The 71,553-nt window shown below is 46.7% G+C and overlaps 4 protein-coding genes across 4 annotated transcripts; 2 read left to right on the plus strand and 2 right to left on the minus strand.

The window, feature by feature from the left end:
- Positions 1-31,768: 31,768 nt before the first annotated feature.
- On the minus strand, positions 31,769-33,141 carry LOC149344484 (uncharacterized). The gene has a single exon (XM_089547237.1). The coding sequence runs from the start codon at positions 32,966-32,968 to the stop codon at positions 31,769-31,771; it is 1,200 nt and encodes a 399-aa protein (XP_089403363.1). The 5' UTR covers positions 32,969-33,141.
- Positions 33,142-33,150: 9 nt separating this feature from the next.
- LOC149344485 (uncharacterized) lies at positions 33,151-34,787 on the minus strand. Its single transcript, XM_089547239.1, has one exon. It carries the CDS (start codon positions 34,785-34,787, stop codon positions 33,453-33,455), a length of 1,335 nt encoding a protein of 444 aa, XP_089403365.1. The 3' UTR covers positions 33,151-33,452.
- A 6,479-nt stretch (positions 34,788-41,266) lies between these two features.
- LOC149344486 (uncharacterized) lies at positions 41,267-45,043 on the plus strand. The gene is made up of 3 exons (XM_089547240.1): positions 41,267-41,906; positions 42,550-42,868; positions 44,886-45,043. The coding sequence occupies exons 1-3, from the start codon at positions 41,703-41,705 to the stop codon at positions 45,041-45,043; spliced, it is 681 nt and encodes a 226-aa protein (XP_089403366.1). The 5' UTR covers positions 41,267-41,702.
- A 2,123-nt stretch (positions 45,044-47,166) lies between these two features.
- On the plus strand, positions 47,167-56,203 carry LOC149344487 (BEN domain-containing protein 5-like). Its single transcript, XM_089546297.1, has 8 exons — positions 47,167-47,221; positions 47,746-47,808; positions 48,366-48,395; positions 48,918-48,980; positions 49,430-49,474; positions 49,793-49,878; positions 53,165-53,387; positions 55,312-56,203. Exons 5-8 carry the CDS (start codon positions 49,456-49,458, stop codon positions 55,434-55,436), a joined length of 453 nt encoding a protein of 150 aa, XP_089402423.1. The 5' UTR covers positions 47,167-47,221; positions 47,746-47,808; positions 48,366-48,395; positions 48,918-48,980; positions 49,430-49,455; the 3' UTR covers positions 55,437-56,203.
- The last annotated feature ends 15,350 nt before the right edge of the window (positions 56,204-71,553 follow it).

Genomic DNA, 71,553 nt, shown 5'->3' on the forward strand with positions numbered 1-71,553 from the left:
ATGGATGCCGCGTAAACAAGGCCACTTAAAAAGGACTGCTTTTAAAGTTCGGCTCCAGCTGAACTTTTTGGCCTAAACTGTCCAGCTTTACCCTGAATTGTTCGATCGTTGGTTCACGTCAAGAAGATTCGGCGGTGAAAGGCGGCGAATTGAGCATTGAGATGAGAGCGCCGTTCGTGCCCCAGGAACTGCGGCTGCTAGTTTTCCGAATCGGCGGTGACGCTGCGACGCCTCATAGGCGACAAGAAGCGGCGGCGAGGGGAGGGCGATCGGTTTGAAACATAGGGCTGGAGACCAAGCGCGCGATCAGGTGAGGTGCCCCGATGGGATGGTTCGAAAGGTGCGATCCGTACCGGGGTAATCCGGCAGGGGGTCCAGAGGCGCAGGCAGAGTACGTCGACAGAGGCGCGCGACGTGGCCGGGAAGACCGCAGGCGAATCAGATAGGTCTGTTGTCAGCCGTGCGCTAAGGATTGTAGGCAGTGGGCGCGAAACGGTGCCGGGGAGCAGCAGGCGCAGGCACCGCAGGGGTAGCGTATGCATAGGCTTGCGGCGGCGGTGGTCTTCTGACAACGTCGGTATATGTGAGAGGCACAGGTGCGGGCGCAGGCGGTACGGTTACTTCAGGATCGTAGCTCAACGGGGCGGCAACAGGAGTGGGCTGGATTCGGAAAAGACCGGCCTGGGGAGCCAAGGGTGCCGGTTGCCGAAGACAAGGAAGTGCATCGGCGACCTCCTGCGTGAAGGCTTGCCGGATCTCAGGACTGAGGAAGGGCGGTGACGGGTGTTGGTGAGATAGGAGCGAGTTCTCTGGCGACCTCGTCCCGCACGAAGCCTTTGATTGTAGCGAGTAAGTCATTGGTGTCGCCCAGGCCGGAGATGGAGTCGGCAGGTGGGGAGAGCGACGAGCACAAAGGCGTTGTTTGCGCAACGCGTCGAAACTTTGGCACAGGGTGTACAACGAGGCAACGGTGTTGGGGCTCTTCGCCAACAACATCTGAAAGGCGTCGTCGTCGATGCCTTTCAGGATGTGCTTGATCTTGTCAGCCTCGGTCATAGCCGGGTCAACACGCTTGCAAAGGTCAACTACATCCTCAATGTAGCTCGTGAAAGTCTCATTCGTGTGCTGAGCTCGGACACGCAGGCTTTGCTCAGCGCGCAGTTTCCGCACGGAATGGACGACCGAAAACCTCCGCGAGTGTGGTGTTTAGAACGGCCCAGGTGGGAATGTCGGCCTCGTGGTTCCGGAACCACAGGTTCGCGACGTCGCTCACGTAGAATATCACATTGGTGAGTTTGACGCGGTCGTCCCAGTTGTTATGGCGGCTCACCCGTTCATACGACTCCAGCCAATCTTCCACATCTTGGTCGCTGTGGCCGTTGAAAAAAGCGGGGTCCCGCTGCCGGACGGCACCGGAGCAGATGGCTGGCTCCGGCGGGGGGGCTGGCTGTTGCCTGGGGGGCTGCTGACCGGCCTTGGACATCGGGATGGTGCGACTGCGAAGGTCCACGGTGAGGGGGGAAGGTGAACGCAGCAACCTCCACCAAATGTAGAGCGGTTTATAGGCACGTTGAAGTGCCGGCGACGAAGACCCTGGCGCAAGGTACGTGTGTTTTTACGTGTGGTTTTACGTGTATTTTACGTGTATTTTTACGACAGTTTTGCAAGATACAGAGCTTAAGGCGTTTTACTTTATGCACTCAGAAGATATAAGCGGTTGCAACACAAACTTCTCAATTTAAACATACAGGAAAGAAGCACTACGCACATATCCTATGAAGAAGTTTTTCCCTGCAAGGAGTCCTTATGAGGGAACTGAACAATATACATATATACTTTCGTACTAGGCGCCATCCGCACCGAATTCAAAACAAGGTTATTCTCTAGATTTTTGGAGGAGAAAATGTAATGAATTTATAAATTTCAAGTAATATTCGCCTGGATACATTTTCACAATATGTCTTGAGCAGTAAATCAAGGCTGTATATCAGCAAACAGCCGTGCTCATTATTATTGTGGACAGTAAGGATGTTTGCCACAGTGTTTAAACAGGCATTTCGAGGTATGCCTGCTCTTAATATGAAACCAATTTGCCTATTACCGAGGAATTACCCGCGTATATCGGGTCAGGAGGCGAGCACCGTCGGCCTGTAAAAGTTCGAATATCTGAGAGGTTCTACCAAATGACGCTCATTCAAGTGTTAGTTTGATACTATATGATGATACTATATATGATACTATACGTGATGATAGCCATAGTTGCTTATGCGCCATAAAACCCCATATAACTAACTAACTAACTAACTAACTGATACTAAAACATAAGTCTCGTGAACTGCAGACAATACGGTGTTCTGAGAAGAGCACCACATCATCCACTTCTTTACATGGAATGCACGCGGACAAAAGAATGTTCATTCGTTTCTTCAACACACACACTGAACTGAATTGCACCAGAATACACTCTAAAAAGAGGCCTAGTACACCTAGATTTTAATTTTGAACAGTACTTGATTGTTGCTAGGCAAACGCTCGTCATTGAGTGCAACAATCTCTATAACCCGCCCGTATGTATTTCCATTAGCCAGAACATAAGCTTTTCGTTCGAGGTTTGTCTACGGAACTTAGGCAGTACCTGAAAGCGCCAACAGAGGATTGCTTGTATTTTGTTCCACCTGCATACAGATTCCCTTTTTCGTAGAGCACCACCATGCCATTCTGGGAGCAATTCTTTCTTAAATTATAGCCTTTAATCAAAGAACCCACAAAAACACTGACATTTATTTTTTTATTTTTTATTTATTGAATACTGCGGACATGCTGTATGTCCAAGCAGGAGAGGGAAATACATACAGGAGGGAAAAGCAAAACAGGTGCGATAGTAACGAACGATATAAATACAACAAAACAAGCAACGCAAAAGTACAATTGAGAACGCGGTTACAGCACAGCTACTAAACCAGCAGTGAAAATCAAGAATGATTACAAAACAACGGAGAGTTCTCCGGTAGAGCATTCCATTGAGAAACTGTTCTCGGAAAAAAAGAAAACTTGTAGGCATCTGTGCGTGCAAAAATAGGTTTCAGGCTAAGGGCATGCTTATGGCGCGAGGCTCGTGTGGAATCATTAACGATGTAATTTTCAGGTCGGATACCAAGTCGAGAAAAGTATAATGAATGAAGGAAGTTGAGACGGGCTTTCTTCCTTCTATCTGCCAGTGGTTCTAAGTCTGCGAGTTTCAACATGGCGGAAGGAGAGTCTAGGCGCCTGTAACGGTTGTAAATGAATCGTGCCGCAAGACGTTGCATTCTTTCTAGTTTTTGGATGTCATCTACCGTGTAGGGGTGCCATACAATGCAGGCATATTCGAGACTGGGCCTTACAATAGATTTATATGCTTTCAGTCTTAGGGCACTAGGGCAACCGCTCATCCGAAGCTTCAGAAATCCTAGCTTTTTGCGGGTGGAGGAGCATATATTTTCGATGTGTTTCGTCCATTTGAGCCGTGACGTTATTGTGACACCTAGATACTTATATTCTTTTACAGCTCTGATTGCAATGTTATTAATGTTGTATAAAAAATCATGTTGCGTGGTCTTTTTACAGATGCAAAGAGAAACTGTTTTGTCAAAGTTAATAACCATTTCCCATTCATTACACCATTTAGCTAAATATTGTAGATTTGCATTCAAAGTAAGCTGGTCAGACACAGATTTGATAGACTTAAATATAATACAATCATCCGCAAACAGCTTTACGGACACAGAGGGATCGAGAGCTTCTGGGAGATCGTTTATATAGATATTGAATAGTACTGGACCCAGAACCGATCCCTGAGGCACACCTGAGTAAACCTCTAAGAATCGAGAGGTGGCTCCATCGATGTCGACAAACTGCTTTCGCTTTAATAAGTATGATGTGACCCAATTTATTATTTGATCCGGAATGCCTAATAATTTCATTTTTATTAGTAGTTTATGATGAGGTACTCTATCGAAAGCTTTAGAATAATCTAAAAAATTATGTCGACCTGGCCACCGCAATCAAGCACTTTAGCAAGTTCATCTACAGTGACCACTAGCTGTGTTGTAGTTGAGAATCCTCGACGGAAGCCATGTTGCGCTTTGGTCATTATTCCCGTGTGGTCTAAATAATTATTGAGGTATTTGGTGAGTACGTGCTCTAGCACTTTGCAGGAGGTGGAAATCAATGAAATAGGGCGGTAATTACCAACTTGTAGTCGGCTGCCGCTTTTAAATCCGGAACCACGCGAGAAATTTTCCATTCATCTGGTACTGTACCCGACTCAAGAGACTTATTAAATATTATTATCAAAAACTTGGCTAGTATTTCAGCGTACATTTTAAGAAAGGTAGTGGGAATATTATCGTGGCCGGGGGATTTCTTGGGGTCTAGCCGCAGGAGTACTTCTACTATTCCTTCTCTGCTAATAGTGACACTTCTTTCGAGACTGTTCAGACAACGATCGTTTAACGGAGTGTTAGATTTAGCGAAAACGCTTTGGAAATAAGTTTTAAAAGCATCAGCTATCTCCTTTTTATCTGTAATGGTAGAATCATTGACGGTAATCTTGTCAAGTTTTCTACTTCATTTGTTTGATAGAAACTGCAAAAATTTACTGGGATTTTCAGTCACGAAACGACCAAGCGTCTCACCAAAGTAGCGCTGTCTTGATTCTTGTAACTGTGAAGCAAGGGTAGCTTTTAGACTGCTAATGACAGAAATGGCAGTGCTTTTCTGTCTCCGATATCGTTTCAGCTTACGTTTAACGTGAATTATATCTCTGGTTATCCAGGGGCTTCTCCTATCTACCTTCTTTTTTCTATCTGGAACGAAGTTATGCAGACAGAAGTGACAGAGAGTCCTAAACCTTACCCAAAGTGCATTAGCGTCACCACTATCGAATGATTGCAATGAATCTTCTAAATAGGAAACAATGCTAGAATGATCCGCTAAAGCAAAATGTTTTATCGTTACGATCCTAGAAGCAATCTTCAGGGATTGGCGTGGTAGTGAGCAATAAAAAAATACCAATTTATGGTCCGAGATTCCATCATGCACTTCGGTAGTACAGTTTGTTATGCTATTTGGACAGAGGATTAGATCTAACACTGAAGCTGATGATTCAGTTACACGAGTGGGGGCTAGAACCACCTGCTTAAGATTATAAGCTAACAGCATATCCAGGAGAGTGTCTGCACTTGGTACTGCATGTGTGCCAGCAGTCAGCGATTCCCAGTCAACATGTGGAAGATTAAAATCACCTGCTATTATCATGTTATCTCTTCGGTATCTACCTAGCTGATCGTAAAGTTTTAACATAAAGTCATGGTGAACTCCGGGCGCCCGGTAGACACCAACGATAACAATAGGATTACCACAAAAGTCAATTTGGCACAGCACACTTTCATGGTCACTGTCGATGGGAGGCAGAGCATGAGATGATAATCCATATTTAACCAGAATCGCCACTCCGCCTCCCCTCGATAAGCGATCCCTACGGTAAGCAGTGTAAGAAGGTGGGAAAATGCAACTGTCAAGCACATGAGGCTGCAGCCAAGTTTCAGAGATGACCACTACATGGGGATCGTAAGAAAGTAAAGCATGCTCAAGAAGTTCCTGCTTATTGCACACACTCCGCGCATTCAAACAAATAAGGCGAAAATCTTTCTGCTCAGTCAACTCGTTATCAAGGCTTCATGGCTCTTCCGGCTGCTTCGTGCTACGCAACAGCACCCTGCAGTTCTTTTCATCGCCCCACGCGTAAAGATCATCGTTTATCAGCAGTTTGTCATGAACCAGCTTTGCTTTATCGTTAGGGCGACGATCGTCTTCAAAGGACTGCCACAATTTCTTTCTTTTCTGTTGTGTGACGTATGAGTAATCGTGCGACACCGACACCCCAGAATCCTTGAGCTTGGAGCAGTTTTGAAATATTGCATGCTTTTCGTTGTAGTTAAACACGCGAAAAATTACTGGACGAGGCCTATCCATATGGGGTTTGCCAATTCGGTGGAACCGTGCTCACCGAGACGCCTAGTTTATCTTGACATACTTTCTGGAGGACTTTTTCTTCTAAATCAGCTCTCGTTTCTTTTGGGCTTTCTTTTACACCAAACACTACAACGTTGTTCCGGCGAGCGCGGTCCTCGTAATCCACCATCTTCTTGCTTTGCGCTGCCAAGGCTTTTTGCAAATGCTTTACCGATTCCTCAAGTTGCCGTATCCTTCCTTCGTTAGCTTTGCATAATTCCAGAACCTCGTCTAGCTTTGTTAGCTTTGAATTTATCTCAGAAAGGGTTGCATCGCGACTCTCGTTGCTTGCCTTCATTTCCTGCAAGTCTTCCAGAATTAAGCTTAATGTTTCCTTCTGTCCGGGACCTGGATTAGGCTCAACGTCCCCGCACACAAGAATCAAGAGAGCTGACCAGCAATCAACAATCATGCAAAGACACTTCTGAGGGCACGGCAGGACTACAAGTGCGTAATGGCTGGTATGAAAGCTACAATATGGATTGTAGAAACTAACCTGCACAACCAGCCAGGCGAATTTAGCCATGCTGCTCTGAAGAATGCTGCCGTGCCCTCTGAAGTTCACAGGACGGTCGGGTGGTTTTAAAGCTTTGTCTGGTGACGTCGCTGTCTCAGAAGCCCGGTGATGCCATCTGATGATAGCAGCTTGAATTGCGTGTCGGTCATCTTGAAAAATCGCTGACTTGAGGCCCAAGCATCCGTTGTCGCACGGCGCATGCCCAGCCAGACCAGGCTTGGTCGGTCTAGGCGGCGGCCCGGCGAGGCAAAGAACCTGCACAACCAGCCAGGCGAATTTAGCCATGCTGCTCTGAAGAATGCTGCCGTGCCCTCTGAAGTTCACAGGACGGTCGGGTGGTTTTAAAGCGTTGTCTGGTGACGTCGCTGTCTCAGAAGCCCGGTGATGCCATCTGATGATAGCAGCTTGAATTGCGTGTCGGTCATCTTGAAAAATCGCTGACTTGAGGCCCAAGCATCCGTTGTCGCACGGCGCATGCCCAGCCAGACCAGGCTTGGTCGGTCCAGGCGGCGGCCCGGCGAGGCAAAGAACCTGCACAACCAGCCAGGCGAATTTAGCCATGCTGCTCTGAAGAATGCTGCCGTGCCCTCTCATCGTCATGTTTCGATTGTATTGCAGGCAAAACATGTGGAAGGCTTTGAAGGATGCAGAATTTCCGCATACCGCGTTCCATTCACAAAGCGTACCACTCTACCATTCATTGATTCAAAAGGGTAAGCCGAGGAGCCTCACAGGTATTCCCACTGGTTTACATGATCCGCCATGTATAAAAGAAGGTGTGCATTGTATGACATGTATTGCTTTCCACACATCTTGGTATTCAGAGAAGAATACCACCATTTGTTTTTTCACGTGTTCTATTTTGTCCATTGGAATCGAAGACTGCAAGCAAAAATGCATGATCTTAACAAACTTTATCCAATTCTTATAATATTTTCGCGCCAGGAACTCTCTTAAAACAGCGGGAGAATAAAACAACAGCCAATCTCTCCATTCCGGTGCTTTCCAGAATTTGAATTGTGACAATGGTCGCGCAAGTCTACTGATTTACGAAGTTTGTGTGACCTGTCTGAGCCTGTCATTTATCTGAGGTATATGAGGTTGGTGACTATGGCATAGGTTCTAGGAACAGTAGGGGAGAGTTATTAGTAGAGTTCGCAGATAGAAATAATTTACAGATTATGAATACCTTCTTCGGCAAACGAGAAAACAGGAAGTGAACTTGGAAGAGCCCCAATTGTGAGGGTAAAAATGAAATAGACTTCATACTGTGGGCTCACCCTGGCATTGTAGAGGACGTGGAGGTCCTCGGTAAGGTCCGTTGTAGCGACCACAGAATGGTAAGGTCTTGTATTAGCTTAGATTTGAAGAGGGAACGGAGGAAACTAGTGAAGCGAAAGGCTATTAACGAGTTAGCGTTCAGAGGGAAGGTAGAGGAATTCAGAATGCCGCTGCAGAACAGATTTTCCGCTTTAACTGAAGAAGACGACCGTAGTGCTGAAACAATGAATGATAATCTTACAGCTATCGTTAGAGTGCGCCGCAGAAGTAGGTGGTAGGATGGTATGACAGGATACGAGCAAGCTATCTCAGAAGACTGAAGATCTGATTAAGAAACGCCAAAGCATGAGGACGTCTAACTCCACAGACAGGAGAACGAGCAGAGCTATCGAAGTTAATAAATAAGCGCAAGGTAGCCGACATAAGAAAGGTTAACATGGAGAAAATCGAGCATGCTCTAAGGAATGGAGGTAGCCTAAAATCAGTGAGGAGAAAACTGGGCATAGGTAAAAACCACATGCATTCGTTAAAAGGCAAACAGGACAATGTCATCAGCAATATGGATAAGATAGTTGAATTAGCCGAAGAGTTCTACACAAATCTATACAGTAGCGAATCTAAACACCAAGTTACTGAGGGAGGCAGTCGAGCACAGCAATGGGACATCCTGCCAGTAACGAAGGAGGAAGTAAAGAAAGCCTTAGGAGCAATGCAAAGAGTGAAAGCAGCTGGTGAGGATCAGGTAACAGCAGATTTGTTGAAGGACGGAGGAGAGATTGCGCTACAAAAACTAGCCACCCTGTATACGCAATGCCTTGTGACCTCGAGTGTACCAGAATCTTGGAAGAACGCTAACATTATCTTAATTCATAAGAAGGGATACGTCAAGGACATGAAGAATTACAGGCCAATCAGCTTATTGTCCGTTGCCTACAAGGTGTTTACAAAGGTAATCGCTAATCGAGTCAGGACAACCTTGGATTTTAGTCAACCAAATGATCAGGCAGGCTTTCGTAAAGGATACTCGACAATAGACCACATTCACACTATCAATCAGGTGATACAGAAATGCGCAGAATATAACCGACCCCTATATATAGCCTTCATTGATTACGAGAAAGCATTTGACTCAGTGGAAACCTCAGCTGTCATGCAGGCATTGCGGAATCAGGGTGTAGAACAGTGTTATGTAAAAATATTGGAAGATATTTATAGCAATTGCACAGCTACTATAGTTCTCCATAAAGTCAGCAATAAAATTCCAATACGGAAGGTGTCAGGCAGGGAGACACGATCTCGCCAATGCTCTTCACTGCCTGCTTACAGGAGGTATTCCGGGGACTGGAATGGGAACAGTTGGGGATAAGAGTTAATGGAGAATACCTGAGTAATTTGCGATTCGCTGATGACATTGCCTTGCTAAGTCACTCAGGACATGAACTGCAAAGCATGATCAATGATTTAGACAGACAGAGCAGAACGGTGGGGCTAAGAATTAACATGCAAAAAACCAAAGTAATGTTGGACAGCCTAGCAAGGCAACAGCAGTTCGCAATTGGTAGCGAGGTGCTGGAAGCAGTAAGAGAATATGTCTACTTAGGGCAGGTAGTGACCGCAGATCCGGATCATGAGATGGAAATAACTAGAAGAATAAGAATGGGGTGGAGCGCATATGGCAGGTTCTCTCAGATCATGAATGGTAGCTTACCAATATTCCTGAAGAAAAAAGTATACAACAGCTGTATCCTACCGGTACTCACATATGGGGCAGAAACGTGGAGGCTAACAAAGTGGGTTCAGCTTAAGTTAAGAACAACGCAGCGAGCTATGGAAAGGAAAATGATATGTGTAACGTTAAGAGATCGGAAGAGGGCGGAGTGGGTGAGGGAACAAACGCGGGTTAATTTCATCTTAGTTGAAATCAAGAGGAAGAAATGGGCTTGGGCAGGGCATGTAATGCGAAGGCAGGATAACCGCTGGTCTTTAAGGGTAACGGAGTGGACTCCATGAGATAGCAAACGTAGCAGGGGACGGCAGAAGGTTAGGTGGGCGGATGAGATTAAGAAGTTTGCGAGGATACAGTGGCGGCAACTGACAAAGCACAGGGTTAATTGGAGAGACAAGGGAGAGGCCTTTGCCCTGCAGTGGGTTTAGTCAGGCTGATGATGATATGACGAAAAGACTATTCAGAGTGTGTTTTGTGACTTATCCACATAGATGTTGTGGTTCTAACCAAGCCGTTGCACACAGCATACATGTCATCATCATCATCACGACAAATCCACGACAAAAAAAACTAGGAAAGCAGAAGTATGCTAGAAAAAAAGATACTAGCCTCTTCTATGCCTCGGCGAGGCTGCCCTGTCCTCTCCGCTTCTGCAGCATGCTTAACAAAGCTATTCTGCGTCCTCAGCTTTGCCGCTGGCTCCTCATACAGGTACACCCTAGTGTGCGCTCTTCCGTTTTGCACCACTTCACCACTGTGCTCGCACCATGCACATCCATATGCTCCGTTAAACTGCCCCATGTTCATTAACATGCAACGCTGTCGGCAGTGCATGGGCCTGGAAAGACGCGAAGCGTGTTAGTAACCCCATTCTCCCTTTTCCAGGTATTTCCTTCTGAAGAAAAGGGGTTCGTAGTTTTCGTGAACGGCTTCAAAAACATATTCATGTTCGGTTTTCGTGTTCCGTACCACAAACCAGAAAAAATTAGGTTCTGAAGCCTATCTTAATATGGAAACTCATTAACTTGCAGCAACATATGCCACATACAATCCCCGTGAAGATTCAAACAAAGGAACGCCATCTGTGTTCCATATACATCGTTCTCAGTTAAAGGCAAGCTTCTGTAAAGTGCACTGTGTGCAATGTCGTCTACATCGTAGGACACCGCTGGACGGCGCTTGAACAATTTTTTACCTAAAAGCGACTCCTTGATTTCTACTGGAATATCCACAGTGTGAAAAAAAATTCCGGTTTCCAATAGAAGTGGGTGGTACACTTGGAAGGGGTCAACACTGCTGCAAAGAACAGCAGTATCTTTACACGGGAGTGTGAGAAGGTACTCGAAGCACTCAGGACAACAGACATGTGTAGGTGTGTTTGCTCTCATACAACACAGAAAACTTTGCGAAAAACAGGTACTTCGTCTTCTGAAAACTTCTGTTTCGTGATATGTGGGCATCAATTAAATTAAAGAGGCTTTCTGTGCCTTTCCTCCAAGAATGATGCCTCAAGCTGTGGGCCATGACCATGACGAGGCTCTGGGCTTTAGCAAGTTTGGCCTCAGGATACAGCAGCTGCTCCTATATAAAATGATATTGAGGAGACTTTATAAGCAAAAAGGTGGCTAGCGCCTCTATCGGGCAGCTGGAGCACTGCCTGACTAGAAAAATCTACACAAAATCAATAAGCCGCCGCGGTGGCTCAGTGGCTATGGTGCTCGGCTGCTGACCCGAAAGACGTGGGTTCGATCCCGGCCGCGGCGGTTGAATTTCTTTGGAGGAGAAATTCTAGAGGCCCGTGTACTGTGCGATGTCAGTGCACGTTAAAGAACCCCAGGTTGTCGAAATTTCCGGAGCCCTCCACTACGGCGTCTCTCATAGCCTTAGTCGCTTTGGGACGTTAAACCCCATAAACCAAACCAAAGCAACAAAAATCAATAAACTGAAGCACCGGCGGAAACTATGCAGTAAAATAATGCATTATAGTTATGTTACGAAAAATACAGGACTGATATTTTCGTCTGGCTCAGGCTAGCACCAGCACATTATAGGTACAAGTGTGCTACTCACCTTATCGCCAGGTTCTGAACTGTCGACCGCTGCGTCTCTGTCGTCGTCATCAGAGGATGAGTCTAGGCTTTCTTCGGTCGTGAACATTTCCATGCTCTCGTTGTGAGGTGTCAAAACATCGACGCCACTGTCCTTTGAATTGGTTCCTTCTTCTTGTCCATGCCTTTGCTGGGTTTCTTTCCTGCTGTAAAGTGGCGGCGTGTCCGCAGCGTTTTCCCATTTGCCAGTGTTGTCAAAGTCGTTCTGCTCTGACGCCGTAACAAAGTTACTCAGCCTTTGCTCAGCATTCTTTCGAAGTGCGCGTTTTGTACGATCTGGAACCTTGCAGGCGCTGTCATAGAGATATTGTTGATATTGTTTTTTCTTCCTCACGATTTTTCTATCTGGTAGCTGCTGTTCAGTGCTGTCAAGTTCACGGCTCGTGCAGACTGAACGCGCACTCGCCGCCAGCTGAAGTATTTTGAGTATGTCACGTGACATAGGCGAAGAGGTAGCGCTTACCGCAGCAGGTCTCGGCATCTCTGTACGCGGAACTTTCTACATGCGGCTGTCGCTTCTGGGGAGTCACCGCAAGGATAAATCTAAGGCCGTAATCGCGCACCCTGTTATGTAGCAGACGACACTGCGAGTCTATGACGGCAGAGGCTGCTTGAAAATGGCCGTCCCCCGCAAGGGCACCTTGTGTAACGAGGTGTTGGTGCTTGGCGCCACCACGGACCCTTAGCCCCCATACCGAAGCTGTCATCCGTACCGTGGCGATAGGTTGAAAGGTGGAGGGAAGAAACCTTGAACGGTGGCGGTCGAGGAAGTGGTCAATCCTCGGCCCATGGGCTCCTCGTCTGTCTACCAGGCGGGGAGTCCCGCGACCTTCATCTGTGTATAAAGGTGAATCAGAGGCGACAAAGTGTCAGGAACCCTTAGTTCATACATGCCGTATGGAAAAATCTGCAAAAAAATCTGATCGGCCCCCAAAAAGGGGTCGCACCGATGTCAAGAAATTGAATCCACAGAAGCCAGAAATGTTCGCGAAATTTTTTATGGTTCACTCAAACACGGATGAACCGGTAGCCAACCTCTCTGCATTTGTCATCGCCAACACCCTAAAAAGCTGTGTAGGCAAAGACTACAAAGCAAAAAAACAGCGAACCGGAGATCTCCTTGTAGAAGTAAACACAAAAGAACAAAGTATCAAACTGATGTCATTACAGAATCTTGGAGAAATGAGCGTACAGGTAACCCCGCACCGCACCCTGAACCACTCGAAGGGAGTCATATCTGAATGTGAACTCCTACAGAGTACCGATGCGGAAATGGAAGAAGAACTAGCTCAACAAGGAGTAATAGCAGCCCGAAGAATAACCATCCGGAGAAACAATGCAGAAATCAAAACAAAACACATTGTCCTAACTTTCAATGGCACAACTCTGCCTGACTCCATCCACGCCGCATACCTCCATTGTAAAGTCCGCCCATACATACCAAATCCGAGACGATGTTTTTAGTGCCAGCGCTTTGGACACAGCATGTTGGCTTGCCGCGGTAAACCCACTTGTGTCACATGCGCAGAAGACGCACATACAGAAGAAAGGTGCAAACGCACAGCAAAATGCGTCAACTGCAATGGCGCACATGGCGCGTACTCCACGTCGTGCCCAGTCTGGAAAACAGAAAAACAAATTATAACTTTGAAGACCACAGAAAACCTGTCCTACCTTGAGGCAAAAAAACGCGCCTCTTTCCAACAGAAAGGGACATACTCTGAAGCGGTGACGCGGGGACGGCCGCCGCCTTCAGTTTCTGTCGGCACACAGGTCTATCCGGTGGACCTGGTGTCGACACCCAAGTTCCCACCACAGAAGTCGGTGGTACACTTCACAGGGCTGAAACTTTCACGAGAAGACCACGCGATCTTCGCTGGAGGCCCTCAGGCCCCACTTTCAGCAGCGGCATCCTCGGCGACAGACACCCAGAACAGCTCAGCTGAACTGGACCTGTCGCCCCACCCCTCTAAGAAGGCACCTGCTGGCCCAAAAGACTCTGCCGCTGGAGCAGGGCCTGGTTCAGCGGTGCCAACAAAAAAGACGTATGCGAAGGCCACGGGCCATCGCAACCAAGAAGCATCCCCCACGTCCACCGTGGAGGATATGGATGTCGGCGAAAGTCCGCCGACATCTAAAACACACACATCCGCGGCGTCTCCGCGGAAATCCGGCGCCACGAAAGTGGCGATGGATACAACTCCTGGTTCGCCACCGCTGCAGCGGCGGCGAGACTCCCTAGAGAAGAAACGGAAACCACGGATCACTGCTCCTGAGAATAAGTAACTTCCCCAATCCCCAACTTATCACAATGGCGTATCTAATACAATGGAACTGTAGAGGTCTACACAGAAACTACACAGACATAACCGATATGCTCAAAACAATGGCACCTACAGCTGTGTGCCTGCAAGAAACGAACCTTGGGCCACAGCACACAAACATCTTTAAAAAATATATTTTCCGGAAAGACCGAGTACAAGCTAGCCGACTCTCAGGAGGCGTCGCTATCATTACGAAAACGATGTCCCTGCAAGAGAGGTATCATTAAAGACGAACTTAGAAGCGGTCGCAGTAAACATCATTAGCCATAAAACAATAACAATATGTTCTGTGTACATACCACCACACAACACAATTACCATGCATGACCTAGAAGAACTTCTGGGACAGTTGCCGTAGCCGTATGTCATAATTGGGGATTTTAACGCACACTCCTCATTCTGGGGAAGTGAGCATACTGATTCCAGGGGTCAGCTCATCGAGGATTTTATTCTTTCACATAGCATATGTTTAATGAACACAGGAAAAGCAACGTACTCCTGCGCCAGCTCTGGAAAAATGACCTGCCTAGGTTTAGCGTTTGCATCACCATCGGTTTTTAATGATTTTATTTGGGATGTTTTAGACGACCCTCGGGAAAGTGATCACTTACCTACTGTTTTAAAGCTAACATCAGCTACCTCCATCCTCCCTACTAAGCCACGGCGATGGAAAATTCACCTCGCCGATTGGGCACTTTTCAGAACGAAGGCCACAATAGAAAAAGAATTCCGAAACCCTTACGATATAAGAAATAAATGAAAAATTTTTGACATGCTTAACATCTGCAGCAATAGAAGCAATCCCACACACATCTGAAATTGCACGAAAAACACATAAAGTTTGGTGGTCAAATGAAATAGCTAAAAAGCAGCAAAACAAGGCTTGGGGCAACCTTCGCAGATATCCCACTGCAGGGAACTTGCTCACCTTCAAAAGGGCTAGAGGCAAAGCACGATACATTAAACGCAACGCAGAAAGGGCATCATGGCAACTGTACATATCCTCGATAAACACCTCACTAACATCCAAAAAAATGTGGGAGCAGGTGCGGAAATTCACTGGAAATTTTACTCCTTTCACATTTCCAATGCTGACAACACCCGGTACTCAAACAACATTAGAAGAGCAGGCCAACATATTAGGTACACATTTTTCTACAGTTTCAAGCTCATCCAACTACACACACTCCTTTCAAAAGCACAAAACAATAGTAGAAAAGCAAGAACTTCCCTTCAGAACATGCATACATGAAGACTACAATCACCTTATTACCATGCAGGAAATAAACGCAGTACTAACATCCGGTAAAAAGACAGCTCCAGGCCCAGACAATATACATTATGCCATGCTTGCTCACCTCTCGGAGACTGCCAAAGAGGCTCTCTTAAAATTTTTCAAAAAAATATGGATGAGTGGAGAAATTCCCTATGCATGGAAAGAAGCAATCATAGTACCTTTCTAAAACCTGGCAAACCACCAACTAGTCCCACGAGTTACAGGCCAATAGCACTCACTAGGTGCGTTGCAAAATCATTGGAAAGCATTCTAAACATCAGACTAACCTTCATACTTCGGTCCCAGCAACTTTTAGATATACACCAGTGCGGTTTTAAAAAGACATGTTCCACAACCGATCACCTTGTACGCTTTGAGAACACATTCCGGGAAGCGTTCATCCACAACCAGCACTGTATCGGGGTCTTCTTCGACCTGGAGAAGGCTTACGATACCACGTGGAGGATCGGTATCCTCCGTGACCTAGCGGACCTAGGTATCCGCGGCAGGATGCTGAGCTGTTTGAGCGACTTCCTGACCAATCGAACGTTCAGAGTCCGCCTAGGCGCAACCTTCTCCAAGACTTTTATCCAAGAAACTGGTGTGCCCCAAGGGTGCATCCTCAGCACGACCTTATTTGTCATCAAAACGAACTCCATAGGAAAAGTAATCCCAAAATCCATAATGTACTCAGTTTACGTAGACGACCTCCAAATAGCATGCACGTCTTCCAGCATACCTACCTGTGAGCGGCAAATACAAATAACAATAAATAAACTGGCTACCTGGGCAGATAGAAACGGATTTAGATTTTCCCCTCAGAAAACAGTAGCGGTTCTGTTCTCTTTGAGACGAGGCCTACAGGCCGACCCCACACTACATTTAAACCAAACCCCAGTACCTGTCAAACAAGAGCATAAATTCCTAGGGATAACTTTCGATAAAAAGCTCACTTTCTTGCCACATATAAACAGCTTAAAGAAAAAAGCTTCTCAGGCCCTTAATGCGCTGAAAATACTATCAAGAAAACGCTGGGGGTCTGATAGAGCTTCCCTGTTACATATATATCGTTCTCTGGTTCGCTCTAAGTTAGACTATGGGTCCATAGTATATGGCTCAGCAAGACCGTCCTACATAAAACGACTGGATCCTGTCCACAATCTTGGTTTAAGGTTGTCTTCCGGTGCTTACAGAACTTCACCAATAGGAAGTCTGTATGTGGAAACTAATGAACCTTCCTAGAAGATCGAAGAACTGCACTAACTTGTACATACATCCTGAAAATCCTTTCTCAGCCCAAACATCTCTGTTACCCAATTGTGACGAAATGCCCATCCCGAATACTCTTCAACAACAAGCCCCATGCGATTAAGCCGTTGCTTTTGCGCTTCGAAGAAAAATGCAAACTCTGAACATACTAAACGAAATCAAAAATATTGCCCCAAGACACGAAGCGCTACCACCGTGGTACACTCTCCCCACAGTGTGTGACGTCACACTAACACGCCTCAGCAAAACCTGTACACCACACGACCATATAATACAAGAATATCTAGCACTACAACAAAAATACAGAAATTATACTGCCTTTTATACTGATGGGTCAAAAACTCATGCTCATGTAGGAAGCGCAGTAATACAAGGAAAAAATGAAAATGCAGTGCGACTGCCCTCATGTGCTACAGTTTTCACCGCTGAGTGTGATGCCATTAGTGTTGCGGTACAGAAAATAACAAATGAAAACATCAAAAACAGCATCATTTATACAGATTCACTGAGCGTCCTTACAGCATTAAACTCCAAAAATGCCATGGAGCCACTGATAGGGAGCATCATACACAATATAGTAAAGGTCACAGCACAAAAACATGTTATAAAATCCTGCTGGGTTCCCAGTCACGTTGGTATTAGGGACAATGAGAGAGCCGACATGTGTGCTGTTCATGCCAGAACCATGGAAATAAAAAATGTGAATTTGCCTCCTAGGGATTACATGAAGGTAGTGCATAGCAGACTAGGAGCCAAGTGGCAAGCTTCTTGGGAAAATGAAGGACACAACAAGCTGCATACCATAAAGCACATTTTAAAAGAATGGAAATCATGCCGCCATAAAGAGCGTTTTATCGAAGTAATTTTATGTCGTTTACGCATAGGTCACACACACATCACCCATAACTTCTTATTAACAAAAAAAGACAAACCTGTGTGTGAAATGTGTGGTGAGGAGCTCACAGTTAATCACATTTTAATTTCTTGTTCCCATCTCGAAGAACTTAGGAGAAAGTTTTTTTACTGTGTTTTACAATCAACAGATTCCATTTCATCCCGCATTGCTTTTAGGCGAGCAAACACTTGTCGAGTTTTCACTTGTTTGTAAGTTTCTAAAGAAAGCCAATGTTTTAAACCTATTATAATGTAACCTTTATACACTTGACATAACATCATCTAACCTTGTGTTTGGCGCATGATAGCCATAGTTGCTTATGCGCCATAAAACCCCATATAACTAACTAACTAAAATGGCCGTCCCTTCAAGGTGGAGGGCCTTCGCACCAATAACTTGGAATTACTATTCCTAGCTCAAGTGCGCGCATAGAGCCCTACTTCTGTTTTGAATATCCATAATAATGTCGTGGTTAGTAGCTTCAACGTAAAAGCACGATTTGTAGGTACCCCATGTCATGACCACTTTATATATTTTTGACGGCAATCCAGCTCACACCCCACTGACACCCTAAAAGTGTTCATGACGTTAACTTGAGCCATGTCACAATAACCGCATGTGAGATCTGAGGCGTTTTTCAATCAGCGATCAGAAGCACGTTTTCCTGCTACACGAACCGAAAGGCGTACTTCAACGAGCGATTTTGACTCAAATTCTGAGCTCTAGTTGGCCGAGACGGATTTGTGCTTGATTCAGGTGTCTGCCACGGATCGCCGGTTGCAATACGTACGCCCTGAAAAAGGCATAGTACGCGCGCACTCGGAGGTGACGTGGTTTAAGCACTTGGCATTTTCTATTCACCCATGAAGGCGCTTCTTGAAGTTATGTGCCTATGTGTATGTAAACTTTTTAGAGCGCAGATCATAGGCAGCGGCCGTTTCTGCGTTTCGCGGTGTCGCCGTTGCTGTTTCCGTCGCCGTTGCCCTTAGTAACCAGCGGTGGACACACTTTATGCTGCGAAAGCAATAAAGCTGGGGCTTGGAAAGGAGAAAGTAAAAGCGCGACTCCCCCCCCCCTTAGCAACTGGCGCGGCAATGGGGAGGGGGGCGCTGCTGTGCATAGCAACCGTGAGCGCGCGCGCGCGCGCGTCGGCGGTGGCAGCTACACCGCCGCTTCTTCGCCAGACGTCTCGTTACAGTCGAGTGAGTCAGACGCATGGCTTCGAAGTGGCCCAGTGATTCCGCGCCAAGCGGTTCGGAGAAGCGGCAGTGAGTAGACCATAAGGCTTTCGCCAAGCACACATTAGAATTTCGAAAGTGTCTTGGGCTTTTTTTTTGAGGAAAGGAAATACGCAGTATCTTTCACACATCACGATGGATACCTGGGACCAGAGGGAAGGCGCATAACTACCCTATTGGAAGAGTAGACACCTCAATCGCGCTTTAAGCTACGTGGCGGTAGTGACAGATGTGCGCTACATGCTTTGGCATTGACAACGTTTTGCCAGAAATACTGTCACCTTTACCCGCTTTACTCGTCCCCTGTGGTTCGCTTCCCCGCAGTGCATCCTCAACTCATCCCCGGTGATTCGCTTCCCCGCAATGGACTCTCCTTAGTTGTGTTACTTCAACTAACAGGTGAATGCGCTGGCATCGCAGCGACACGAGCGCCACGGATGGCGTGTTTGCTGCGCGAGCGCGGGGGAGATGGGCCTCTTCTGCTCGGGACCGGGGAAGCGCGCGGAAGTGCGGCGCGAGGCTCGACTCTTCGTCGGCGGGCGGCTTCGTGGTGGGAACATCCTCCCGCCAGCCGTCTTGTCCGGCCTCGCAGTTACCCTCGTGCACCGGCGCAGGCGCACTTTCGCTCGTAACCGTGCTGGTGAGTCGGATATCCTCGATTCCTCAGCGTATTTTGTTGCTTGCTGGCGGGATTGTTGTTGTAGCAATAAATGCCTTGTTTGTCTCAGCCAATGTGTCGTTCCTTTGTTCCCACAGAGCAAGGCCCGCCGTAGTCGGCGTGCGCTCGTGTTGTGTTGGGTTTAATGGCGCATAAGCGGCTAAGGCTATCATGCGCCAAGGTCAGGGTATAGAAAATTGTTTTATATAGGCTGTTATGCAAAAGTGTAAATCAACGGTGGCGTAATGGGCCTAAAAAGTTATTTCGTGCAACCTAGTAAAAATGTAAGACAAGATTTTACAAGTGACTTATGGTAAAAGCTTTAAAGAACTTCGGGTACCTTTGCAACCATAATTGGCGGCGCAAGTATCTCGAGGCTCCCGAAGATTGGGATAAAGACCTCAGCCTTCTTCTCAGGACGAGAGAGTGGCTGAGGTGTGGTTCAAAAAAATATGGTTGTTGTAAAATAGTGGTTAGTTAGTATATCTACAATCTGTCTAAAACACCTTCTATGTTTAAAAACTTAAAAACTTGTGAAATGTCAACAAGTGCATGTCCACCTAAGAGCAAAGTTGGGTGGAATGGTATGTGTTCATTATAAAAAAAAACTTTAAAATGCTTTTTCCTCAGTCTTTCTAGTTCTCTGCATGAGAATAAAATATGGTTCATTGTTAGCTCATCATGACATAATTCACATTGTGGCTTTGCCTGTATTGTTAGTGGAAATTATGTGTGAGAGGTGCGTGTGCCCTATACGAAGACGACACATAATGACTTCTTTGAAACGTTCCTTGTGGGTGCAGGACTGCCGCTGACCTAAATCTGGCTTTACTAAGTGCAGGTTGTTATTTACCTCACCGTTGTAAGATTACTGCTATTTTTACGCTGTATTAAGTTCACGCAATCCATAAAGGTCATATTTACTTTATTTCGTTGCCACGAGCTTGAGCAGCGCAGAAGTACCCTTAGCAAAAAAACTCTGTGCTAAAAATGTATTTCAAACACATTGTATTTATTTCGTATTTTTTTCGCATTTTTTTGTCCCTATGCTTGAAAACCATGGTTATTGCTTTTTAAGTATGCTAGAAGCACAACCATGAAATTTCTTTAAAATATATCAAAAATACAACTTTTACCTGCTCAATATATTTTTGACGCATTAAAAACATACTTATTTCATATTGGTTTACTATGAAGATATTGGCAATGTACTATCAATAGACTTGTAGGTATACTTTGAAAGCATTATTAATATACTTATGACATATTTTTGAGGCTGGCAGGAAGTATGCTAAAAATGTGTCAAAAGTATAAATTTCTACCATCCTTGGAATACACTCAAAATGCACCAGAAATAAAATGGTTATATTTTTGAGAGCAGTACAAATCTCTTGCAAGTGTATTTTCCAGGGTAAAAAAATGTACAAAAATGCACTGGAAGTACACATTTAGTACTGTTGGATAAAATCAAAAATGCACTGCCAAGCTGAATAAATGCACGAAAAATGCACCAGAAATATAAATTTAATACTGCTGCAAAACGTTAAAAACGCGCCACGAAGCTAAATGAATGTACAAAAATGCACCAGAAATATACTTATTACTGCTGCAAAACATTAAAAATGTGGCAGACATGTTGAAAGCCGGTGACTAGGAACCCCCAAAAAAAATACTTACGAAGGTCGCAACATCTCTTTGCTGTGCTTCCTTTTTCATGTCTCTTGGACTTTTCAAACGATATCACTTTCAAACGACGTAGGTACTGGTTTTCAAGATCAAATACAATTTAAAATCCAATAATACGGAGCTTACTACAAATGCAAAAGCTTGAAATTGCATCATGCATTCTATTCCAAAACTGTCAATTTATTAGCCAATAAATGTGCTGTGCCTTCCAGCTCAGGTATGACCACGCTTAGCAGACGCAAACAGTTGCAGACAATCCATCCCATCCATTCAGAAACTCTAGGAAGGTTCGTTCCCAATATGATCAGTGAATGACAAAGCAAAAGTAGGATCATCTGAGCTGGAGTAAAAAACTGCAATGCCTGAAGAGCACTATATGAAATGAGGACGAGGGCTGAGCCACCAACCTGTAATGGCAATCGCGATGGAGCCTTCAGTTTCTCATCTGATCCCGAGGTGCACATAATAGACCCATTTTTCAGAAAAAGAGATTTGCGCAAGAATCTAGAAAGCACAATATCATTTTAGCAAAAAGCATGGTAAGTCAAAGACATACTTCCTTTCAAAGTTCTTTATTTTACTAAACTTAAGTCTCTTGCGACTTCTTCAATGCGGATGCCGCATTGTTGCACTTTCGGCGTAAAAACGCCCGCACTGCCGACTCCGACAGGTTTGGGAATTTCGACATCACGTGGACTGGAAAAGAAGAAAACAATCACAAAGTAATTAAATGAGGCTTTTAATTTTTAACAGTCAAATAGTACCATGACAAATGTGGCAGCATCATTTACCAGAACAATACATGAAGTGAATAAGACTGCATAATACTTAAACAGCCCTATGTTGGTCTGATTAGCAATGGTGCTCCTGACCTACAATGTAGGTGACCACTGTTAGCAGTGCTGTATGACTCCTAATACAGGATACTGAACACACACTGCACAACGATGATAACCAAACAGCACACGAGTGAGATGCCTATCCAGGTTGCAATAGGCGGGGACAGGGAATCAACCAAAGCTCTTCAGTCTTGAAGCACAAGATCTTGCTCCAAGATCACCACCACTAATACGCAGGGTGTAGTTTTAAAGAGTGCCCATAATAGCTCAAAAAGAATAACACTTATACGCACCAATAATATCATCCACGGCTTCCTTCTCAAGGGCCTGTTTGTTGGTCCCCGAGCCCTTGAGACAGGATGTGGCGAGCACATCACTTCCAAATACCATCGCCGCTAGTTCTTGCGTGTAGACTGACGGCTGGGTATTTTCTAGCCTCACCATCCGAATTGCCGGTATGGTGACTGATCCGAACCTGACCTAAAAAAAAGAGACCAGATAAAACAGGCATTTATTTGGCAATCATAGAGTCAAATATTAGCTTCCCTAAAAAGAAATATGAAAGGATGAAACAGTGACTTCCACTTCCTAGCAGTACTGTTTTTGGTTGGTTTGGTTTATGGGGTTTAACGTCCCAAAGCGTCTGGGGCTATGAGATGCCGCAGTGAAGAGGTCCAGAAATTTCGAACACCTGGGGTTCTTCAACGTGCACTGACATTGCACAGTACATGGGCCTCTAGAATTTCGCCTCCATCGAAATTAGACCGCCGCGACCGGGATCGAACCGGCGTCTTTCGGGTCAGCAGCCGAGCACCATAACCACTGAGCCACCGCGGCTGCAGTACTTTTTTTATTTTACTTTGTTGCCTAATTCTATTTAATAGTAAAATTTATGTGCACATTTGTTCTTCAATTACCGCTTTGTTTATTTCGATAGCTTTTTTATGATTGCAGTCACAACTAAAAGATTTGCCTCTGTTATTATACTGCTAAAGGGCAGCGGCGGGTCTGAGAATTTAAACTCAAGACTCCTCATTAGGTAGGCACTGAAAAGTGCCACACTACACCACATGCCTCAACACTGAACAATACATACGTGGATAAAAGTTCTGCATAGCTTCACTCGGCAAATGCAGCCCTCAGCTACAGCACCATTAAAACTTTTAAATGCAGCCATAGTTGCTGCAGACGCAGAATGTTAAGTGATAGCACCTCCATGAAAATCCAGTTTATGTGCAGCTGTTAATGTTTGCCAACAGTAGACTTAAAGGCGTCATGATATGGTCTACCAACAAATTGTGGTTTAATATTAGAGCTGCGAGCCACGACATTATTATGCATAGTTAGAAAAGAACGAGGTCTCTGGGCACGCATTTCAGCTAGAAATGTTTTTTTATATATTATTGGCTCTAAGCCCCTCCAAGTAGCAGTGACGAACATAGAGAAGTAGAATATGTGACGTCATGAACCAACAACACCGTCTTCTGCTGCAAAACTGGGCAAATATTCACAGCCAGCCCGGAGCGAAGCGCGCGCATAAATTTGGCTAACACTAATGGCATATATCTTCAGCTAGCTGTTTCATAGTGCTCCGAGAGGCAACAATACATTCTGCTGGTCGAAATCGGGCACTCTGACTGCACTCAGCTGACCCTATTTGAGCGCTCACCTCGAGCTCAGAGTCAAGGAACTATGCCTTTTTTCACAGAGCAGCTGGGCCAGTTACACCAATCTGAGTCACAAGGGTATTTCCCACCAATCCCAGCCTAGCGCTGGCATGGTGGCAATATACAACGCTGGCATGGTGGCAGGTGATTAGCAGCAGGCGGAACCAACAGGGGTTGAAAAGTAGTGCCATAGGAATACATGAAAGCAAAAGCTTGCAAAGAAGTTTTCCGATTTCAAAGTGCACCTACATTGTTGCCCCTCAATGAGGAAAGTCATTTCGAAGGCGACTTTTTTTTAAAACACCGCATGGGGAGATTCCAGGGTACAGGTCTAGAGCACAGCCCCTAGAAACACATTTAGCAAAGCCTACAAGATTATATTCGTCTTTGACAGAGTACCCATGGAGGCAGCCGTTCATTAACAGTTGGTGAGTGTCTTTGCAAAAGAGTGTAAAAGTATGCTTTGTCATTTTGAAGCTACGTTTATAAAACACCATGATAAATGTGTGTTGTGAAGACGGACTATCTGCTGGTTGTTTCCATGAACTGCCCAAGCTTCTGACATTTCTGCTGCGCACACTACATTCCCTTGCAAATACCGCAGTTCAAACGAGATTTACATTAAGGACACTACTCAAACAGCACGACAAATGAGCCAAGCACTGCAGCAAATGACTACAGTTGAACGTCGAAATAGCGAAGTAGTAATTTTTGGAAAAACTTTGTTACATTGCAAACTTCGTTGCATCAAGGTTTTTGTTTTTCAATGGCATAAATGATATCGTCCATCGCTAAAATCTTCCCATTCCGCTTTATTTTGCTAGCATGACTTAATGAAGATACCGCGCATTCCTAAAATCTTCCCGTTTCACTTTATTTTGCTTGCATTCGTTAATGAAGATACTGCAAGTGATTTTAGTATACCAAAGAAAAAGAGCGGCAAGAATAGTACAATACAGCTTAGTTACCTCGAAAGCTCAAAATATTGGTTGAGTCGAAATTTTCTGCACAGCCTAGATGAGCCCCGCAGCCGCGTACATTTATATTACCGTGTCTTAAAGTATTTCCTGACCGAATTGTGTATCAACAAATCTCGACTGATAGCTGGAGGTAAACACCAGAGAAAAATGAATGTTTTTTGGCAAGCCAGCGGAAGTACGCAGAGCAACCAAAGACAAACAAGCACCTGGCTCCGCACTCTGCCAGCTCACGGGCAGCCAGGGGTGGATAATCATAGAGTTTCTTACTATTACCTAGAGGGAAAGCTGGCGGCGCTGCACTTCAGCCACCATGGATGCCCAAAGCATCATGGGGCGGTGAGCTACTTGTTGCGGCACAGTCGTAATTTTTCAGGAACACAGAGTGTCATTACTAAGATGTTTCATTCCAAAAACGCTGTCCGTGTGTACGCAGACGACTTTCGCGCGAACGCAGTGTGCAAAAGCCATAGTAGTGAAAACGCGACGACACACGACGCCAATAAAAGGTTTCACTTTTCCGAAATGCCATTAAAAAACCTCTTATAGAATTTAAGCAACAACATCTTTTTTGAAAACATATTTACTTTAAAAGTGCGCCTTTTGGGCACGAAATATTAGTTTTTATAGTGTTCACTACTTGGCCAATAGGAAAGCTAGCCAGCTCTTATTTTGGGCAAACTTTGCACTTAAATGCTTTTCTGCTCGTTTGTTGCAATCATTAGACAAGATATTGAATATTAGGACGTTTGTAGTTATCAAACAGCTTAATTTTTCTATTATTTTTTGGCCAAAAGTTGCAGTTCCGCAACAAGTAGCTCACCGCCCCATGATGCTTTGAGCGCCCATGGTGGCTGAAGTGGTCTCGAGGGGCCTCCATGCCAACTCCCATAGACGAGCTGCCAGCTTTCCCTCTAGATAACAGTAAGAAACTCTATGTGGATAATCAAGGAGGCCCATTGTTGATTGTGAGCACCACATGTCTCGAATAAAAGGCTACAACTTGAACGGAATTCCACTGCAATAGTTGTTTACAACTTACGGCATGGCCAAAAAATCCAGGCTCGCCGGTGTTCGCTGCAGCACCGGCCATACCCGCAGTCTTTAATGACTGCATAAAGCTTGGCAACTCTGCAAAACAACAGAACATTACAGAAAGCAAACATGAGCACCACTGCACATTGGTACTTAAAATTTGCGAGGTTTAAACTTCCCACATTCTCTAGAAGCATACTGAGTGCACATATCAACAAAGAATACTATTGACGTCATAAGATTATACTTGCATCAGATCACCTAAACATTAGAAATTAACTGCTTCTCTTGCTCCTACGCAAGGACATAAAAGATGAAATAACTTTTACATGTAAGAAATCACCCCTGAAAGGACAGTGCTGAAGACAGCAATGTACTGTACAGTCACCGGACATATTGCTACCATCGCAGAGCACTGACCACAAGGAGAGTAGAATGCATGCAGGAAGCAGTGTCCGTATCTACACACAAAGTAATGTGCACAGGAAGAAAGCGTGCTGACATACATGTCAGCTTCTCGGCTGACTGGGCCCGCTTGCTTGGAATAATGCGCCATGGTTGCAACTCCAGTCTCAGCTCGAATTACTGAAGCAAGTGCTCTGACTGGAGTGTTGTTTTGAGCAAGCAAGCCCTGAAATACTCGTTGAATGGATGTTGACACTTCCAGTGTGGCTCTAGCACTTAAGCCAGCTCTAAGCAAACAACCCAAGATGCATCTTGAAGTCTCTGTCAACCCGAGTCGCACAATCCCTACTAGAAACAGCAGCTGCCAGGGCAGTGGCGCACCGGCACACCACTGCGCCAGTAGTGGCAGGACTCCCTGCAATCTATGAACCTGCGCGTAGGTGGCAGGAGGTGGAGTGGCTGGGAGGCGAGAACAGTAGCTGTGGTAAACACATGTTCGGTGACTGTACACGACCATTGCAATAGAATATATTCTGGGCTCGGCTGCAGCCAGTGCCTTGGCAGACATTCGGCTTGGGTTCGTATCTTATCACCCCAACATAAAAAAGAAGCAGAACTTTAATAATGCTGGTGATACAGTAACATATGGTAATGCAAGCCACGCTGCATATGCTATCTGCATTACCAATCAATGCTGGCAATAAACAGTACCAGCTTCCAACTGGCATCAGACTGCTGAGTTATCTAGACTGGTCAGTTAGATTACCGAAATTGCCCAATTTTATCCAATTTCCTCGGCAGTTGCTAAGTATACAGGAAGGAACTAACACTTGTCACATGTACTTTCAAAGCTAACATTTCTTTGTAAGCAGGACGCAGCAGCAAGCAAGGAATCTTTTGCCGGCCCTCTTCATATTCAGACTTTTAAGCTGTTGTACAAATTCATCACCCATGAGTGACACTTCTGCTTGTAGCTATAGAAGCCATAAGCATGAAGCAGCTCAGAAACTCTTTCAAAATGAGATCATGTTTTCCTTGCAGCCAGCCACTACAGTAAGCAAAAAGGACACTTTATGCAGTTCAACACCATTTGGAAGCATAGTTAGTGAAAGGGCTAATTTTTTGTTACTATCATAGACTTAGGCTGGTTTGTACCTTGCAGCAGACGATACAGGGTATCCACTGTATACACAGCTTTTAGTTCTGCCGCATGGGCCCTGGCCTCTGCTTCCTCTGCTCTGGCCTCCGCTTCCTCCACCCGCTCCTGAAGTCGGTCAGCATTAGCTGCCGCACCGCGCAGCGCATCAATTTCTTCTTGCAGCGCCTTCATGGTTTCCGCTGCTTTTGCGGCCCTAGCTTCGGCTTCAGCAGCCTTGGCCTCAGCTGCCATTATTTTATCCTCGGCATCGTCCGATGTTCCTGCGCTGCCAACCGCAGCCTCTGCAGCGGCACTGGAACGACCCTGCACATCAGGTTCACACATCATCAAAAGAGCAGTAATGGTTTAAATGAATGTCCAAAGTACAGTCATCCACACACTTAACATGAATGACGGAAAGCGTGGGCAGGAGCGGCTTGGACTGACGCCAGCGCTGCGAAGTGTTGCGCGCTGTTGCCCAGATAATATCTTGGTATGTTTGTGGTGGCTGACGATAGCTGGAGCGCAGCTTGATTTGACTACTCACCTTGTTCTTTCGCTTGTACCTAACCGGCAGGGCGAGTGCGCTCGCTAAACAGTCAGTTTAGCGACTTTTCTCTGCTGGCCGCGGCTCACGCGGTGCAGACAACACGTTGTGGTTTGATTATCTCCAAAAAGCATTGAAGTGGCGTGGCTTCGGACCACTCGAGCGCTTTTCAAGGTCGGCTTCAAAGCCGGTGGTAGAAAGAAATGAAGATTCGGAAAAGCAGAGCAATCGTGGGTATGTGGAATTTGTATAGACTGGACAATAAATTTTCATATCCGGTGGCATCGCGGCGCAGGTTCTTCATTCCTCATATTCTAGGACAGCGTGCGTCGCTTTGCTCTTGCAGGTTAGTGTCTCGCTTACTGTTTCACTCATGCTGCACTGGAGATCCAGTGTAGGTGCATAACAGCTCCTAGTGTCATGAGCAAGAATGACGCATCTATGCAATTCAAACTAAGATTTTAATGTCTGGCTATTAGCGAGAAGAGCCAACAAAACCTAAACTAGCCGAGTTCGAGCACACCCGGTCAAAAAATCCTTCAAAGTTCCTTCAGGGAGCCAACAGGATTCTTGACTGTCACCTCTACATGCACCTGAAGGTCCTGAAGGAATCTGATGGATGCTCTGTTTGCAATGGCGCGACTCTGACGGGGCTGAAGGCATCTCCATTAGCAGCTCTGTTTGCACCGGCGCGGCTCTGATGGTGCTGAAGGCATCTCCGTCAGCCGCTCTGTTTGTACCGGCGTGATTCTGACGGCGCTGAAGGTATCTCCGTCAGCAGCTCTGTTTGCACCGGCGCGTCTCTGATGTTGCTGAAGGGATCTCCGTCAGCACGTCTGTTTGTACCGACACGACTCTGACGGTGCTGAAGGCATCTCCATTAGCAGCTCTGTTTACCGGCGTGGCTCTGACGGTCCTGCAGAAATCTGCATGCAGCTGCTCTGTCTGCGGGCGACGTAAGCTTCGACCGTCACCGGCATAGCTGCGAATCGCTTCGGGAAAGTTATAATACTGGCAAGAAGCTTAATTGTACGTTTTAATCGGTTTGTGTAGCACACACCTGCCATCTATCACAACCTATCTCATCTATCACATCTAGCACATCTATCACATCTAGCACAACCGCTCACCGGTGGAGATTTATTTGGCCAGAAAGCAGCTTACGAAATTAGCGGGGACATATCTGAAACACACGTACGTATGCTCAAACACATACAATATTCGTGCAAATTGCATGATTCTTGCAAGCACGCATTAAGTGTATGTGAGCTGCGCGCCCTTCCGATAGTGCCTGAATATTCTTTGCACGGAGGCCATGAATCGCTGTAGAGCTCGCGCTCTCTATCATATGCTTAGCTTATGGCAGAAAGCAAGCCAGCTGGATGCATATGCGCGCGCACGCAGCTATACGATCGCGATCGGTAAGCGTTCTATATATTACGCACATAAGTTGCACGATCACGGACGTTTCTAGCACTCATTAAGAATGAACGAGCTTCCGATAGGGCATCTGTCCTGCATACGAACAGAACCAGTCGTGATGGAGCACATTTTGCACTCGGTAATTGCAGCGGTTTTTCGATCTAATTCGTATCGTCTGCTCGCTCGCCTGCAACAAAACAGTGCGCCTTGGACACTGCGGTAACTGTTGTCTCGTTGTAAGTGCAACGGTGATATACCTTGCTCGACCGCGCGTGTCATGCAAGCCCAGGTAATCGTTCGATCGCTTCAGCTGAAGCATACGCCTGCGTTTTGCATGCAGCAAATGAAACCGCCCTTTGACGGAAACCCGGTTTCGGCGGATTCCTTATTCTCGCCGCACATTATGCGAGCCCGGAATCGGCTGCGCCGTAATGCGCATTACGGCGCAGACGATTCCGGACGGCGCAGACAATTCCGGGCTCGCATAATGTGCGGCGAGACCCTTACACTTGCGAGCGCATCGAAGGCGCTTCGAGGCGAGTACGACATGCAGCCATACAGATTAAGCTAATCGTGAATGACGCCCGAAGACGCGTTGACGAAAAGATTAAAATTGCATGCCATGTGACAGTTATCTAGTGAGATGTAACTCAAGATCACAGCAACAAATGCCCCTCAAAGGAGGCCCTAGCTCCATCGACCACAAATTGCCATGGCGCTGGATTTGTAAATAATCCAGCCCCTGCACTTAATTTCTAGTTCTTCGCATGTATGTGTCACATGTACGTACTATAGCAGGGAATAGGGATTACGAGCGCGTCATAACAACCGGCCGGCACCATCGGCTGGACACCATTTAAGGCCCATTTAATTGCCCTAGCATGTTTCAGTTAATTGCATATGTGTATATAGCTCCAGGGTGTACATTCACAGCAGTAATACAGTTTTGCTTCTGTAGACAGTTTTGAGTTTTCCACACTCACAAATATGATTTATTACACATTCTGGATCACAACATCAAAGCAGATCGGGAAGCAATAAATGGGAAAATGAGCATGTTAGAATTGAAAATGCATATGTGAGCAAATTATGATGACAATGCATTCATTATAATTAAATAAAACAGCAAACATCTCAAACACACGACAAAACAAGGAGAAAGCATAATCAGCTTACGAGGATGCAAGGTAAGGTGTATAATATTCTTGTATCATATAAATGCAATCAGCGGATTTCATGTTATATAGCCTATGGGCCGAACAAAGTGGTCACTTACATTATTTGCACTACACACTTTCAAGTGAAAAACTGGCCTTATTAAACAGTTCATATAAACGGCAGCTACTACAATTGTTTGGACTGATCCAGACTCCCACCAATTGCTAGGTGCAATCCATAGTAGGCTTTTAGTACAGATGAATAAAAAGGCTGTCGGGCATTACAGACATGCTTGTGTTTGCAGTGATGTTATGAATAGACACAATGTAGTGATATAGTGCAAACATTAATGGGAAAGGAGACTGGATGCTCAGGCAAACAAAAAAAGAGCATGAGGCCATGTGCCATTATTGATTTTCTTCACAATACTGAGACCAATCACTGGACTCAATGTAGGCCGGGCAAGAAAATGGTTTTCCACCACACACTTATATCCAAATAAGAAACAGTGCAGCACGTGTTTTCCCCAAAAGAACATGTATTCAAGAGTTCCATCCCACGCAGCTGATGGTCACAGTCTTCCGGGACAAACTGGCATTGTGTCTGTAAACTTCATGCCTCAAGACAAAAGTAGTGCCGCTATAAACCACAAAAATTTAGAATGGCTGTGGTATTCCAATCATAATGAAGGGGACTGATGACAATGTGCCTACAGATGCTTCAACAATGCCAGGGTCTACAGCATGCATACCCTCTCCTCGCTTTTGGCAATATTCAAGTGCTTTGGAGCATTCCCTGTGTAGCATGGGTGAGGCGACCAGTGAGTTTCACTTGTTCCATTATGTGAAGAAACATCCTGCAGGAAAATCGTTCACTGATACAACACAAAGTGACACAAGGTATGATGAGGTTTACAGGGATGGCAGAGTGTTAATTTTATGGCCATGGCATTCAGAAGTTGGTTGGCAGCCTAAACGAGGGCTTGAATAATGCAGAAAATATGTGGGAAAATGAAGAAATGTGGTTACCTTTGGATTGTGCTGAATAGGAGCATTACACAGCCATGCAGGCTGTTTTTACATTTTTGTACTGTTTACTTTCTAGACATATATCTCACAAATTCCTCTTTAATGCATTTGTGTATATTTGGCATTTCAGTTCTTATGAAATGACCTTTTGTCGCACTCTAAAGAAGCAGCATAATCATTAACTGTGATGAGTTTTGTGGCCATAAATTTTAAAATAGCCTCTAAGGTGGCTTGGTGGCTGCGGTGTCTGGCGGCTGACCCAAAAGATGTGGCTTTGATCCTGGCCGTGGCAGTCACATTTTGATCGAGGTGAAATGCTGTGCGATGTCAGTGTACGTTAAAGAACACCAGGTGGTCAAAATTATATGGAGCCCTTTACTATAGCTATGCCATTCCTCATAGACTGAGTCCTCTTGGGATGTTAAACCCATAAAACTAATTTGAAAAAAATAAACACACTAATGAGGTACCGAAAGGTAAACAAAAATAATATTACACTGAAACCACCTTCACTACTGTATCAGTCCCTTTCCTTTTGATTAGGCACATCACACAAGTACGAGACATTATTCACATTAAAGAAAACACATTGCAGGGCCACATCATCAAAACGATACAAACAATTATTCTGAGCACCTGGTGGATGTTGACACCGCTTAATGTGTGGCATATCAAACACAAGTGGCGAGGTAATCAATCTTTGAGAGTGCAAATATATACAGTTTGTGATTACATAAATTCCAAGTACATAACAATAAGAACCATCCACCATTTTTACATAGCAAGAACATGTCTTCTTTGGTGTTAAATAATCTGAACTGTGTACAATAATGCCACCGATTTGCGCGCGAAAATACTTGGACATCTCAGGAATGCAGCCAAAGCGTGAATTTAAAACAGTTCTCAGATGTTCAGAACAACCTGAAATAGGTTGTGGCATGCCAAGAGGACATATTTGGTGGCTCTTTTTGTACTGAGCAGTAATATCTTTCTTGGCGCCAGCCAAATGAGCTGGAAGTTGCAAGTGCCTGCCCAAACTCCGATAGGTTTGGTGCATAATGCACCGTTCAGCAATCTGCATGGGAACAAGCTTGGCTGCTGACACAAGCCGCAGTGCATGGCCAATCCCATCTTCAAAAGGAAATGTGGACATTCCCCACAATGGGCCAAACATACGTGTAGCTTTGGAAAGGTGAAGCAGTTGATGAACATTGAAAGTCATCACTGCATTGCCATAGAGCCTAGCTACCTGTTCAACGAATGACAACAGCAACCTTTCAGCTACACAGATGTCACTTTCAGTTACAGTGTCTTTTAACAACAAAAACACTGCCTTTACAAGGAGTGCAAAGTGTACCAAGTATGGCCGAGGCAGGAGATCGGATAAACATGGAATACTATAAAACAAAAGCCAGTAACGCCATTCAGTTGCTTTCCAGTAAGCACGCTCCGAGAGGGGTCGCCCAATCCTCGAGAAGGTGATGGGAGGTCTTATTAATCGCAATCTGGAATCTAACAGCCTGACATGCCGCCCGACATAGAATGCAGAGCCTGTTAGCGACAGCCATAGGTCAACAAGTTGTTTCGTCACACCCTCGAGGATGCAATTCATGTAATCCGGAGGTAGGCCCCACACAAGGTCAAGGCCCTTCAGTTTTATCAACGAAGATGGCCCCTTAAAACCTTCGACTGCTACTTGCTGTACCCCTGCTTGCCGCATCGCTTCCAGGACACGCCCATGGGTCCGTTCACAGGCTAGCTGGCCGTGGTACAGGTACTTGACCGTGCCTGTAAAAATTGCATGTAGGCTTCAATTCCTTTTCATTAATAATCTGACCCACAAAATTCAGCCTAAACCTTCCAAATGCAACACTGCACCTAAAGCTTGCAGCACTTTGTATTATATAGAAAGACATGCTCAATTTATATTTTTAGCTGCACAAGAAATTTCCAGTAATTAAGGAGCTTAGCTTTTCCAGAACATAGAAATATGCATTTTATGACATTTAAAACATTGCTCATGTGATTAACAATAAACCTCATGCATCTGTTACAGAGCAATAAGTAGGCACTGTACACAGGACCTAAAATGAATGCCTAGCTGCTTGGTATAAGTGTTTTGCTTTTGCTTACCATTAAATCCACACTTTCATAATACCACTATGACACCTAATTGTCAGTTAGTCAGTATTGCTGCGGACCCATTAAGAAATGAACCCCCTTTGAAAGTGTGAATTAAACTTACCATCAACACATGTACCTTCCTCAAGGCACCAGCTGCACCCGTAATACCCATTAAACTGCTTAATGTTGAGGACAGATGCTCTTGCCGGCGAGTCCACACAACACATAACCGCATGTACCGATGACTTCACAATTGTTCCAGCATGGGACCAAACAACTGTCCCAATACTGTTGACCTCGTCAACAAACCTGCGCATAAAAATATGCATAGGTGGGTGGTCCTTTGCAAACCACAGCCCTGATAGTGCAACATTTTTCCACCGGAGTTCTACGGGCAGTTCGTTTACCATGACCTGAATAGGCCAGATGGAACTCTTGGACGACTCGAACACAGGCGCCCCGTCAGTGTTAAAAGTCAGTGTGATGTCACTCCATGACATGTTGAGTTGTCGCCGAATGCTTCTGTATAGGTCACCATCAGTGACATCTTTGTAGGTTCCTGGCTCACGAATCACTGTCGAAAGCTTCTCCAGATTTTGAAACAGGACAGAGCTGTAATGCCTGATCAAATTTGTTAGTTGCTGTTTGAGGTCAAACATGACGAAAAAACTTCCCATTGCTATCAAATTTTTCACACTCTTCTTCCTGTTGCAGCTGTTACATGTTATTTCACTTTTGGCAGGGACTTCATGAGTAATGCCAAGATATTCATGACAATGCCAGCAGAACAGATGCAGCCTCAGTGCTTGTTTTTTGTCCTTCCAGACCTTCCTTAGTAGATAGGTAGTTGGTGGCACAACCACTTCTCCAAAGAGGGCGTTGAGAAGGACAAGGAGGCCCCTAACCTGTGACCAAGTGAGCCCTGCTGTCACGATGTAAGCTAAGATTAACAGCAGTGCTTGTGCTTTTGTTGTGGACTGATGTGGCAGCTTTTCCTGAGAAAGTTTCCCAAGGTAGGCCTCGAAGTCGTCAGAGAAGTCTGGGTTGTCAGTTTCATTTCCCTCGACATCATCACAGTTTTCTCCCATGTCTTCATTTACGGTGTATTCCACACATTCTTTGTCTGAAGTGTCCGTGCTGTAGCCTGTCTGACAGTCCTGGCCACCATCACTGGCAAAGGCAGCACTTTCATCTTCATATGTAAGAGGATCTGCAGCATCATTTGGGGCTGTCCCTGGGCTGATATGAGTCAAGCCTGTACTTGGGCCTTCACCGCCACCAACACTCGGAGATTCACTCTCACTGCCTTCACGCTGGCTTGAACCTCCAGCTGCCTGGTTCTGATTGTCCTGCAAATGAAAATAAACATCATGTGGCTTGCAATAAATATGAACAATTTGAATTTGTGCGTGCATAGAATATCCAACTTTTTATCCTTCACCAACTGCATTTTGCCCAATAAAGAAAGTTCCCAATGGTTGAAGTATGTGTAGCCATGCTGACAATAACAATACATGCTCCTTATGAGAAACATGAGATTTTAGCCAGCTGTATACAACTTGAAAATGGTGCTGTCCATAGGGAATGCACTCGAAGAAAGAAAGGCAGAAGAGTGCAAAAAAAGAGATCAGGAAAACATGAAAAAAAAAGCCGTCAGCTGCAGTCACAGAATTACGTGTAATCATTCAAGTGGTGAGAAAGAAACGATTCTGAATTCTATCAAGAAAGCCAAAAGGACAAATATACTGATAAAATGCTTCAGTTACTACTAGGATACAGTAAACTGTAAACACTGAAATGTCAGTGGACTAACGCAATTGTTACAATGTGGTCTATGAGTCATGGAACAGGGAGTAGCCAAATGGCAGAGATGCTAAAATTTCTGTCATTGTTTACTGCCTCCCATTTGGTACCATACTACTCTGCACCTGTTAACTATTACCAGACATGCAATGTGAAATGAATATTGAATACATAAACGCCGCCGCGGTGGCTCAGTGGTTATGGTGCTCGGCTGCTGACCCAAAAGACGTGGGTTCGATCCCGGCCGCGGCGGCTGGAATTTCTTTGGAGGAGAAATTCTACAGGCCCGTGTACTGTGCGATGTCAGTGCACGTTAAAGAACCCCAGGTGGTCGAAATTTCCGGAGCCCTCCACTACGGCGTCTCTCATAGCCTTAGTCGCTTTGGGACGTTAAACCCCATAAACCATAAACCATAATACATGAACGTACCTTCACATAATATTTTCTCAACATTTGTTCACAGGCACTCAACTGCCTGTATCAAATGTGCCGGCAAAGTGAGTTTGAATGCCTTGTGACCGCAAGCAAGCTGGTGATGCTGATTAAGCACAAGTGTATGCCGCTTCAGTACACATTCCCTAGGAAATCACTTTTCCATGCGCACTCATGGCCGAATTAGTAAATTGCAGTGATGCAAATGAGTGCAAATGATGCAAACTTCTTGCTGAAAACTCATAAGTACAGGGACTCCAGAACTATTTTTTGAGTGAGGGGCAAGACCTCGTTTGTTTTATTTGATTATTTGTTTTATTTAGATATTTATACATTTGACCCTGCATATATTTATTTCACATTGTTCAAAGACTTATTTGTTAATGCATATAAAACCTACATTAAAATAGGCAGCTTAAGATCCACACAAAGAGTGATCAACCATGTTAAAAATGGTACATTTTCTGTAGGCTACTGAAATGAAAGTTTTATGATCCAGTGGTCAATGAAGCCAACAAGCTCAGCTTCACTGCGCTTTATATTAATAAGCCCTGGAATGTAAGCATTTGTCAGAGACCTGACCAGGCTTGCAACTGGGGATACAACAGGGGCCTGTGGAAAATGTTTGGAGGAAGGAAGGGGGGAGAACGCCCCCTCCCCCTCTTTCTCCTCCCTTCATTCCGGAGGCCTTGCGTAAGCACTTCATTGCACCACATGTGCACCTACCTGAACAATAGCTGAAGTCCTGGCTCTCTTGTTTACATTGGACACAGTTTGCCTAGGAACTTGAACGCTGGTTCCCTGCTCGAGGTAACGCCTGTAGCGCTGTCGTGGCTTTCCTGACATCGCGATATCAGTTGAAGCCACCACGGAACGCCAGCCCTTGAAGCTAGCGTTTTGCGCGCTTTTATCTCAGGTGAAGTCTCACTATTCAGAGAAAGAGAAAAGGAAATCCAGAACGCGTGAGTGGACAAGGATATGGATTTGGCTGTGCGGTAGACGCGAGCTGGTCCACAGCTAGGGCGGCTAGACTAGCCTACCACAGATCCACAGCTCGTGGCGTATACCCTCCATGCGTATACCGAGACGAGATATGCAAGAACCACGGTGGCCGTGCATGGCTGTATTATATTTGGGTGGGTCGCACATATGTCAAACGATTATATCTCTGAGCAGCAAACAACGAACGCGCCGCACAGTGCGCCCTAGCTTCCAACAATCTAATATGTGAACGTCCTGTACGAAAACATATACTATCATTTTAATACATGTATTCACCTGGCGCGATATGGCTCAGTGGCCATGGCGTCAGATGCTTACCGCGAGGACACGGGATAAAAGGTCCACCCCAGCGGGCCACGTTTCAGTGAGATTGATTGATTGCATCGCGTCCTTTATTAGAAGCCATTCATGTTGGTGCATATTGCTCGAAGCATCTGTGGCCACCCCGGGCGCGTGCTGATCCGGTCGCCGCCGGTCTCCCTCAAATTCTCAGAACTTTTTCCAAGCAAAGCGACAGCCGTATGTGCTGCATTGTGCTGCTGGAAGAACCCTACGGGCCCGGCTGGCATCGCAACCGGTAGTTCTGCGGGCTTTGTATTGAGCTCCTATTATTCGATCCTAGCATTCCAAGATGCGCGTATTCGGCGACGACGGCACATATCCATTCGTCACTGATGAAAAACTTCGGTCTTAAAGCCAGGGAGAGCGCAATTGCTGATTGTCAGGTGGCGGACTAGTCTGCGTGCCCCTCGCACCTCCGGCATATATGCGCAGGGCGTTTGCAGTTTGCTTCTCAGCGCGGAGACGAGATACATTAAAGGCCCGGGCCATATACTGTGCGATAAATGTCGTGCAGTGCAACGTACTCAAAATTAATCCGGATACTTCTATCACGGTGCTTTTTATATATGTGTGTGTAGCTTGGACACCGTCGATCGGGTACCCCACAGCGCGCCTAGGTGTGTAATGCACCGGAAGAGCGTACGTGCCTATGGCGCACTAGATTATACAGGCAGGCAGGGTCGATATAGAGAATTAAACTTGCTTTCGTGGAGCAATTTATGCGTAGTCAATTAAGGCGTGGACTGCATGCAAGAGCATCTGCACTGGACACGTCTTCGTGTGATTCCATGGCCTCATTGTAAACTGTGACGCATTGCACGATCTCTAGAACACTAGATCGACAGAGAAGTTCGCCATGCATTTCAGACGTTTGTGCTTGATACGGTCGAACAGCGTATGTAAGACATGTTAGTTCCTGCTCTGAAAAATAATTAGGGCCTCAACACTGCTATTACAACGTAGTACAATAAGTGTCCATGCAAAAAAAGGGGAAAGGACAAGATGGGCCTGTTTTTTTTTTCTTGTCTACTGGAACAAATTTTGTTACTAAGTGACCACCCTCCTTTCCTAGCAGTTTAAGCAAACGACCATGTGGCATTTTTTAGGCAGTTTTAGGATCGCCGTACGATAAACAAGGTAACTGCTACCTGCTATTCGTACCTAAAAACGTTGATTCGTACAGCAAACGTGACAAGGCTAGCCTGTCAAACAGGCGTCAAAAAGCTGTAATGAGGAAAGGAGTTTGAATGTCCGTGCTACTCGAAGTTCTAGGATGCTGTCCGCATGTAATGATAAGTGAAATAAAACTCGCAAATAAATCAGTGACAAACGTTGATGGACACACCGTCGGGCCCTGCAACACTAATTCCTAACGAATGCAAAGACATACAGACCAACTAGTGTGTGATCATTCCCCTCCAGATGAAGCCACTACTGCGTTTTAATTTTTGTATAAAAAACAAAAGGCATATTTGTGTCAGTTTAAATACGCTAGCGATACTAATGAAATAGCGCTAGAGATGCTAGCGCCAATGAGATGTGCCGGCATGCGTGGTTCGCGCAAAACAGCTCGCCATGCTCGCCCTATGCCTTCACTTGCTTTCCTTAGAGTGCGTTGGTGCGAGTAATCATAGTGCGAGTATAGACGTGCATTATTTTCTTGAAAAGTGCGTGGGATTCAGCGTGAATTCAAAAATGTTCGTGCTTGTGGAGTATGTCTGTGACCTTACAGTCGCGACCATACAGCACGGCGACATCGAACATTTCGCGCCAAAGAATGTCGCGGATTTCGATCCTGGAAAGATGTACCAGGCCTACTGGCGCGGCGACGATGCCACCCAAGGTGGCTATTACGACGCAAAAATCCTTCATCTCACAGGTAAGTGGTTTGTGCTAGCGTTTTGCAATTCACTACCAGTTCTTTATGTGCGTAAACGTGTTACGGCAGGTGTGCAGTGCGGTTCGGAGTGCATTTCATAGCAGTTGCCACTGCGCATGTATCCCTTTGTTTTTGCACAAGTGTGCAGTCCGCGGATAATGATGGGCTTGTGTTTCTCTTGACCTTGCCTGTACGATTTCGGGGTTTCGAGTCGGGCACACTTGGAGTTCAGGCTCGTGTGCAGAAGTGAGCTGCCTTGTTAGGCTGGCGCAGTGTACTTCGGGTGTCGTTTGGATATCTCTTGCTGTGTTCCAGCTCTAGAACTGCCCCTGCAATGCAGCACCCGCGTTTTGAGGCCCTCTAGACAGGCCTATGCACGCCTGTGCTGCATAAACTTCGACTGCATTAGTCCTGTGTGATAGTGAAACGCTTCCTTCAGATTAATCTCGTAGCTGAAATGCAGACTCTAATTGTTAAATTGCAATGAGTAGTCTTGCATGAAGGGCGAAAAAATCTCCCAATAAGCGTGAAATATATTGCAGCACGGTTCATGTCACTGTTACTGGCAGTGAAATTACTGAACTGCCCTTCTGAACTGCCGCTGCTCACCAGGCACCTGCGTATACCATTTATTAGGTCTTTCCAGCACGCGCATTAAACGATTGCATCTGTTAACTATGCTTCCCTGTAACGTATTCCATTCTTAAGCTATTCATTTTCAAGCGTAACAAGGTGTAGAAAAATGTGAAGTGCAGAAAGGTCTTTTATATATGTGCTTATGAACCACTAGCCGGCACAACCTGCATGCTGCCTCATTTGAGTACAGCTGTGTGCAAGATACTAGGTTCCACCAAGCACAGTGATGGCTGGGAAAGGAAACTTAACCAACACAATGTTCTGTTGAAAGCGGAGGATCCCACAGCACCAGTTTGAGTGGGAGAATGTGCACATTAGAAGTGCCAATTGCGACCGCGGGAATTGTGAATTTCTAGTCAACTGTCAACAGTGTCATGATGGTGAAACAAGGGAACCTTTGCTGTATAGCACGATTGTGTGTGTTGGAGTGACGGCCACCCATTGAACTACCCGTAAGAGGCACCGTTGCTCGCCTCTACTTTGTAAGTACAGTAAGTACAGTACAGTAAGTACAGTAAGTGGCAAGCATGCCACTAGCGCACAGTGAATAACGAGTGAGTGAAAACCAGTGAATTAAGCTCCTGAAATAGCATGTCGAGGCTTGTGTGCCAAGGGTAGTGATCCTGCCATGCGTCTGTCTTGCTGCCTGAATGATGATTACTGAAGATATCAGTATTTGTGTGAACTGCATTTTAGCATCCAGAAAGCTAGAAAGGGATGAGCACTAACAGCAATGCTACATTAACAGCTCGAGATAAGTTAGCTGGCTGAGAGCATAAAAAAAAAACATTGCGCAAGTGAGAGCCCTTCGAACATCCTCTATGAGCTGGGTTACTGACAAGTTCACCATAGTAACAGCGAAGTTAACATGCAGTTATAGCGATTTGTACACTTTCATTCATGGGGCACAATAAGGTACTTCACAATGCTACCATGTCACATTGAGGAACAGCCTAAGGCCAAGATATTTTCTGTTTCTGATGCATCATGGGTGGTCAACCTCTCATACGGACAAACATTTTTCTTGCACCAAGCAGTCACTGATATGAATAGCTGCGATATGTAACCCTCGTGAAAGGTTTGCACAGTCAAAATTGGAGGTATTTCTACGCAAAAAGCAGAAAGGAGGTCATGTCAGGATGGAATGCGGCCTTTTGTCGGCATCTATGCATGCGCGGCAGCCCAGTGGTTCATAAGCATGGTTGGCGCAGCAGTGAGTGCGCTGACATGACGTCACATGCAAGCTATGTATGTCGGTGCTGCTAAAGTAATCTTCAGAGTGATTTTCTGGGATATACATTACTGTAGTATCGAAAGCATGGCATGTGATGTTTTCAGTTGCCTTTGTAAGGATGATAAATCACGGTCTAAATGAGTGTAGTAGCATTCTTGATCATCCACAGGGGTGTGCCTTGGTGTGCACTTTCATCCTTTATCAGCAACACTAGTTTGCACTGGCCACTTTTGATCGGAAGTGCACCCTGCTGGGGCAGTTTTTAGGTGCCCCGCTGCACACCGAGAAACCGGAGAGCAATCCCAGCAAGCATACTGAACCAGCCAACCGAGACCTACACTGGCCTTCTGAGGTCCCAGAGGCATGTGGCTCTCGGTCACCGCTCGTCAAGTGCATATGGATGAGGTTGAAAAGTTATGCAGTGCTTAGGGAAAACTGTTCAGGACAGCGTCTAAGTTGAAAAACGTTACAGAGATGTCTGTTTTGTCTCTCACAGCACGGTGGGATGAAAGGGTCTTGGAGCACATTTAAAGCTACCAGTCATATGTGCAGCTCCGTACTTGCTGCCACCATGTGTGCACGCTCACACACTTTCTCGACAGGTGTATTTTTGTATTCCATGGGTACACAAGGTGCACTGGGTACATATGTTTCTGTTTCCTCTAGGTTTTCAGAAATTTTAAGTTTGAACAGTGGGAGTTAGGCAGTAGCTTCTATGGCATGTTACTGTGTCTTTTCACTTCCTGGAAATTGGTGAGTGTCAGCATGCGCACAAGTATTCTGAAAGCTGTTCCAGGTTTGGAACACCCAGTAATTGGCTGGCATGCCTCAGTGGTTACATACTTGCCTGGCCTGAACGATGCCATGCTAGCCATGAGTCTCTACACTAGGTGACAGTAGGTCTAATCTCTGGTGGGCGCCCTTTGTCGTTGTTCTTGACGCCACTCTCAGCCACCACCGCAGAGCACTGCACACCATGCTGGCTCACCCGGGGAGACTTGATGAAGAATGCTGCAAAATATACCTCTCGCCATAACTGTCAAAAAAAAAAGCACTGTAGAAGCACTGCTTTGTTTGGTCATCTTGTCCTGTTCTCTGCAATTGCAGAAACAGAAGAGGAGATGACAAGTTACTCAGAGAAGCGGCGCAGGAGGCCACTAGTGCCTGCTAGCGTGAAACGCAGCAGCGCAAAGGATAAAGAAAAGGTATTGTGACTGCGGCTTGTTCATTACGAATTATTTGTTTTAAATCTTAAGGCAAAACCACTAAGCGGCAACACTTGTCTTGCGTTGCACCAGTGTCTCGTCTATCCATTTTGCTGGAGCTGAAATGGTGGCATTAGGAGGCTACGCATGGAGACACAGGGGTCTGTCAATGCGAGACCTCGGCGCCAACGTCTCAGCACAGTGTGCTGTCTGGCAACCATCCCCTGGAAAATAATGCAGACTTCTTTTATTGTTCGTGACTACTTGAAAGAAGTAGTATGCTGTGTCACACATGATAGACTATGTGATAAGAGGTTAAGAGCATAATGGCTAGCTCTACTTATAGCTTTGTAGAGACATAAGGAAAGGAAGTGGCATGCACCTGCTGCTATTGGTAGGTGTAGCGTCATGCTTGGTGTTTTAGATTTTTTGGGGCTAGTAAGCTCTATTTCAGCTTCACTGTATGGGAGCACGAAGGATGAGATGGGTGCTCATAATGTGTTCATAATGGGTGTTCATAATGGGTGCTGGGGGTATATAGTCATTTTGATTTTGCTTTCAAGAAGCCAACCGTAGAAAACTGTGAATACGTTGCTGTGGCATTTTGAAGTTTTGGTTGGCCTTGCTAAACTTTGAATTGCAGGTAACGCCACCAGCTAAAAAGGTGCGCAAGGAGGTGCAGCGGAAACATGAGCTGGACCTCCTGCAGGAAATGCAGGACCAGGCAGGAGAGGTGGAAGCCGCTTGCCAATGTCCTGCACTTCAGCAACTCCAGGCGTTGAGGCAGGAGATTGCGGACCTGAGAGGAAAGCTGGCAGAAAAAGATTCTGCCAATGCTATTCCGCACTGCACCTGCACATGCAGGGAAGGGGGCTGCGAGCCACTTGAAGCGGAAGTTAAAGAACTTCGCGCACTAAACGCGGAACATCAGAAAAGCCTGCTACTCAAAATATTTTCATCTGGTGAGTGCATAATCTGGTCACATGCAGATGGGGGCAAGAAGAGAGCAGGCAAGCAGATAATGGCAGGCTTTAAAGGGACACTGAGGAGAAATTGAAGTTGGCTTGTATCGATAGAATACCAGCCCCTAATCACAAAAACACCAGTCTTACCGAAAACAGAGCTGTTGTAAGGTAGAAATGAGCAAGCGCTAAAATACAGGTGTCGCCGCCACAGCCTAATCTCGCAAGTACAAGGCGGATGATGAAATAGAGAAACACCACGCATCTCTGAGGCTGACAAATGGGCATGAAGGTTACACGTGTGAAAATTGAATTAAGTTTTGCTTCATAGCCGCTAGGGAACTTTTATCACGAAAGGAAGACGGAGAAAATACAACCGGTGTGTTGGAAGTAAAAAAAAAAAAAAAACTACTTGGCGGTGCGACAGGCGGCCAGTTCAGTTTCGGTATGCTTCAGCTCTTCGCGGAAAGCAGCCGCCTCGGCCCCCCAAAGCATCGCACGCTCTGTGGGGCTGAGGCCGCTGAAGTGCAGGCTGGAATTCTTTGACAGGGTTGCGTTATCAGGATCGGTAACGAACATCGTCGCAACGTCCGATCACAGCTCGCCACCTGCGTCCAACAGGCTAGATGTCAACGACCCGCCGCAGCCCTTCGTCGCAACGACAAGTGGCTGCAGCCAATGCGAGCGCTGAGAGCTGTAACGTCACGATGACGTATAGGTGCGCTGCTGGGGCCGGCGTGTTGGCCATCTTGGAAGGCTGGATGCCGCACGCCGGTGTCAGAAAAAGGGGCTGGGCTAAAATTGTTTATTCGCGGGCATAACAAAGCCTGATGCAGAGGACTGGCAAAAATAGAGCATTTTTGAGGATCGTTGACCAATACTTGGTTGCCGATAGCAGTGGTAGCGGCGATACATGCATATTTCTTCCCACAAACGCTTTGCTGCTGCTGCTCGGGGCGCCTCGCCTGGTGTCTGCTGCTTCCTGCGCTGGTGTCGTGGAAATCGTACATATCATTGTTATTGTGAGAGGTGGGTCATATCAAAGCAATGACGAGACTAGTATACTTTTATTACAGTGCTGTCCGCTGTGTCTTCGATGCAAAACACGGTATAGGCAGCGACGACTACGGCAGCCAGGAAACAGCTCAGTTCGTCGCCCGGCGCGCCCGCGATCGACGCCGTTGCTGAAAGCTCGGTACTTGTGCAGACGTGCTTTGCCGCTGCTCGAATATAGCAAGCAGTCTTTCTGATAACAAGGCTGTTTTGTGTTTACTAATGCGAATGTGGGGTACACCTCGGCAGCTGTCGGACACTCCTTCGGGGTGGCAGTGCGATACTGGCTGTGGGCTTAGGATGAGCCGAGCGACGCATTCGTCGCTGCCGCTCCATGTGTCCCTGCTTGCTGTGTGATGGTGAACCGCTTGCAACAGTTCGCGCGCAGCGCTGCAGCAGATTTCGTACATGTGTCTCCTGCTTTAAGCGCCCAGCCGGCGGTAGCTTTTATTTCGGCTGCTAGACCGCACCACACTGCGCCAGCAATCACGGAGTCGGCGTTTACGTCACTGTTTCTCTGTTTCGTCGCAAGAGAGCCGCCTGTTTGAATTGGAGCGGTGGGAAAAAGTATTTCAACTTCGGATCCAAATCTCTCAGCAATAAATGCATCTTTCGCACAAGCGACAACTAAGCCACGAAGTGCCCAACTATCGAATTTTGCTAAGAAAAAAAAATTGCTAGAGTTGTCCTCAGTGCCCCTTTAAGAGCACTTGGAATCAGAATCTTAAAAATAATTGTGGTCACAACAGTCGGAAGGTCTAGGGTTTGCCCGCACTTGAAAACAGGTTGTGAAAAAGATATGGCAGCAGTGGCATGTATTTACTTTGGGGTGAGAGAAGAGCGATACTTGGGCAGAGCTTTAACTATTGGTAAAGTAATCTTCGCTGAGGATGATAATGTGGTGTGAAGTTTTAGTTTTTTGTTTTGTTCCATCTAATGCGACCTGTTATGTCGAACATTTCAGAAAGCAGACTTATCTGCGCGTCAAATATGAACGTTCAGGTAAACGCAGTGCCACAACTGCGCAACAGCACAGTGCCACAACTGCACAACAGCACAGTGCCACAACTGCGCAACAGCACAGTGCCACAACTGCGCATGCAGGAAAACAGAGGCAAGTGAGCTCTTTTAAAGTGCATCTGTTACTTTGGTTACTTCATTCAGCTAATGGGGTGGCACAGTGGTGGGCATGCTTTGCAGCTGAACACAAAGTGGAGGACAAGTCCCAGCCAAACACTCAGCCAAATGCAAAAAACAGTCGTGTTGTGCGCCCTCAGTGCATGTGAAGGCACCCCAGGCGGTAGAAATCAGTCACGAGTACCTGTTCTCTCATGAAGGCAGGACCCCCCTTGTTTTCCCGCGTGGGGACCAATTCTGTAAAAAGGAGGCTTCACGTCTTCTTTTAAAGGACTTACTGGGCATAAACCTAGTCTCCACATGGTGACTGCAGGAGTGACTATTATTTGTTTGTGAGTTCAGTGCCGGATTATGTGATTTATTTATTGTAGGTGTCGCTACTGTGGAGCAATTGCTGGCACAAACAGCAAGGCTAAGCCCACCTGTAGCTAACAGCATCTCAATTCAACTGCCTTTACAATGGCGAATCTTATAAACTTGCTACTATATGCAACTACTTGTACTATATGCACGACTTAGCGCAGAATGTGGTTTGGTGTATGGGGTTTAATGTCCCAATGCAACATGGGCTATGGAGGGACGCTGTAGTGGAAGGGCTCTGGATTAATTCAGATCTCTGGGGTTCTTTATTGTGCATTGAGACCACACAGTACATGGGTGCCTTGTGTTTCGCCTCCATCAAAACGTGGCCGGTGCGGCTAGAGCTGAACCTGTGTCCCTCAGCTGAGCAGCCGAGTGCCTTAACCACTGAGCCATTGTTGCAAGGCCGCAAAATATGAAAGCACTAACGCAAGAGAGGAGAGGCTACTGGCTTGTTTTTGTGTTGTCTTCACTTTGTTTGCTAGAGCCTGCAACCATTACCAGCTCACCCAACACATTGTTCATGTGTTAAAACCCATATACATTGCTTTGCTTTAATTCAATCCTCTGAATTTTCTGGACTGCCTCCTTTCTTTATTATTGCTTTCTAAGAGACTTGAGAGACTTAGGGGTTTTAGTTTGCTCTGCATTGACATCTAAGCAGAGTGTAAGCTGTTCACGAGTAATTCATTTGCATAGGTGAGACAGATAAAATTTCAAGTGTGCCAGTCCTCGCCCCGTGTGCATCACATGCAAACTCCAATAGGATATGCGGCAGCAGCCTTACACACACCTGTACAATCATTAGTGCCACACTCATTAGTAACGGCAGACCACATTACACCATTGCGCCACTCACACATCACAACCCACATCGGCAGCTTTGGGGAGCAAGTCATCTGTCTCTTCCGAGACAGTGCAGTTATGGAGCACAAAGCCTGCTTTTCTTGAACAGTTGTTTATTGTGGCCTGCCTCACCTCGTACCACACACTGTACACAAACTGCACCGCTTCTAACAAGGTCACCTTCATGTCAGGAGGTCCGGAAGCGTGCTCTGACATTCCCTGGTGGTCTATTTTCCCATCAGCTATTCCGGCATGTAAGGCCGCCCTCAGCGGTTATGGCGCTCTGCTGCTGACCCGAAAGACACAGGATTGATCCTGGTCGTGGTGGCTGCATTTCGATGGAGGCAAAATACTGGGGCCCGTGTGCTGTGCGATGTCAGTGCAAGTTAAAAAATCTCAGGTGGTCGAAATTCCGGAGCCCTCCACTACGGCCTCTCTCATAGCCTTAGTCGCTTTGGGACGTTAAACCTCTTAAAACAAACAAGCAATTCAAGGAAAGCAAACTTCTTCACTTTTGCGGCAAGAATTGGCCCAGTGATGGAAACATTCTAGTTGCAAGCGTTCAAAAACGACTGGTAAAGGGACTGTCCGACGTCGCCATGCAAATCCTCTGCCACCAGTAAGCCCTTTCACAAGGGCTGTAATGAGTTGCAGTGGCTCAAGCCATTTATATGAACACAGATGCTTGCAATATGTGCTGTGTTACACTTGCAGAGTAGCTCAGCTCCATAAGTTCTTACCTTTAGGCTCGGCTAATAGCCTTTGTAAGTTTCATTTTGCAGATGTGAAAGATGTAGAGATGTAGCACAGAACATGTACTTCCTCTTTTAAGGACCTTAGTTAAATTTGCTCTGTGGTGTATGAATGTGCATTCAATGTGTATCAATTTCACAGCGCTGCCTCGTTCAACACCTTCGACCGCCGCAGTGGCTGGCAGTAGTGGCCCTGACGAGTTTGGTGAGCAAACCCTTTTGTGAGGCATGCTGTGTTACTGTTATCGTCAGCCTAATTTTGCCTTATTGCTACCTGGCTTGAATGCGGCGCTGTGCCAAACAGACATTGCAGGCAGGCAGGCACCGTTGCCTTCAAATGAGCTGAATTGAAATGTGTGGGCTTCATATTAGAATAAAGGTTATTTGCACGCTGATTGTCTTGTTCAGGTGAAATAGTTTGTGTTAGAGTTGCAAATCTGTACATTGTAGGGCCACCAAGAAACCCTTTCATAGGGCCTGTGATGTGTTGCAGTAGCTAAGGCCATTTTGTGAACGCAGATGCTTGCAATGTGTGCTGTGTTACACTTGCAGAGTAGCTCAGGTTCATAAATTTATGCCTTTCAGCTCAACCAGGTAGATTAACTTGATTTGTAGGTGTCAAAGCTGAAAATCTGTTGTAGCACAGAAAGGCTTTTCCTGTTTTAGGAGCCCTGCCTAAGTGGGCTCTGTGGTGTGTGGATTTGCATTCAAAGTACATCATTTTCACAGCGCTGCCTCGTTCAACACCGTCGACCGCCGCAGTGGCTGGCAATAGTGGCCCTGACGAGCCCGGTGAGCAAACCCTTTTGTGAGGCATGCTGTGTTACTGTTATCGTCAGCCTAATTTTGCCTTATTGCTACCTGGCTTGAATGCGGCGCTGTGCCAAACAGACATTGCAGGCAGGCAGGCACCGTTGCCTTCAAATGAGCTGAATTGAAATGTGTGGGCTTCATATTAGAATAAAGGTTATTTGCATGCTGATTGTCTTGTTCAGGTGAAATAGTTTGTGTTAGAGTTGCAAATCTGTACATTGTAGGGCCACCACGAAACCCTTTCATAGGGCCTGTGATGTGTTGCAGTAGCTAAGGCCATTTTGTGAACGCAGATGCTTGCAATGTGTGCTGTGTTACACTTGCAGAGTAGCTCAGGTTCATAAATTTATGCCTTTCAGCTCAACCAGGTAGATTAACGTGACTTTTAGGTGTCAAAGCTGAATAGCTGTTGTAGCACAGAAAGGCTTTTCCTGTTTTAGGAGCCCTGCCTAAGTGGGCTCTGTGGTGTATGAATGTGCATTCAATGTGTATCAATTTCACAGCGCTGCCTCGTTCAACACCGTCGACCGCCGCAGTGGCTGGCAATAGTGGCCCTGACGAGTTTGGTGAGCAAACCCTTTTGTGAGGCATGCTGTGTTACTGTTATCGTCAGCCTAATTTTGCCTTATTGCTACCTGGCTTGAATGCGGCGCTGTGCCAAACAGACATTGCAGGCAGGCAGGCACCCTTGCCTTCAAATGAGCTGAATTGAAATGTGTGGGCTTCATATTAGAATAAAGGTTATTTGCATGCTGATTGTCTTGTTCAGGTGAAATAGTTTGTGTTAGAGTTGCAAATCTGTACATTGTAGGGCCACCAAGAAACCCTTTCATAGGGCCTGTGATGTGTTGCAGTAGCTAAGGCCATTTTGTGAACGCAGATGCTTGCAATGTGTGCTGTGTTACACTTGCAGAGTAGCTCAGGTTCATAAATTTATGCCTTTCAGCTAAACCAGGTAGATTAACGTGATTTGTAGGTGTCAAAGCTCAATAGCTGTTGTAGCACAGAAAGGCCTTTCCTGTTTTAGGAGCCCTGCCTAAGTGGGCTCTGTGGTGTATGAATGCATTCAATGTGTATCAATTTCACAGCGCTGCCTCGTTCAACACCGTCGACCGCCGCAGTGGCTGGCAGTAGTGGCCCTGACGAGTTTGGTGAGCAAACCCTTTTGTGAGGCATGCTGTGTTACTGTTATCGTCAGCCTAATTTTGCCTTATTGCTACCTGGCTTGAATGCGGCGCTGTGCCAAACTGACATTGTGGGCAGGCAGGCACCCTTGCCTTCAAATGAGCTGAATTGAAATATGTGGGCTTCATATTAGAATAAAGGTTATTTGCACGCTGATTGTCTTGTTCAGGTGAAATAGTTTGTGTTAGAGTTGCAAATCTGTACATTGTAGGGCCACCAGTAAACACTTCTGCAAGGGCGGTGATAAGTTGCGGTGGCTTAAGCCATTTGGCTTAGTAGATCGAGTAAGCTGGCTATTTAGGTGTAAAAGATATATAGATGCTGTAGCACAGAACCGGTACTTCCTCTTTTAGGGGCCTTGCTTAAATGAGCTTTGTGGTGTGTGGATGTCACTCAAAGTGTATCATTTTTACAGCACTGCCGTCTACCAGTGGAGCGGCTATGAGTCGGGACATGTACGGTGAGCGAATCATCTTGTGATACATGCTGTTCAACTATTGTTATCAGTAACCTAATTATGTCATTACTCACCACTTCGCTTGAATGTGTTGCAGTGCCAAGCAGACATGGTAGGCAGGGAACTGTGGCCTGTGTAGCATACTTTGTCGTTACTGCTCCATGAATTCACTGCATGTGAGCCGTACCCTCTTTCAGTGCTTTCTGCATCACAGCCAATGTGGCCAGCAGGCTTAGTCTAAGGGAGCTGAATCAATGGAGCTCTGTGTTGGGGTTTATAGAAAGTGTTAACTGTTTTCATGCCTCCCAAAAATCTCCTCAGATGCGGATATTGACGCTGAAGGTGGCAGCTGCGATTTACAGCTGCCTGGAGCCGATATCATAGGTGCCACCCGGGACGATGGGAAGGTAATTGCATGAAATATTTTGGGCATATGGGTTGAATTACCGTATTTACTCAAATCTAGGCAGACCACGATTCTAAGCTGAGACCCGAAAGTTGAAGGCCACAGAAAAAAAAAAACTTGCTGCGATTGTAGGCAGGGTGCAGCGGTCCAGCTGGCCGCAACTCCTAGCGATGCGTGCCTTATGCGACCTGTTGGTGTAAGCTCGCGGTCTTCACTAAGCCAGTCCATGTAGTATTTGTGCAGCCGATCCTTAAAAGGCTTGTTGAGGCATACACCAAGAGGCTGCAGCTGCCCTGTCATGCTGCTGGGTATGATGGTGATTTCAGTACTGGCCTTGGCAAGCGCACCTTTTACGCCATCGGTCAGGTGCCGACGGTAGGAGTCCGGGACGAGGAGGGAATGTTTGGCCAAGAGGGCCCCTGGACGCCGTTGCCGAATGATTCTTATCTACTCCTCAACCATTTCGCTCGCCATCCATCCATTTTCATTGGCACGGACGATCACGTTTGTTGTGAACACTTCCGTGCTGGAAGAGTCTTCCGTTCGAAAATTATGTACACCGGCAGCTTGTGGCCATCCTCCGTGCAGCCCAACATTACTGTCATGCGCTGCATCTTGTATCCGGCTGAGCACACTTTGACCTCCTTTGCACCCTTTTCATTCACTGTGCACGCCACTGGCATGCCAAACCATACACCCGTATGGTTGGTGTTTCCCGTTTGCCCTACTACGTAGCTTTGCTCCACCCTCTATATAACAAACTGCTGAAATGCGATCAGGTTCTCTTCATAGTCGCCCGGCAGCTTTTGACAGATGGACATGCGACATCGGAGGCTGAAGCCAAAGCGCTTCATGAATTTCTGCAACCAACCCCAGCCAGCTTTGAACTGTTCCCGGGGAATGCCTCGCTCTCTAGCCAGCTCTCTTGCTTTGAACTGTAGCACTTCCGTTGTCACTGGAAGTGCTGCTGACCTCTGCGACTTCATGAACTCGGCCAGTGCTAACTCCACTTTGGGATGGCGGCCTTTCTTTGGGCCTGTGAAAGCCGTTCTCGTTGCGGCGCAAGCTAAAATTTCATTACATTGCCTCCTCCAATGGCAAAAATTCTTTTCATCCACGCTGAAGTCCCGCCCGGCTTGCACAACTGAAGATTGCTCTGCAGCGAGTATAACTTCGTGCTTGAAGTGCAGATAACGAAAGCCCTCAACAACGAAATTTTCGCAACAAGAAAATATTTCGAGTCCCCGGCAGAGGTACGTAGGGCTACATGTATTTCATATCCCTCAACAACGACACATCTTCAACCGGCAGCCCTGCGACAACGAAAATTTCTGCCGTAGCGGGTCGCGAGTTTTCTTTGCACGATCTCAAAATAACATAGAAACAGTCGAATCCAGGTGAAATCCTAATCAAAAATGTGTTAAAACGTTTTTTAGGCATTTTAGAAACCAACCGTATATACTTGCATAATGAACCAACTTTTTTTCCAGAAAAGTTGACCCCAATTTGGGGGACGGTTCATTACGCGCAGGAAAAAGTTTTAAGATTTTTTTGCAACAGTGAAAATTTAATATCCGCCCGCTGGCTCGGCCAGCCGTCTGTCAGTTGGTGCGTTACTTCATTCGTCAATAAAAGCGTGCAGTCACCGGCGCTCCTGTCACGGCGCACGAAATCTTGGCACGCTACCAACTTTGCCGAGCGAGCGTACCACCCCTCCACCATCGAAGTATAAACGCCCTGTAACGTTATCAGCGCGCGGCATCTTGGTGCTCTGCCAACTTCAGTGCCCCCTCCCTTCCTTTCCACAGAAGCAACACGCCATGCTAGCCATGCGCAGCATATCTTGGTGCACAGGGAAGTCCGCAGACGGCGGAAACAGCTTGACACAGAAAAGAGCTAAGAAAAGTTAGCGCTTTAAAAAGAATGTAAGCTCTCAACGACTGAAGTGGTGGGTGGGTTTATTATGCAAGTGGGTCCGTTACGCGCTGCTGACAAACGTGTCTATGGCCACAGCCATCTGGCTTTAATAACCAGCAGGTGCCAGCTGCACCTCCAGAGTCTGAGTGACCAGCAGAAGGTGCAAGTGCGTCTGGTGACGCGAGCGAACTTTCCTTACTGAGCAAGGCATGGGATGCTCTTCTGAGTGTGGACAAAACTGCGCCGCATGGCTTGGGTCTGCACGACTTCCTGTCCGTTGACGACGGTTTGTTCGTCCACGAGGAACTAACAGACGATGCCATAGTCAGAAGCATACGCAGCGCTAACGAGAGCGATGACGGCGACGAAACCGCAACCAAGCAAGCGAGTCCGCGAGATGTGCTTGATGCACTCACCGTGCGGTCATTCCTCCCTACGCATGATGACGACGTGGCCACATAAGATATTTTGAGTTGTGAGGATCGAGTGTTAAAACTCCTCCGAGGCCGTGGACGGCAGGTCAAAATTACGCAATTTTTTCATTAAAACGTGGTTCCTGTGGTATTTCTTTTTTTTTGTCTGCTTTCTCTCATTTTCGCAATAATGAAATTCTCACGAGAACGAAAAAAATTGCTTTCCCCGGCGATTTCGTTATTGCGGGGTTCAACTGTATAACGAAACCGCCTGGTTGGTGCCATGGTGTCCGTGAGAAAAACCACGTATGAAAACTTCCACTGTCACTGAATGTGCTCATGCCACCACACGAGGAGAGAACAAGGCCAAAATGGCAGCGAATGCTCGTTTGAGGTCTGATCGGCATCGGCTACGGATAGTAACAGCTACAGTGCTCTTTTTTGCGGACATTTTGTAGGGGCGCCACTGAAGTGCAACTTTTTTGTATTTTATGAATATGAAACCTTGAAATAAAATCCTTGAATCTAAGCCTGCCTAAGAGTTCAATACCTTTTTTTTAAGTATCAGCCTAGGTTCGAATAAAAACGGTATCTGTGAACGTCGTGGATGGACCCTGATGCCACCCCAATTCTGTTGACTAGGACGCAGCTGCTTCCACATATCTTTCAGTGTTTGGCCTTTTGAATATATTTTGTGCTGATGAACCTACTTTCACTTTGAGAAGTCGAGTGTAGCTTGATTTTAATGTTCTGCACAGATGCTTAGTTCTTTTTCTGTAATGGGCAAGGTGTATCAGGTAGAGGGTTTTGATCATGATTTGACACACTGCTGCTGTAAAAAAAAATTCTTTGTCCATATTGTTGTTTTCTATCCAGTTTTCAAGTGATATTTAATTTAGGTCCTCTTTGATGACTGCTCTCAGTGTGCACACATAAAATTCTGGGAATTTGCTGCAGGTATATGCAGGCTCCGGCGTGTGGCTGGACCGCAGTGCCTGGGAAATTTTGCTCCGGTCCCCGACAGACTCCATGTTCTGTCGCGCTGCGTCGCTCATTTACTGGACGCCAGACCAATTAAGAAGCCGCAGCGTGACAGGAGTCATATCGAATAAATCGAAGTCACTGGGGATGACAGAAGCCAAACCGGCACTTTCTCCAGAGAAAGTCTCCTCACTGAAAGGTGAGAGGGCTTTTTCAGTTGCTTTGAGTGTAATGTCGAGACAGTAAAAAAAATGTTGATTGAAGCAAAGCTTGCATTCAGGAATGTCTCATGTAGCACGTAACGGCAGCAGCAGCGGCCGCCACAAGTGGATGTCGGGTATCACGACTGCCTTGCTAATCTGGAGATTGTGGGAAGTAGTGCAGTTTCACAGCAGCAGACGACAGCATGCAGAGCATGCACCGCTTGGACGCCATATCTGAGTGAGCGGCGGTACTCTAGCGCTTGCACACGTGGGCACACAAACCTCGGTGATGCCGTCGTTGGCGACCGGCCCATTTCACGCTGCCACTGTACCATCGTCTGTTTTACTTCACGCGTTCTTGTTTTTGCTATCTTCCCCTGCTTTCCTCCATGCGATGTCTTCGCTTTGGTTGCCTTTAATCCGTTGGTTCGCTTGGTTACGGTGCCGCGGCTCAGTCCATGAATGGGCGTTAAGAGCTGCGCTCTTAAAGGGCCACTGACACCCCCGGCCTAAATCCGGTGGTTGTGAGGCATCGTCACCCCGAACTCGTGGCCGCAAACACTTTTTGAATAGACGCATTAATACTGGAGTTATGCGGAGTTAAAGCCGGGGAAATCAAAGTGCCAATGCGTCTTCCTTTCCTTCGTCTTTTGCTCCGTGGTCCTCTCTCGCAAGCCTTTCTTCCGATGTTAGCGACAGGGGTGGAGTTTCGTGTCGTCCCTTCGTACTTTTCATGCATGTATGTTTGTTTCCGGAAGACCCACCTCCGTTTTATGACCAGAGGGGCGCGCAAACGAAGTGCGGGCCCGCGGACACCGCCGGCTTTTCTTAGAAAACAAGCCTCCAGATGTGTCTTTGTGCGTATTTCTCCTGTGAGTTTGTGTCTTTTCTGTTTTTCTATGGCGCTTTGGAATACCACGACAGCGTCAATGTATGCGAGTGGAAAAAGAAAACGAAATGCGGGATGGAGAACCGCAAACGAGGAGAGGACGCGTGGCGTTGGGTTACACCCACCCTTCGCCGCCAAACCGATGGAACGCCTACGGGCATGACGTCACACTCAGGGGTTCAAACGCAAGGAGGTCGCTTTCAAGAAGAGAAGAGCGGAAGAGCTTTGCGTTGAATTTTTTACTCTTTTCCGGGGCGCGTGCCTCTCTAGTGTTTTGGAGGGACTATCTTCCATGCCTGATCTAACCACTGGGCTTATTTTCTAAAAACATCCAAACCCTGGTCAGTGGCCCTTTAAAAAATCATACTTGAGACGATTTTTATAGGAATATCAAAGAACACCAGTGCCAATTTTGTTAACATTTATGCATCTATACTTCATTTCAAGCTTTTTGCAGCACTGCGAAGAGTATCGCTCTCTTGTTCAATTGGCCAGTGCAAGCAACAAATAGTCCCTCGAATACTTGAGCAGTGTTGTGACAACTTTCCAAACATTTATTGCAGTAATTGGAAAGTCAGGTTTGGTTAATGTTTTGAAAGTATAAGGAAACGTTTCAGTCACGGGTTAAATTAGCAGAGAAAATCTGCACGAACACAGCACTGCGGAGGCCTGCCTCGAAGTATTGTCACCATTATTAAAAATGGAGTCGGCCGAGTCTCCTGTGCTCTTTCCTCCCTAGGGAGGGAGCCACCAGTTGCTGCAAGAAGGGTGCAGAGTACGTTTTGCAGAGCATGCCGTTCAAATTGGCTTAGGTAACTGCAGCCTTCACAGTGCTGCAAACAACTTGTGAGATGAAGTATAATGCTGGAAATGTGGCTTCTAGTTCCAGCTTTTCTGTTTCAGTTTCACATTGATAGGGCAAATTAATTAAATGTTGCCATATTTTACTTGCTCCACAATTTTGCTTTTGTCACATATCCAGCTATATATAAAGCTGTGTTCTAATGCATCATATATTTGATTCTGTGCAGCTCTGTTCCATGTGTACATGGGCGACGCGCCAGCCGATCTGCAGCAGAAGCGGCTGAAGGCCGTCCGGAAACACCTGTCCCAAAAACTGGGAGACATGCAGAGGAAAGGACCGTGCCGCGATTAAGTTTTTTTTCTTCATTATTTTCATTACAGTTGAACCTAGATATAACAAAATTGAAGATTCCCGAAAAATATTCGTTATAGGGAGGTTTTATTATACGCAGTTTCCGCGAGAAAGTTCAAAAGATAAATACAGAAACGAAACTAAGGTAAATCAAGGCCAGTGAACTCGCCCAGAATGCATTTATTGCTGGTTGGTTGGTTTATTGTTGTTTAACGTCCCAAAGCGACTAAGGCTACGAGAGACGCCGTAGTGGAGGGTTCCGGAAATTTCGACCACCTGGGGTTCTTTAACGTGCACTGACATCGCACAGTACACGGGCCTCTAGAATTTCGCCTCCATCGAAATTCGACCGCCGCGGCCGGGATCGAACCCGCGTTTTTCGGGACAGCAGCCGAGCACCATAGCCACTGAGCCACCGCGGTGGCTCTGAAAAGAAACGAGTGATCTTGCTGTGCTGTTTGTTGACGAGGGTCGGCACCACTGATCGTTCATAGGACATGAAGACACTTAAAGCTGTACCGCCATCGTCCAGCGAGCCCACAGCGCGTTGCAAAATGTCGATGGCATCCAACACTTCATTTGTAGAAGGCATATCACATGCTGGCCCGACCTCTGGAGATCCATCATCATCGCCGGTCTGACATCGGACACTTTCAACCAGCGCCTCATCCGACATCTCTTCAGTAGTCACGGCACAGTCGTCCGCATACAAAAAGTCACAGAGCTGCACGTTGTCAGGGGCTGCTCCACCCACGCGCAGTAAGCCCCAAGCTTCGGCGAGATCGGGTGGCCCGGAAAGCTCCACTCCTAAGGGCTCCTCTTCGTCAGTTTGCGTAGCCTGAACTTCTTTCGTTATGCGGGCATTTCTGAAACAGTTGGCGGTAATGGCCGCACTTGTTTCTCGCCACGATGCTTCAAGCATCTCAACTGCTTGGAAAATGTCCACTTTCATTTCCCGCTGAAGACGAATGTTCAGAAGCAGCTTTTGGATCAGTCTACGCCGGTAGCTGCACTTCACGCTGTTGATAATCCCTTTGTCGAGGGGCTGAATTAGGGAAGTGCAGTTCACGGGCAAATACTGCAGTTCAATATTTGAAAGGTCGAGGCCTTCAACATGATGGTACGCAGCACAGTTATCTAAGAATAAGAAAATTCTGCGGCCTTGCTTCTTGATATCTGCATCGAACGCCTTCAACCAGACACCAAATATGGCACGCGTCATCCACGCTTTCGTGTTAGCCACGTATTTCACGGGCATCCGGTGTGTTCCTTTGAAGCACCTGGGGCGGGCACTCTTCCCGATAACCAGTGGGACGCACTTGTCAGACCCGTCTGAAAACAGTTATACGAAGTTTACTCTGCTTGCCTCCGTGGCACACGTTGCCTTTCAGGCTAAGGGTGCGGGTTCAGGAGCAATTGATAAAAAAGGGCCGTCTCGTCACAGTTGTAGACTTCGGACGCATCGTAGCGCTCTAAAATTGCTGGCAGTTTCTCTTCTACCCAAGAATTTGCAGCATCGCTGTCCGCAGAAGAGGACTCACCGCTTATAATCTTTCCAGCGATGCCATACCTGTTCTTGAAGCCATCCATTGCTGGCTTTTAAGTCATCAAATCTCAAGATACAGGCATAATCCCGTGCCTTTTGCTGCAAGGGAGTGCCGCTGATCGGAAGATTTCTAGCCCTCATGTCCATGAACCACGTGAACACCGCTTTGTCTACGTCGGCGTATGTTGATGGCTTTAGCTTCTTCTTTTTGCCACTAGCACCGGACTCCACTGCACTGCGAATCGCCTCTTTCGCGTTGAGAATCGTAGAGAGAGAGCTGGCTGGGATTTGAAACCTGGCAGCAACATCCTTCTTTTTCTCGCCTGCAGCAATGGCGTCCAGAATAGCAATTTTGTCCTCAAGAGACAATATTTTCCGTTTTTTCGTGGTCGTATTCATTCTCGATGTGTCAAAGCACCAATGCGACCCGGCGCGCACAAACACGGCAACCCGGCGCGCACACACACGAAGTCAAGATCGAACAGCACACGCCGGCACGGCGAACGGAACAAAGGCTCGAAAAACTGTAACTGAAAACAGTTCAAGAAATGCGTGTCGTGCCACCTAGTGTCATGCATACGAAGTGAAGTGACTTCTCGAGCAGCCAAAGCGTGGCGCTGCCGGAACGAAAGCAAGCGGTGCCTGTGCATTATCATCACCACCGAGCGGGAGAGTGGTGATGCTCGCTCGCCGCCGCTGCGAATGTTTTTTATGCATTCATCATTCTCGGCCATTAAGTAACGAAGAAATTTGGCACAATTTAGCTCTGTGTTCTTAAAATATGGGGAAAAAAGGCAAGGCGGTCGATGGGGCAATTTCGTTATTTCGAGGTTCACTCCCCCAGCCACTACGTTACTTTGAGGTCACAAATACATGGGCTTCTATGGGACTGGCGACGGGGAATGGAAAAACTTCGTAAAATCGAGGAATTCGTTGTATGGAGGTTTGTTATAGACAGGTTCAACTGTAATTTGCTTCAGGATCGAGAATCAATAAATTATTTGTACAAATTAGGTGGTTTGCTAAAGATGTTTTGTAAAGCTCTTCTGTCCCTCTTGACCAGCTAGCAAGCTTGGCATAGTGGGACAGTAGGCTTTTCAGTGTCATACACCTTTCATGCGATACATAATGGTGCGTGCTCGTGAACATATGTGAAGTTAGGCCTAGTATCTGCCGAGCACCGATCTGAGCATACATTCAGTCCATCACCATCAGGCCCATCACCATCAGGACCATCACCATCAGGACCATCACCATCAGGACCGTCACCATCAGGACCATCACCATCAGGACCATCACCATCAGGACCATCACCATCAGGCCCATCACCATCAGGTCCAAATTACGGGTTCCTTCAGACCGTCAAGCTGATGGAATTTTTGACAGGGCAAGCACAAAATAGGAACAAACCAGTCCTAAACCAAACAAAGTTTTCCTCAAGAGTCAGTTTTTCATCCCAAGGGATGCTATACATTGCGCTTCTTGCTAATAGCCAGACATTAAAATCTTAGTTTGAATTGCATAGATGCGTCATTCTTGCTCATGACACTAGGAGCTGTTATGCACCTACACTGGATCTCCAGTGCAGCATGGGTGAAACAGGAAGCGAGACACTAACCTGCAAGAGCAAAGCGACGCACGCTGTCCTAGAATATGAGGAATGAAGAACCTGCGCCGCGATGCCACCGGATATGAAAATTTATTGTCCAGTCTATAAAAATTCCACATACCCACGATTGCTCTGCTTTTCCGAATCTTCATTTCTTTCTACCACCGGCTTTGAAGCCGACCTTGAAAAGCGCTCGAGTGGTCCGAAGCCACACCACTTCAATGCTTTTTGGAGATAATCAAACCACAACGTGTTGTCTGCACCGCGTGAGCCGCGGCCAGCAGAGAAAAGTCGCTAAACTGACTGTTTAGCGAGCGCACTCGCCCTGCCGGTTAGGTACAAGCGAAAGAACAAGGTGAGTAGTCAAATCAAGCTGCGCTCCAGCTATCGTCAGCCACCACAAACATACCAAGATATTATCTGGGCAACAGCGCGCAACACTTCGCAGCGCTGGCGTCAGTCCAAGCCGCTCCCGGCCACGCTTTCCGTCATTCATGTTAAGCGTGTGGACGACTGTACAAGTGCTAAAGCTATCTCGCCCCGGATTAAGAGACACTGCCTATGGGGAATGAATGTGCGGCATTTTGTTTCTAAATGCCAAGGCATGTAAGGCCCTCCTATGCTATAATATTCTGTAAAAACTTGTATACTTTACGAACCGGAAAGGAGGAAACCGACAGCACAGCGCTATCAGCGCTGTGGTGTCCGTTTCCTCCTCTGACTATAATACAAGGAGAAAATTTATGACTGCAAAATAGGGAAAAAAAATTGACGGTCAATTTGTCTGGTTAGGCCAAATGCAAATTAGGTGCGTTAGTATTTCGGTTTTCACTTTGTTTCTAATGTTCAGAACCCCAGTTCACAGATGGACATTGTTCAGCTAGCAATAATGGGTTAATGCCCATTAATGTGGGATTTGTCATTCTCTACTTTACACTCATGGATCCGAGAGGTCCTCGTAATAGAGCTGGTGCAGTGGTTAAGCGATGTGCCACGTACAGCCCTGCAATGGCAGGGGGCTCGCAAGGCTCGCAACCAATGAATAACTGAACTGCCTTAATATGCACAACTGGCAGGTTGCCCACAATCCAGTGGGCTGGTGACGGCTTGCCACAAAGCAGGCTTCAGACAGACAAACTCAAAATAGCTAAATGCAGGGAATGGCCACTGCAAGTGCTCTAAAAGAGATTCCACTCCCGTAGAACCCGAGAACAAAGCACTTCCACAACCACTATTATAACCGCACAGCGCGCTCGTTTATTGTTTTGCCAAGCTGAAACAGCACACTCTTCAACAGGCCGTCCAAAGGATAGCCAGCTTTATGGCACGAACAGCTCTGAAATCAATAGTGGGTTGCAGGCAGCCAAAAATTGGAAGCAATGGTGGAGAGGGCCGGATTAGGCATTGAAAAACCAAGCTGTGCAGATATCTAGTTCTCTACATGTGCCACGGCAATCCACTTAGTGTGCCATTGGAGAACTCATCAGAAAGTGCAAAATACAGCGATTTGATTTGCTGCCCTCTTATTGCAATGCCAACCTGTAGAGTGAACATCCATTCCCATTTACAAAATAATGATAATAAGATGCAAGCGATTAACACAAAGAGAGAGCTGGGGCTCTGGGATCATTATACACAGTCTGACATTGAAGTTCCAGGTCGACAAACCATTCCTTCCTGTAGTTATGATCAGAAACATTTTGACTGGTTTTAAAACTTTTGTTATTCATGCAGAACATCAGAATATTGCTGGGTGTTTTTAAAACTGATGAAAATTAGATTTTTTTTTTCAACACAGGTGATGCACAGAAAATTTTAACTACTCTGACATAACCAAAAACCAACAGTGAATACAAACCTGTTTGTCTAATTCCAGCCTCAGACGCCGCAAGATTCGATCTTCAATATTATTTTCCTTTCGCCTTCCTGGTTTCTGATATGCAAAAAGGAACATGACAAAGCTCGCAAAAGTTAGGTTTAGCTGCCTAAAAACAAACTATTTAAAACTCTTTCCAAGCACTCAACAGCAGTTACCCAACTAGCAGAGCCCTTAAAGGAGTACAGACGCCTAATTTTTCGGTGCATATTTTCTTCTTTGTAATGATGCATAAGGCATCGTATACATGGATTACCATGCGGTATCCACCTAGAATCACTAAATAACTTATAATCGAATTTTTTTCACACGCTGTTTCAGTTCCAACAGCCGAATGGCGGCTGTGACGTCTAAGTGATGTTTGGGTTATGTGAGGAGTGAAAAAAACGCGATATGATCGCTGCTTCCTCATTTTAATTCATTAACACTAAATCCACCCAGACTGATTAGCTGCAATGGCAATGAATGAAGAAGCAGCAGTTATATTAAAATATTACATTACCTAAACGCAACTTTGATGGCACTGTGGTTTAAACCGAAACAGCATGAGAGAAAAATATTAGGGGTGTGCGAATATTCGAAATTTTCGAATATAATTCGAATATTATATTTCTAGTATTCGTATTCGATTCGAAATCCAGGTATTCGTGTTGTTTCGAATATTCGACACGACGCGAATATTCGTATCTAGCCAAATATTCTATTGCAAGCACCGGCGTTCATTTCGGTCCGCAAGTCCTATCGACAGAGACATAACACGGCGGCGCCCAGAGCAATGCGTTGGGCCATGCAGTAGATGACTGCACTGGTAAGCTTCTTTGTGGCTATACCTGCGAAGCTGGTATAGTCATAGCTGTGCACGAAATACCTCGCAATGCGAGCCAGTTCAGTGCCAATTGAGAGGGCATTTTCTGTGAGTGGAGAAGTCGTTTCAGCTAGAAAAGAACTACTTCTGCCTGACCTTGTGGAGCAGCCGGTTTTCCTTCACTACCACCTTTTATGTTCATCCCAGCAACGCGCTTTCGTGCTTATGGCAAGCTAGCCTTGGTCAATGCTGTGTACTAGCCATCTTCTCTGATATTTCCACTCTTCTAAGAACAATGTTCAAGACTTTGATACTTTTTGTGCAGCCACACACACCTTTTGTGCTCATTTCATCACTGATAGTTGAACTGTGATGTTCTTGGGTGCGCAAATAAATGTTTTGTAGTGGTTAAATGCGTCTGTCCTTGATTATTCGATATTCGATTCGATATTCGGAACCAAGTATTCGTATTCGATTCGTATTCGAAAAATTTGATATTCGCACACCCCTAAAAAATATGATTATGAATTATTAAATGGTCATTGATCACTTGGTGATTGATGTATATTAATGAATTATGCATTACTGTAAAGAAGAAAACAAGCCACCAAAATTAGGTGTCTACATTTCTTTACGGAATTGACAACAAGGTTGGTATAATGAAGCAACGCAATTTGAAACGTATTTTCAGGATCTATTTTCAGCATCTAGCTGTGGCACTTCATGAATAGTGAAACTTTAGCATCAACAGTGTCGCAACGATCCATGCCATCAAGCTCGGTGTAAGACCCAGCAACCTATTTTATTTTGTTGGTTACTACATGTCAAAAACACGGAAAATAGGCATGCTAAACTTGTCGCAACGACATTCAGAGCTTTCACATGAATATTCTGGCCCATCTATCAGCTCCAAAGTGCACTGCAGCTCGTAAATGCACATGGGGTTTGTGACCACCCCAAACAGGATTTCCTGCTCAAACAGACTTCCGCTGACGAGGTGCGCTGATGACTCAAACAACTGGCTTAACGGCATGATAACTTCAAACCATTTCCTAATTGCCAGCAGACCTGCTTAATGTCCGCCTCTGTCTCAAAGTAGGTGAGCAAGAGTAAGACCACACTATTTGATGCTGTTGCCAAGGGAGAGCACATCTAAAAAACAATGCACTCGATGTTCATATGATAAAGGCCAATGGCACATGAATGGAAGGAACAGATGACACAAACCTTGGCGGCAGTCTTTGGCGGCTCGTTGGTGTCGTCGTCGTTCTCCTCGAGCATTGTGCTGAGCAAATTCTCCAGTTCGCTGCTCACAGCTAACGAGAACAAATACATGTTAGTGGACACTCTGAGAACTATATTTGTTTCACTTTACTCGTGGCTTGTCTTTTTTCACTTTTCACACGCATTATGGTTCAAGCTCTAGCTCTCACTGCTGAAAAGCCCCGACTAAAACCACAAAAGGTATGGCACAACAATTATCATAGTGTGATAATGTTGTTCGTATGGACAAGATGGCTATAATTGTTATAGGAAATTGGATATGAAGAGTACACTCTATTGAACTCCTTGTTCAGATAATTTATTTCCTTCATACACTGTATGGAGAACTGCATAGTAGAGCACACGGCACATCGCATTTATATTTAGCACATATAACGGCCTTCCTCTGCAATTTCGAAGCTGTGAAGTCTGTCAAACTGGAATCTGAAATTTTTGCAAGTATCAATTTTCACTACACGAGCTGCTTGCAAAATATATAGATCAGTTTTTAGCTGATTGTAGGTCATTCATGAAATTCGCGGAAATTCGGCCATTCACAGAAAAAAAAGGAGATAGATCTAGAGGAGGACCACAGCACGCTCTGGCACTGCCTAAGAGTTCATGCGCTAGTATCCACGTTCCTCATTGTTTCAGTTAATTTTCTTAATTCATATTATCAAGCATTGGCTTTTCGCTCTGAGCATTTAAACACCTTTTTTCAATTTATTTAACCCATTAATTACAGTGATTTCATTAACTCGTCATCGCCTATCAATCATATATCACTAGAACCACAAATTGCCGTGACGCAATTTCTTTCACGCAGCCACCGATTATTTCCGACCCGCGGCGTCGGCCACCACCACTACGCCGACGGCTTTTCGACCGAACGAGCTGTATACGCTATCGCGGAGTATTTGTTTCCGCGGATGGCATAGGAATGGGGTTCACAAACGTCATTTCCGAGTCTCCTCTCGTCGCTGCCTGAACAGATCACGGCCGGGAACAGATGAACAAGTGCATCAAGACGAAGCGACACCTGCGCTCATCCTTGCGAAGCGCTTTCTAAAAACACACACACGTGTACAGCTAGAAGCAATATCAGTAGGGGACAGTGCAGCACGTGGCTTCCGCGCTTCGCAAAGCGCTGCCACTAACAGACGACGACAATAGGTGGCTCGGAATAGAGTTACTGTAGCTCGGAAAACGCAGCCGGCCATACTTTGCATGCGCCTTTACCACCGGTTCGCTGACAGCGCTTCGCGAAGCGCCGAGGCCACGCGCTCCACGTGCTCCCTCTCATATTTCTCCTACCTGTACCACCTTCTACACCTACAGGAAATACAGTGAGAGTCTATACTTACGGCTGAACTTGATCACTTGTGCGGCGAGCAACTTCGACGTGCCGACTGGCCTACCTCTTTTGTCTTTGTCGGGCCACGCTACCTTTACCCAGTTGCCCTTCTGGGTGGGACCGCTGAATGTAGGCCAGGTTTTAGAACTGTGTTTGACTACCGGATCGTATCCTTGAATTAAATTAACAGGTGTCACTACCAGTGACTCATCTGGAAATCTTAATAGTGCGAATTTGTCCATCGTGGGCAGCGCGCCGACAAAACCAAGACAACGACTGATCGGAAGACTACCACTGACAAATGGACAGTGTCGATAGGTATAACCAGGCTTAACCTCACTTAACTAACTTGACCCTGCACAAACGGTGGTAGCTTGCACCACCTAGCTGCCATCATCTCGCTTTAAACAATTTTTTTCACAGTTATCAATTTATTTAGAAACTGTATAATTTTTTACCCGCGCTTAATTTTTTTTTCACGTTAACTTGTCACGTATTTTTTACATGTCAGTGTAGAGAGAGAGAGAGACAGACGGTAATACGTGTAGCGGTTTTATGTGATGAGATATTCTGCGGTCGCTGCACGCATGCAGTTTTTTTTATCAATTTTTGTCTCATAACGTTTTGCACAAAATATCTCAGCTTTTATTGCAACCGGCTGCCGGGCTGCACAAAAATTCTTCATTTTTTAAGCACTAGCATAAAGGCCATGGAATGTTTGCAAATGACGTTTTGCAAATGGCGGCCGCCTCGTCGATGCGTTTAATTTGATCACGAATCTGGCAGCCGTTACTGAAACTGCTTTTGCCCAAAATAAGTTGTAATCAGCTACGAAAGGGGAAACTTGCCCGCGTCGTTAAGAGAGCGATTGTCCTCGGAACAGCGCGGCTTTTTCGTTGTCGCCAAGAAATCTGTTTGTCAATCAGCTAGCATACTGACTGTTTTCAAAGTCATTTCGCAATACTCGGTCTTAGCTTTCTGCCATTGCAGTGCGGGAGCTAACTTTATACATGAGTCATACGGCTGGACACCATACATGTTCGAAAGCAAAGCTGGGAAAGAATACCTGAAAGCGGAGGCTCAGTGGTTATGGCTGTTGGTCCCGGCCGCGGCGGTGGAGGTACAGGCCCGTGTACTGAGCGACGTCAGTGCACGTTAAAGAACCCCAGGTGGTCTAAATTTCCAAACCCCTTCAGTACCGCGCCCCTCATAGTTTCAGTCGCTCTGGGACGTTAAACTTCCAAAAACGAAAACCAAAAGGTGCCACGCCTGGGCCCGAAGTGGCTCTTCAACAAAGACAGTATTTGACGTGACTGCAGTTCATCGACTCGCAGCAGTTGTGACTGCATGATTATTATGAGCCTGCGACGTAATCATTTCTCAGCCCTTAACCACTGCAGTCAGTGACCGAGGAGAGAGAGTGGTATGGTGGATATGGCAAAAGCTGTCAATTTCTGCTGCACTATATGGCCGCAACGCTAGCGTACACGAATTACAAGCTCCAGCTATGTGGACGCTGCCATGTATATACTGATCTCTGCTTGTGTGAATGTTATAGCGGGACAATCTTTAGGGCCAAGCAACCCTGAGCTACCATGTGTCACGTGTTGGCGGCTTCCCCGCCAGTCTGTACCCTGCCACCAGCAATAAAGGACGTAACATATAATTGGCGACGAGGTAAAAATGGCAACTGCGCTGGGCACGATTGGGGAATTCGTTCCAACAGAGGCGACGTCTTGGCCCTTGTATTTGGAGCGCCTCGAATTTTTCTTTCAAGCAAACGACATCGACGGTAACGAGAAGAAGCGAGCAACGCTCTGCAGCGTTTGCGGCCCAGCAACGTATGCCATCGTTCGCTCCCTTTGTTCTCCGGATGCGCCGTCGGCCGTGGCCTACGATGAGATCGTCAGGCGTCTCTCAAACCACTTCTCGCCGCGACCGTCGGTGACAGTACAGCGTTTCAAGTTTGGCACACGTCAACAGCAGCCCGGTGAGTCAATTGCCGACTACATCGCAGAATTGCGACGTCTCTCGGAACACTGTGATTTCGGTGCGTCGCTCGATGACATGTTGCGCGACCGGCTAGTGTGCGGGGTGCGAAGCGAGACCCTTCAGCGTCGGTTGCTGGCGGAGCCGGAGCTTACGTTTGCTACAGCTCGGGAGAAAGCCATTGCAATGGAATCTGCGCAGCGACAGACCGAGCAAATTCGCGGCAGTGCCGCATCGTGTGAAGTTGGCAGCGTGAGCGGGCAGCGTTTCGACCCGTGTGTTGCGAAGGTCTCTGCGCCAGTGACAGCCAAGGAGGGTACCCATAAGCAGGCTGGTTCACCTGGAAGCACAAGCGTATGTTTCCGCTGCAAGGGTGCGCATTCGCCAAGCAGTTGCCCATTCATGAATATGCAGTGCCACTTCTGCAAGCAACGAGGGCACATAGTGAGAGCATGCAGGAGGAAGGCGGCAGCTCGCGCTTCGGCTGAACCCAACTCTCAGAACAAAAAACGGGCCAGTGGAGGCCGTCACAAGAATGCTGCGTCGGACGTTTACGACGTGTTCGTGCTGTCTGGTGAAGAGCCAGCCGTGAGAGTGGAAGTGCGCGTCAACGGAAGTCCCCTAGAGATGGAGGTGGACTCTGGTGCAGTGTGTTCAGTCATCAACGACCGGACTATGCAGAAGCTGCGAATATCGAAAAGGGCGTTGCGCCCAAGTACTCTTCATCTCCGAGCTTACAATAACAAGGAACTACGAGTGTTGGGTGAACTGACCGTGAAGGTGGAATTCAAGGGGCGGGAACATCGCCTGCGATTGGTGGTGGTTAAGGGTGCTAGTATCGGACTTCTCGGTCGGGACTGGTTCAAGTCTTTGGGAATAAGTCTGAGTGGTGTTCACAGTGTGTACGAGCCGAGTCGAACTGGCAGTAGGGGAACAACAGCCTTGCTCAAGAAGTATTCTTCAGTCTTTGAGCCTGGACTTGGGACAAGTAAAGGGCCTCCTGTACGCATAGAGGTGAACCCGGCAGCTCCGCCGCGATTTCTGAAGCCACGACAAGTACCGTTTGCATTGAGACCGAAGGTGGACGAAGCACTGGACAAGTTGGTGAGCCAAGGCATTTTCCAGCCTGTGCGGCACTCGAAGTGGGCAACACCTGTCGTTCCAGTTGTCAAAAAAGATGGATCGATAAGGATCTGTGGGGACTACAAGAGCACAGTCAATCGTGTAGTGCAGTGGGAGACGTATCCCCTGCCGACACCGGAGCAGCTGTTTGCCAGGCTGGCAGGTTGCTCGAAGTTTTCAAGGCTAGACCTCGGACAGGCGTATCAACAGAAGACTGTTGATGAAGAAACAGCTGACTTGTTGACGGTTACAACACATCGGGGACTGTTCCGCGTAACCCGTCTTCAATTTGGCGTGGCAGTGGCAGTGGCTATCTTTCAGAGGTACATGGAAGAACTGTTGCATGGAATTGATCGTGTTCTTGTGTTCTTGGATGACATCTTGATCGGTGGAAAGGATGAGGTGCAGCACAATGCTCGTTTACAAGAAGTGCTCAAAAGAATTCATGAAGACGGTCTGCGACTAAAGTTTGACAAATGTCAATTTGGTGTTGAGGAAGTGTGTTACTTGGGATTCCGTGTGAACTCTGCAGGTGTGCAGCCGACAGAAGACAAGGTGCGTGCTATTCACAAGGCCCCAGAGCCGACATGCAAAAAGGAACTTCAAGCCTTTTTAGGAGCTCTGAACTTTTACAACAAGTTTCTTAAAGGAGCAGCTCATGCCTTGGAGCCACTGTACCGGCTGTTGGACAAGGGTCGCGAGTGGCGTTGGATGGAAGCTGAGGCGGAAGCATTTCGCCAGGCGAAAGATCTGCTACAGTCATCACATGTTCTGGTGCACTATGATGTCAACAAACCCCTAGTGCTGGCCTGTGACGCATCCCCGTACGGACTGGGTGCTGTGTTGAGTCATGTGTGCGAAGATGGCAGCGAGAGACCGGTTGCATATGCGTCGAGAACTATGAGTGCGGCAGAACGGAATTATGCCCAGACAGACCGAGAAGCGCTCGCCATCGGCTTTGGCATAAAGAAGTATCATCAGTTTCTATATGGGAGACATTTCAAAATTGTGACAGACCACAAACCCCTCTTAGGACTGTTGCACCATGCCAAGCCCATTCCCCAGGTGCTATCACCACGGATGCTGCGTTGGACCCTCATGTTATCGGCTTATAACTATGAAATTGAGTATCGACCAGCGGAGAAGCTTTCCAATGCTGATGCATTCAGTCGTTTACCACTGAGAGCCAGTAGGGCAGAGGAAGAGGAGCAGCGTCTTGGGGAAGTAGGGATGCTGGAAATGGCGCCGGAAGTAGCATGTAACTCTAGGAAGGTGGCAAGATTCACGTCAAGGGATAAGCTGTTGGCTAGAGTCTGCAATTGGGTGCAGCATGGGTGGCCAGAGGGTGAGCTGCCAGAAGAGTTTGCAGCGTTTGTGAGCCGCAAGCATGAACTGTCGGTGTACCAAGGTTGTTTGCTGTGGGGCAGTCGTGTGGTCATTCCAGAGCCAGCTCGACCGTATGTCATGGACATTCTTCACACAGCTCATCCAGGAATTGTCAAGATGAAGGGGCTTGCCAGAGGAGCCGTGTGGTGGCCAGGAATCGACAGAGATGTTGAGCAGAAGGTGAGAGACTGTGCACGTTGTCAGGAATCCAGGTCTGCGCCAGCAGCTGCAAAGATTCACCCTTGGGAATTCACCAAGCGTCCTTGGACAAGACTACACATCGATTTTGCTGGGCCCTTCCAAGGCAAAGTTTTCCTCATTGTGGTGGACTCTCACTCAAAGTGGTTGGAAGTGTGCCGGATGAATTCCATGTCGACAGCTACAGTTTGTGCGAAGCTTCGTTTCCTTTTTGCTACCCATGGCATTCCAGAAACTGTTGTTTCTGATAATGGCACTGCCTTTTGTTCGGAGGAGTTCAGAGACTTCATGTGCCGGAATCAAATCCGACATGTGACCGTTGCCCCATATCACCCTTCTTCGAATGGTCAAGCAGAACGCATGGTGCGCGAAACCAAGGGAGTACTCAAGCGAATGGTTGGAGGCGATATCGACACACGTCTGGCTAGGTTTTTAATGACCCAGCATATCCTGCCTCATGCTACAACAGGCAAGAGCCCGGCCGAATTGCTAATGGGCAGGAAACTTTCAACTGTGTTAGAGCGTCTGCATCCTGACCTGCAGTCCAGTGTGCAGCAGAAACAAGAGCAGGTGATGCAGCGCCGTAGCCAGGCAGTGCGACTGTTTGATGTGGGGGATCGAGTGTTTGTGCGCAACTATCTCTATGGGCCCAAGTGGTTGCCGGGCATTGTGGATGCTGTCACAGGACCAGTGTCGTACTTGGTCGTCACCAAGGACGGTCGTCGATGGAGACGTCATGTTGACCAACTCAGAAGTCGTTCTGCCAGCTACGCATTGGACAGTTTCGCTTCTGGGATGTGTGAAGAGGAGGAACCGCTGGTTGCTTCCCCGGCAGGGTGTTCCGGGCTTGGCATTCCTTCAAGCCTAGAGGACCCTGGAAGACGGGACCAAGGAGAAAGACTGGAGGAGGCTGCAGCGCCCAGTACCGAATCTGCTTCCTGTGGTGAGGACCGTGAAGCGAGTGCTTCCCTTCAAGTCCAGCGACCACAGCGCCAACGCAGCCGCCCTGCGTATCTGAAGGACTTCGTGACGTAGGGGGGAGGAGTGTTATAGCGGGACAATCTTTAGGGCCAAGCAACCCTGAGCTACCATGTGTCACGTGTTGGCGGCTTCCCCGCCAGTCTGTACCCTGCCACCAGCAATAAAGGACGTAACAGTGAACTAGATCGAGCGTGTACCTTAGTGCTCGCCAAATATACCTTAGTGCGCACGCCGCTTGGGTGGGCAGTCGTGGGGCGCCAGTAAGGACGATGTATTTCGCTTCATATTTATGTCCCATGCGTGTCTGCGCGAGCGGTATTTGGGATCTGTGGATGAGCGTGTTAGTCGCGACCCAGCTCGAAGCGTGTGTAGCAGAAGCTTGCGCTACAGACTCCAGGGCTGGCTTCTCGATCGAAAAAAATTGCCAGCCGCTAAACGGAAGTTTAATATGAATGCAAGGTTGCGGAGCGCGAGCACGAGGCGTTTTTCAACCTGTACACACTGCACCCCACAAGTGTATTTGAGATTGCCGTTGAGCAAGTGGCTGCAATTTCTTTCGAGCAAGCCGGCCCAGGAATCCTGTGTTCAATTCCCATCTCTGCCCGTTTCACTACACTGGCGGCGCTCGTGTAATCACCCGACTAGCGATGGCAATTAAAATAGCTGAACTAGTGTCACCATAAGCATAGAGACCAAACTCGCGACGTGTAAATATTCCATACATCTGTTATTGTTGCTTTTTTGCGAGCGGCGCGCTTGCGCAGCTGACACGCTTGGCATCTCGCGTCCTTTCTCAAGAGCAGAGCAATGACAGCCACCAGATGAGAGGCCTAGGGCTACTTGCTGTCACGGCCCTGTCTATAAGCTACAGCGTAAACAATTATTTGGTTAGAGTTGCTCAGTGATATGCAATGTCGTTAGTGCAGGATATGCAGGGTTCCTCGCTCGGGTTTAAAGGGATACTGAGGCGGTTTTCGAATCAGCTAACCTTCTAGTGTTTTGAAGTAGTGTCATTGCTGATCACGTCTGTGAAATTATTTTTTCGATTTTGGCTAAAACAGTGGCGCAATCACCAATTAAAAACGCGATGTTTAAATTTCCCGCTCCCCGCGCGAGCCCAGGAGAGGGGAACAGCGGAGAGGGAAACCTCGTCCATGTCGGCCAGCGTGACGTCATTTTGAGGAGCCGGGGATGCTTCGGCGCACCCGAGCGCGCTTTCAGCGCGCGTTGTTTCTCGTGCTGCATGCGTTGTTCCTCGCACTGCGTGCGTTGCGACGTACAAAGCGTGTCAGCCGACCTTGAGAATCAGATTCAACAGGTACTACTCTGCGTTCGTGTCCACGAACAACTACGGCCGCGACAGTGTCGTCTTCCACTGTTTTCCGCAAGACCACAAGCTCGCAGCGCAACCGCTCGCTGCTGTGACGAAGAATTCAAGCCGACTAACCTGTGCTACACGGGCACTTTCGAATGACATCTGAGTCGAATGGCAGTCGAGACTTGGAATAGCATTCGAACTCGACGGACTCCCGCGGTGCTACACGACACTTTCCAAACACATTCGAAATTCTCAGCTCGTTTTCAGTGTACAACGACGACGACGATCCACTAGTCCGACAACGGTAATAGCACGGTGAACAGCAGCATGTGATTATAGTGAACTATCTAGTTCACTGTAATATGATTGTAGCGGGACAAGTTTTTTGGCTACACGACACCGACGAATCCGATCGGCGGACGGTCAGCCTGCATGCCCTCGGTAGTTCGACGGCTGAGCGAAAACACGCTGATGTGGTGACGGTGCGAATACATGCGCGCTTATACATTATCCGTATTGGAAATAAGCGAAACGAACGGCTATATTTTACATGTGCACACTTGTACACTCGCTAGCGATAACCACTTGCCAAATTAATTTCGGTCGACGAAGACTCCGTTTCCTTCCGCGACGACTAGGCCTAGCGAGTCCGCAGGGTTGGATCGGTGAT

Source organism: Amblyomma mixtum, chromosome 5 (assembly GCF_055824585.1).
Source record: "Amblyomma mixtum isolate Tamu chromosome 5, ASM5582458v1, whole genome shotgun sequence".
Taxonomy (NCBI): Eukaryota; Metazoa; Arthropoda; class Arachnida; order Ixodida; family Ixodidae; genus Amblyomma; species Amblyomma mixtum.

What these genes read in the sequence shown, in the direction of transcription:
- LOC149344484 (XM_089547237.1), bottom strand. Translation starts at nt 32,968, where the DNA reads ATGCGGCAAGCAGGGGTACAGCAAGTAGCAGTCGAAGGTTTTAAGGGG.
- LOC149344485 (XM_089547239.1), bottom strand. Translation starts at nt 34,787, where the DNA reads ATGCACGCACAAATTCAAATTGTTCATATTTATTGCAAGCCACATGAT.
- LOC149344486 (XM_089547240.1), top strand. Translation starts at nt 41,703, where the DNA reads ATGAAGAATGCTGCAAAATATACCTCTCGCCATAACTGTCAAAAAAAA. An exon ending in GCGCAAAGGATAAAGAAAAG is followed by an intron (nt 41,907 to 42,549) that starts GTATTGTGACTG and finishes TTTGAATTGCAG; the next exon opens with GTAACGCCACCAGCTAAAAA. An exon ending in ACTCAAAATATTTTCATCTG is followed by an intron (nt 42,869 to 44,885) that starts GTGAGTGCATAA and finishes CGAACATTTCAG; the next exon opens with AAAGCAGACTTATCTGCGCG.
- LOC149344487 (XM_089546297.1), top strand. An exon ending in CCACCCGGGACGATGGGAAG is followed by an intron (nt 49,879 to 53,164) that starts GTAATTGCATGA and finishes AATTTGCTGCAG; the next exon opens with GTATATGCAGGCTCCGGCGT. An exon ending in GAAAGTCTCCTCACTGAAAG is followed by an intron (nt 53,388 to 55,311) that starts GTGAGAGGGCTT and finishes GATTCTGTGCAG; the next exon opens with CTCTGTTCCATGTGTACATG.